The 60,948-nt window shown below is 27.1% G+C and overlaps 11 protein-coding genes across 14 annotated transcripts in view; all 11 read left to right on the top strand.

Annotated features, from left to right (window-relative positions):
* The first annotated feature begins 219 nt into the window (after positions 1 to 219).
* Positions 220 to 4,279, top strand: LOC114934732 (odorant receptor 13a-like). Its single transcript, XM_085488822.1, has 9 exons — positions 220 to 842; positions 920 to 1,039; positions 1,218 to 1,335; positions 1,896 to 2,157; positions 2,285 to 2,404; positions 2,886 to 2,976; positions 3,050 to 3,186; positions 3,277 to 3,409; positions 3,504 to 4,279. The coding sequence occupies exons 1-9, from the start codon at positions 696 to 698 to the stop codon at positions 3,552 to 3,554; spliced, it is 1,179 nt and encodes a 392-aa protein (XP_085344948.1). The 5' UTR covers positions 220 to 695; the 3' UTR covers positions 3,555 to 4,279.
* A 2,183-nt stretch (positions 4,280 to 6,462) lies between these two features.
* Positions 6,463 to 10,802, top strand: LOC114931764 (odorant receptor 4-like). The gene is made up of 9 exons (XM_085488821.1): positions 6,463 to 6,672; positions 6,749 to 6,868; positions 7,044 to 7,161; positions 7,796 to 8,057; positions 9,725 to 9,844; positions 9,939 to 10,029; positions 10,110 to 10,246; positions 10,339 to 10,471; positions 10,552 to 10,802. Exons 1-9 carry the CDS (start codon positions 6,526 to 6,528, stop codon positions 10,600 to 10,602), a joined length of 1,179 nt encoding a protein of 392 aa, XP_085344947.1. The 5' UTR covers positions 6,463 to 6,525; the 3' UTR covers positions 10,603 to 10,802.
* A 2,285-nt stretch (positions 10,803 to 13,087) lies between these two features.
* Positions 13,088 to 15,744, top strand: LOC114934728 (uncharacterized). Its single transcript, XM_085488815.1, has 8 exons — positions 13,088 to 13,266; positions 13,390 to 13,509; positions 13,737 to 13,854; positions 13,932 to 14,196; positions 14,278 to 14,394; positions 14,502 to 14,592; positions 14,677 to 14,813; positions 15,591 to 15,744. Exons 1-8 carry the CDS (start codon positions 13,123 to 13,125, stop codon positions 15,742 to 15,744), a joined length of 1,146 nt encoding a protein of 381 aa, XP_085344941.1. The 5' UTR covers positions 13,088 to 13,122.
* Positions 15,745 to 18,152: 2,408 nt separating this feature from the next.
* LOC114931767 (uncharacterized) lies at positions 18,153 to 22,324 on the top strand. Of its 2 annotated transcripts, XM_029303913.2 has the most exons (9): positions 18,153 to 18,320; positions 19,282 to 19,401; positions 19,534 to 19,651; positions 19,727 to 19,991; positions 20,710 to 20,820; positions 21,613 to 21,703; positions 21,823 to 21,959; positions 22,051 to 22,183; positions 22,274 to 22,324. In XM_029303913.2, exons 1-9 carry the CDS (start codon positions 18,177 to 18,179, stop codon positions 22,322 to 22,324), a joined length of 1,170 nt encoding a protein of 389 aa, XP_029159746.2. In that variant the 5' UTR covers positions 18,153 to 18,176. The 2 variants fall into 2 exon arrangements, with proteins under 2 accessions (XP_029159746.2, XP_085344927.1); XM_085488801.1 differs by lacking the exon at positions 19,282 to 19,401.
* Positions 22,325 to 22,876: 552 nt separating this feature from the next.
* LOC114931762 (uncharacterized) lies at positions 22,877 to 27,036 on the top strand. Its single transcript, XM_085488814.1, has 9 exons — positions 22,877 to 22,882; positions 23,321 to 23,440; positions 23,579 to 23,696; positions 23,771 to 24,035; positions 24,845 to 24,955; positions 26,320 to 26,410; positions 26,538 to 26,674; positions 26,766 to 26,898; positions 26,986 to 27,036. The coding sequence occupies exons 1-9, from the start codon at positions 22,877 to 22,879 to the stop codon at positions 27,034 to 27,036; spliced, it is 1,032 nt and encodes a 343-aa protein (XP_085344940.1).
* A 1,025-nt stretch (positions 27,037 to 28,061) lies between these two features.
* Positions 28,062 to 32,013, top strand: LOC114931766 (putative odorant receptor 71a). The gene is made up of 8 exons (XM_029303912.2): positions 28,062 to 28,160; positions 28,297 to 28,414; positions 28,490 to 28,754; positions 29,143 to 29,253; positions 30,426 to 30,516; positions 30,655 to 30,791; positions 30,886 to 31,018; positions 31,963 to 32,013. The coding sequence occupies exons 1-8, from the start codon at positions 28,071 to 28,073 to the stop codon at positions 32,011 to 32,013; spliced, it is 996 nt and encodes a 331-aa protein (XP_029159745.2). The 5' UTR covers positions 28,062 to 28,070.
* A 3,586-nt stretch (positions 32,014 to 35,599) lies between these two features.
* On the top strand, positions 35,600 to 39,868 carry LOC114934729 (uncharacterized). 2 transcript variants are annotated; one of them, XM_029307436.2, is made up of 9 exons: positions 35,600 to 35,743; positions 36,703 to 36,822; positions 36,955 to 37,072; positions 37,148 to 37,412; positions 38,176 to 38,286; positions 39,157 to 39,247; positions 39,367 to 39,503; positions 39,595 to 39,727; positions 39,818 to 39,868. In XM_029307436.2, the coding sequence occupies exons 1-9, from the start codon at positions 35,600 to 35,602 to the stop codon at positions 39,866 to 39,868; spliced, it is 1,170 nt and encodes a 389-aa protein (XP_029163269.2). The 2 variants fall into 2 exon arrangements, with proteins under 2 accessions (XP_029163269.2, XP_085344931.1); XM_085488805.1 differs by lacking the exon at positions 36,703 to 36,822.
* A 552-nt stretch (positions 39,869 to 40,420) lies between these two features.
* Positions 40,421 to 44,374, top strand: LOC114934745 (odorant receptor 22c-like). Its single transcript, XM_085488813.1, has 9 exons — positions 40,421 to 40,426; positions 40,865 to 40,984; positions 41,123 to 41,240; positions 41,315 to 41,579; positions 42,269 to 42,379; positions 43,653 to 43,743; positions 43,873 to 44,009; positions 44,101 to 44,233; positions 44,324 to 44,374. The coding sequence occupies exons 1-9, from the start codon at positions 40,421 to 40,423 to the stop codon at positions 44,372 to 44,374; spliced, it is 1,032 nt and encodes a 343-aa protein (XP_085344939.1).
* A 2,949-nt stretch (positions 44,375 to 47,323) lies between these two features.
* On the top strand, positions 47,324 to 51,010 carry LOC114934726 (odorant receptor 9a-like). Of its 2 annotated transcripts, XM_029307434.2 has the most exons (9): positions 47,324 to 47,467; positions 47,731 to 47,850; positions 47,987 to 48,104; positions 49,043 to 49,307; positions 49,406 to 49,501; positions 49,956 to 50,046; positions 50,253 to 50,389; positions 50,750 to 50,882; positions 50,960 to 51,010. In XM_029307434.2, the coding sequence occupies exons 1-9, from the start codon at positions 47,324 to 47,326 to the stop codon at positions 51,008 to 51,010; spliced, it is 1,155 nt and encodes a 384-aa protein (XP_029163267.1). The 2 variants fall into 2 exon arrangements, with proteins under 2 accessions (XP_029163267.1, XP_085344934.1); XM_085488808.1 differs by lacking the exon at positions 47,731 to 47,850.
* Positions 51,011 to 53,512: 2,502 nt separating this feature from the next.
* Positions 53,513 to 55,792, top strand: LOC114934747 (uncharacterized). The gene is made up of 8 exons (XM_085488812.1): positions 53,513 to 53,614; positions 53,705 to 53,824; positions 53,965 to 54,082; positions 54,162 to 54,420; positions 54,911 to 55,021; positions 55,134 to 55,224; positions 55,375 to 55,511; positions 55,606 to 55,792. Exons 1-8 carry the CDS (start codon positions 53,513 to 53,515, stop codon positions 55,790 to 55,792), a joined length of 1,125 nt encoding a protein of 374 aa, XP_085344938.1.
* A 3,008-nt stretch (positions 55,793 to 58,800) lies between these two features.
* The window catches only part of LOC146720290 (uncharacterized), a 2,384-nt gene continuing 236 nt past the window's right edge, over positions 58,801 to 60,948 (top strand). The window contains exons 1-7 of the mRNA XM_085488811.1: positions 58,801 to 59,000; positions 59,091 to 59,174; positions 59,357 to 59,474; positions 59,553 to 59,811; positions 60,303 to 60,413; positions 60,526 to 60,616; positions 60,767 to 60,903. Coding sequence (XP_085344937.1) covers positions 58,857 to 59,000; positions 59,091 to 59,174; positions 59,357 to 59,474; positions 59,553 to 59,811; positions 60,303 to 60,413; positions 60,526 to 60,616; positions 60,767 to 60,903 — 944 coding nt within the window. The 5' untranslated portion in view covers positions 58,801 to 58,856. The remainder of the gene's footprint in view (positions 59,001 to 59,090; positions 59,175 to 59,356; positions 59,475 to 59,552; positions 59,812 to 60,302; positions 60,414 to 60,525; positions 60,617 to 60,766; positions 60,904 to 60,948) is intronic.

Here is a 60,948-nt window from a genome sequence, read left to right as displayed (position 1 = left end):
GTGTGGAAAAATATTTATTTTTGATATTGTAAGAAATCCTTTTTTGCTAAAAAATTTGTCTCTACAATTTAAAATATTTAAAAATGTAATAATTGATTTTGTTTGGAAAAGACTCTAGGTATTGTATTTTATCTGATTGTTATATAATAAACAAATATTATTCAACATATATATTATATAATATTCAATATAGAACACACACGTGCAAAAAGTAGGTACTAAAAATGTTATTTTGTTATCGATATTACTTGTTACGTTCTCTTCCTACCTCTGATTGTACACATTAATATTTTATAAATGCAGATCGCATTCGTGTTGCACTTTTTCCCGAAAGTGTAGAAGAAAATTCTTCATACACGCAGGAGCTATATTCACCACTAAGGGCTAATATTATTTTCGCAGTACTGTTTCGCTCCAATCGATATTCTCCTTCACCCCTCATGGAGAGCTTCCTTACATTATATTTAGTGCCAAAGAACAAATACTATATCTGTCTATCAGATATAAGAGTCAGGTGTTCATTTACCAGCACGGAACCGTTTTGCGAAAATGTACGTAAGACAGTTTGATTGTTATGATAGGATATGTATACGTTCTTCAATTTTGCGTCTCGTTTCAAAGAATAAGCTACAGGTCATACGAAAGATCGAGATTAGTCGATTTCGCGTTGCCGAAGATGCAGTGTCTCTTGAAAAATGATGGACATTACTTGGAATCATTATTACAATGTTGTGTACAAAATATCGTCGGTCACCGGTGCGTGGCCCTATATGAAACCAGGGGCAAGAATATTTCGCCTTACCATACTGACAATAACTCTGTTAACTATTTTTGTCCCTCAGGTAAATCGATATACATCTAGTGTGTAATCGACGGAATCAAGGAATTTTTTTGCAAAAGTTGAGAATAATATTTTCAGATAGCGTATCAATCTACATGCAAGAAAGACATATACTGTACTTTTGAGGCGAGTACGTCGTACCTGCTGACAGTTGTGGCTTTGTTAAAAATGTGCACTATCCAATTGAACATTAGCACAGTAGGTTTTATGATATTTTACGTCGCGAATAAGTATTATAGCAGGGTCAACTTTGAAAATCATAGTTTGAATAGATAATGGAAAAGTTAAATTCTGTTAATATTTTCTTACGCTATTTTCACTAATTGTTTTCATTCAATTCAAAACAAACATTTGCTATTAATCAATATTTTGTCAGATAAGGAATCTCACCCGACATTTATCCGTCGATTGGGACGAGGTCGAAAATCCCGAAGAGTACAAAATAATGAAGTCGTATGCCGAAAACAGTCGACGATTCTCTCTGATATATACCGGTTGGAAAGACATAGATATATAGAAAATTAAATATATGAAAAGGGTTAATAAGAAGAACCGAGTGCAACACACTTGTTTTTAAATTCTTTTCTAATTATTCTGAATATTTTTTTCAATCATCAACGGATCATCGATTCCAGCTTGAAATTATTATTCTGTCAAATTTATTAATCCGTTTCATACTTCATTTTACATGTATTTAAACATCAAAACCTTTTGGATTTATTATTACATACTGGTCAACAAAAATAAACTTTTTACCAAGAATGTTTGAACGAATTTAGAATATTTTGAGGATATTGAATCCAAAAAATGACAATAGTTTTGTCTAATTGGCTCGAGTTTTTAAGTGAATGCATACTTAAATCACGATTTTATCCCAATAAGATCTGTAGCTCTTGATATGTATCAATGTCATACATTCGGAACAACTACACAAAGTTACCCTAAAATCGAACTAATATATTTTTTATAATAAAATCAACGTTACAGATGATATAGATATTCCATTCTCCTTCTACGTTTCTATCTTCCGTAAATCTTACTTTGTACGTTGCAGTGTATTGCGTAATGGCGACAAGTACGTTTATGTGTACGTCCCTTATACCGTTCGCACTCGATTTCATGTTGCCTCTCAATCAATCCCGTCCCGTGATACCGCCATATCCGGGATACTACTTTGTGGACATTCGCGAATACTTCTTGCCAATTTTTTGGCACTCTCTCGTGGCCTGGGATATCGTCATAGTCATCGTAATAGCCCACGATTGCATGTACGTGACTTATGTCGAGCACGTTTGCAGCCTGTTCGCCGTGACTGGGTAAGAACATTTAGGAGTTGATCTAAGACATGTGCCAGTATAACAGTCGCATTTAAAGTTTGTGTTTTGTTATATACCTAATTCTATCGTCAAAATGGATCAAGTAATTCGTACAAATTGCTTGCAGACATCGTTTCGAGCGTTTATTTTACAATGATTGTGATCAGTTGACAAATATTGTTGATCTGCACGATGTGTATCACAAAAGAATTAGTTTTATCGTACATATTCACCGAAAATCTATACAGTAAGTGTGTATAAAAGGTGACGTTGATGTTTACAATTAAAATATACAGAAGTGACAACATATTTTGTATTACACGTGTAGGCAAAGTAGCACTTTCGGTGCGTGTTTTCTGTGCGGGAAGCAGCCGATTTCCACCGCCGCCATCTAGCGGCGACGCGGTGAGTGAATAAGCCGCATTCAAAGCCATTATCTACGGCTCAGCCGCGTTAAAAGTCATTGTATACGGCTGAAGCCGTAGGCAATGTATTAAACACGGCTATTCCCCCACCGTGCCGCGGCAAGATGGCGGCGTGCGATCGGCCGCCTCGCGCACAGAAAAAGCCACTTTGCCTGCACTTGTAATACAAAATAGTATGTGTATCACGTGCGGATTGACAATTGTTTACTCGTGTGGGGTGGTCGCACTCGTGACCAATTGTCAACTTTCCGCACTTGATACACAATATACTATTATGCTTATCTCATCTTTTTATATACTTAGATTTGCGGAACTTCTAGAAAATACCTACTGCATACCTTTTGCCATACAAATATTCATAATAACAACAGATATGAGCGTTACCTTGTTACAAGTACTTATCAATTTCTTATAGAATTATACTTCTAAAATTTCTGCAAAAGATTCAAACATTGAACTTTTTTAAGCTTTCACAGCAGGGCGGCCTTATACTGGAGAAAATAAGATACGTGCTCTATATCATTGGTCAACTGATTCACTTATTCCTCTTCAGTTTAGAGGGACAAAAATTAATAGATCATAGTCTTCAAACACGCGACAAGATGTAAGACGTTTGTCTTCCAATTACATAAAAAAATATCGAATTTTTATGTTATGTTTTGCATTTAGCTCGCGCATTTTTGGAACATTCCAGATACAATAGCGCCTGGTACAAAGCATCAGTCAGATCACAAAAGCTGATCATGATGGTGATGGTTAAGTGCCTTCGACCGAGCTTTTTAAGCGCCGGCAAGATTTACATTTTTTCTTTGGAGAGTTTTACCTGGGTAAAGTATACATATAATTATTACACATATCATTGTGGAGTTTCTTAACAAAATGCCTGTATGTGTGTGTATGGTATGTTCTTTTGTTTTAAAGGTTCTACAAGCTTCGATGTCGTATTTTACGGTGCTCGCGTCCTTTCAATAATTTACGATATCTCTACATCTACTAATCTCTATATTTAGTAATTTCAACATCTAGTAATTAAAATTTTCAACTCATCAAATATCGACAATGTCACACATGCTTCAATCTTATATTATTGCTAGTTTTTCCTCCCGCAAGTTGCGCGGGTTTCAAGTCCTATGTTCAATCTTTTATTTAATATATATATTTTTTTTGCACGAGTTTAAATACATATGTATAGATTACATAATTTTAAGAATTAGAAATTAGTTGACCAGAACTAGTTAAATATTGATTTATTGAACTCCACAACGTTTCGAGCATATGATTGTGATTCTTCTCAAGTGAATACACTGGAATTATATATATAATTAGATTGAAATAATATTACAAGCAACAAAGCATTAGAAGAAGAGGATACTATATTTATAAATTAAAAAGTTAAAACATGAACATAATGCATAAAACAAAGTTAAAATTATATATGCCGAACATTTTAATATGAGTACAAAAACTTAACAGAGAGAAACAAAACGACAAGCCACCAAGGATCTGGTCAACTAATTTCGAATCCTTATTTTATTTACTAGCGACGTTTAATATACATTAAGAAAAATATTACATAACTTTGTAATTACATATAATGTCTCAGATTTATATATCTAACTGGTAAAATCCTATCGAGCGTAAACAAAATATTGTAAGTTATAGTTTTAAAATATTGTGAAAATATTTGCTTAAGCAAATTGCAACAATCTTTGCATTTTTTATTTTACCATTCCGAGTGACAATCGAAGAGATACTGAAGCGACTCGCGATGGATAATCATCCTTATCAACATTCAATAATGACATAAATGATATATCTAAATCAAGACCCAGTAAAATGCCACTATATTCTGAAAAAATACAGTAAAACGATTTGTCGTTTGTGCCTCATATTTCGTTATAAAAGGAAAACTATATATAGTTATTAAATCGTACTGTTTAAGATATAAATGTTAAAATTACAATAAAATTATCAAAAAAATGATACAATTCTTTTATTTATTTGAAATTATGGTTCTTCGACAATAATATACGTTATAAACTAAAAATAAAAAAAAGTATTTGGTACGATTTACCAAATACTAGTTTGCCAAATTGTACCTATAAGCTTTTAAATCGTACGTCTCAAAAATAAAATAAAAAAATTACAACAAAAATAAAGTTTTATTTTCTACAAAAATTCTCAGTCTACAGCAAAACATATATTTATAATCATGACGTCTCTAAAAATATAACAAAAATATTTTTTGTATTACATAAAAATATCAATAATATTTTAATATAATTATAAAATTTATATAATATTTTATTCAATTGTCTAAAAATGTGGAAAGAAATAACAATGTCTAATAGTAAGTAAAAAAATTAATTAAGAAGGATCTTGTGGATCGCTTGTTTATAACTGGTATATACTTGAGAAGAAAGAAGAACGCAAGATTATAAAAAAATATGGTGAAACTGGAAAATGGCACGCGATGATGTATACTTGTAAGTAATCTCTTTCTTTATTTGAATTAAAATATATTTATTATAACTACAAATTGCAGAATCTGGATTAGTGCTGTAATGTATGAGAATTTCTCGTGTATAAACACGATACATCTGTTGTATTTTTAATTATTCATGTCTCGGACTTAAATTCAGTTTAGTAATTTTGAAACTTATTTCACTCTAATGTTTGAGAGAGATATATATCTTATTTAAATATGATTTTTTAAATTAATTAAATATATTTTTATCTCATTAATTTATGTTTAATGAATCTATTTTTCAAATTATATTTTTTCGTATATTTCTCATTGAAATATATTTTTGTAACAATATTTGTAGATTTTTAGTATAATATTTGCACTACGTATAGTATCACTATTAGCACAATAAGTATGTTTTAAATGTATTTTAATTGGTATTCATATAATATAAGTAGTTTTATTCGTATCCAAAAAATCGTTTTTTTTTACAATTAATTTAAATTTGATATTGTATGGAAAAATATTCATTAAAATTTATATTATAAGGAATACTTTTTTGCTAAGGAATTTGTCTGCAATTTAAAATGTTTAAGAATGAAAAAATTGATTTTGTATGGAAAAGCTCTATAGCTATTGTCTTTTATCTGGTTGTTATATAATAAACAGATATACACATTTGTCAAGAGAGAAATATTTGACTATAACAGTATTTTGAAAAATAATATTATAAAAGAGAATATAAGAAATATTTTTCAATTCGTTTTTGACAAAATTTGTCTTTGTCGTTGTAATTTATTACAACTTAACTTATATTTAAATAGGTATAGTAACAACTTAACTTATATTTAAATAGATATTGCACATATATATTTATAAAATATATTATATTTTATATATTATTCAATATATATATTTTATATAATATTCAATATAGAACACACACGTGTAAAAAGTAGGTAATGAAAATGTTATTTTGTAATCGATATTACTTATTGTTACGTTCTCTTCCTACCGCTGTATGTACATTAATAATTCATTAATACGGATCGCATTTGCGTTGCTCTTTTTCCCGAAAGTCTTGAAGAAAATTCTCAATACACGCAGGAGCTATATTCAATACTAAGGGCTTGTATTATTTTTTCAATACTGTTTCCCTTTAATCGATATTCTCCTTCAACCCTCAAGGGGAAAATATGACGACCCCTCTGTCATAATGGAGAGCTTCTTTACATTATATTTAGTGCCAAAAGAACAAATACTATAACTGTCCATCAGATATAAGTGACAGCTGTTTATTTGCCAGCACGAGACCGTTTTGCAAAAATGTACGTATGAGAGTTTGATCATTATGATAGGGTATACATATATACGTTCCTCAATCCCGTGTCGGGTTCCAGAAAATAAGCTACAGGTTATACGAAGGATAGAAGTTAGTTGATCTCGCGTTGTCGAAGACGTAGTGTCTCTTGAAAAATGATGGACATTACTTGGAATCATTATTACAATGTTGTGTACAAAATATCGTCGGTCACCGGTGCGTGGCCCTATATGAAACCAGGAGCAAGAATATTTCGCCTTACCATACTGACAATAACTATGTTAACTATTTTCATCCCTCAGGTAAATCGATATACATCTAGTGTGTGATCGACGGAATGAAGGAATTTTTTGCAAATCTTGAGAATAATATTTTCAGATAGCGTATCAATCTACATGCAAGAAAGACATATACTGTACTTTTGAGGCGAGTACGTCATATCTGCTGACATTTGCGGCTTCGTTAAAGGTGTACACTTTCCAATTTAACATTAGCACAGTAGGTTTTATGATACTTCGTGTCGCGATTCATTACTACAGCAGAGTCAACTTTAAAAATCATAGTTTGAATAGATAAAAAGAAAGTTAATATTTCTTAATATTTTTTACGCCAGTTTCATGAATTTTTCTTATTGAACTGTAAAAATATTTACTATTAATCAATATTTCGTCAGATGAGGTCTCTTACACGACATTTATCCGTCGATTGGAACGAAGTCGAAAATCCCGAGGAGTACAAAATAATGAAGTCATATGCTGAGAACAGTCGACGATTCTCTATGATGTATTCCGGTAGGAAAGGCATAGATATAATAGAATTCAAACATAAGAGAAAGGTTAATTAGAAGTGCCAGATGCAACAAATTTGTTTTTAAATTCTTTTCTGATAATTCTAAACATTTCTTTCAATCACCTTCAGCGGATCACCTGTTCCAGCCTGAAATTATACTACTGTCAAGTTTATTAATTTGTTTCGTATCTTAGCGATAAAATCAGTGTTACAGATGATACAGCCCAGCAAACACAGTATATAAATGTTATATACTCAAGCATGTTACATGTAACGTAAATGTTAGTTGTAATTTCCCACTCGTAGATGTAACATTTTTAATATTACATATATTACATTGTAGTTATATTGTCATTATATCCCAAGATAGCACTGACTTATCAATACATCAATGTGCTATTTGGTATATAATTACAATATAACTACAATGTAATATATGTTATATTAAAATGTTACATCTATGAGTGGGAAATTACAACTAACATGGATGTTACATGTAATGTACACGTTATATTACCTGTTATATTCCGTTTTATTATAGCAATGTAACAATTATGTATCGGTGTTTGCCGGGAGATATTCTATTCTCCTTCTCTACGTTTCTATCTTCCATAAATTTTACTTTGTACGTTGCAGCGTATTGTTTAATGGCGACATTTACGTTTATGTGTACGTCTCTTGTACCGTTCGCACTCGATTTCATGTTGCCCCTCAATCAATCCCGTCCCGTGATACCGCCATATCCGGGATACTACTTCGTGGATGTTCGCGAATATTTCTTGCCAATTTTCTGCCACTCTCTCGTCGCCTGGGATATCCTCATGATCGGCATAATGGCTCACGATTGCATGTACGTGACTTACGTCGAGCACGTTTGCAGCCTGTTCGCCGTGACTGGGTAAGAACATATAGGACCTAGCTAGAGATGACTTATCGAATTGATGTCGAATCAATGTCGAAAACATACTATATCGAAAACAAAATGATATATCATCGATTTCGATTGATTTATGTCACAACTTTCGATGAGTTATCGACTGACAAATTGATTTCGACTCTATATTGATTATTTTTTTCTCACTATATTGATAATTATATATTTAATTAAGAAATAAAGAAAATATAAATCTTTTTGTTGTATTATATATATATATATATAAATTAATTAATTTATTTACATTTTACTATAAATATGACAATTACGGATCGCATACGAATGACAGAAGATATATAAATTATAATCATACTCATATATAAAATTCACTTTTTATTTTTAATATTTATTTTTTGATAGTCAAATCTTTATTTATATTAATAAATATAAATACTAATATTAATTAATATTAAAATATTTATTTCGTTGTTTATTTTAATTTGTTAAATATACTCATTAATTATAATTCTTTAAAGAAGTGATAAATATTAAGAATAGACATTTTTTTCTGAGTCAGTCGAAATGAAGATCTATAAAAAGTTTATGTTGCAACGCATAATAATTATTAAATTATAAAATTATATTTACATTATCTAAGTCTGGAGATATAGAATATAATTTTTTTATTTATATTTGCATTTTATAATAATAGTTTTAAAAAAATGATTAAAAACATGAATCAAAATAGCATCGATATCGATATCTAAATGATACAATATCGGATGTCTCTAAAAAATACATAAATTTGCAACATTTAAAATTCTGGCGATGAATTCACGTTACAAACAATCTTTTCCTTTAAAAATGTTATAGACTTCAAAATAAGCATCAAATTTCGAGCATTATTTCGATACGACGTAATGTCGATGATTTCGACGTCAATTAGACATCGATTTGATGGGTTATTTCTCGCTGGGGAATTGATTTAAAACATGTGCCAGAATAAAAACCGCATTTAAAATTTGTGTTATTTTATATACCTAACCCGTACAGTACGTGGATGTTCTCTAGAAATCCAAAAGGCATCCAAAAAGATATAACAGATATCCTCAGGATATCCTGTTTTAATCCTAAGACCTCCTTCAGATGTCCTGAGCAATTGCAATATGATCGCTTATTTTTTATCCCTGAATCATTCTTAGAATATTGTGTGGGATATTATGGAACTTTTATAGGATATGAAAAAAATGTTTATTTATAGGATAATTTTTATATCGGAAAAAATCTGCCTGTACAAAAAAGTATAAGAATTTTAGAAAATTACTAATATAGCAATAATTCTTCAATAATGTATAATTAAAGAACTATTATTATACCAGTAGTTTTTCATATTATTGTAGTTTTTTTTTCAAAAAATACATATGCTCGCGAGATAGTTATAAACATTAATAAATTTGAAAATAAAACAATTTAAAGATTGCGTAGCATTTAATTAATTTGTGTTGGATAACAAAAATAATCATACATGGAGATTAAATTTTTTGAAAATATATTAATGATAATATCTTAAAACATCCTACAAATGTCTTGGATCATCCTGGACATTTTGATGATAATCCTGAGGATGTCTTGTGCTGTCTAGGAATTCAATCGTCGAAATGAATAAAGTGAATCGTACAAATTACTTGCAGACATCGTTTCGAGCGTTTATTCTACAATGATCGTAATCAGTTGACAGAGGTCGTTGATCGAAACGATATGTATTACAAAAGAATTTCGTTCATCGTGCATACGCACCGAAAATCTTTAAAGTAAGTGTATATAAGGTGACATGTTGAGATGTTTACAATTAAAATATCCAGAAGTGACAAAATATATTTCCTGCTTATCTCATTTTTTACATAGATTCGCGGAACTTTTAGAAGATACCTTCACCATACCCTTTGCGATTCAAATATTGATAGTAACAATGGGGATGAGCATTACCTTGTTACAAGTATTTATTAATTTTTTGTAAAATTGTACTTGTAAAATCTCCGCAAAAGTTTCAAACATTAAACTTTTTTCATATTGAAGATTTCACAGGAGAACGGTCCTATACTGGAGAAGATAAGATACGCGTTATATGTCATTGGTCAACTGATTCACTTATTCCTCTTCAGTTTAGAAGGACAAAAATTGATAGATCATAGTCTTCAAACACGCGAGAAGATGTAAGACGGTCGTCTTTGAATTTCATTAAAAAAATTATCAGATTTCTATGTTATGTTTTGCATTTACCTCGCGCATTTTTGGAATATTGCAGATACAATAGTTCTTGGTATAAAGCATCCGTCAGATCGCAAAAGCTGATCATGATGGTGATGATTAAATGCCTTCGACCGAGCTTTTTAAGCGCCGGCAAGATTTACATTTTTTCTCTGGAGAGTTTTACCACGGTAAAGTATATATACTTATTATACGTTTTATTTTGAAGATTCTCTTTTACATGCCTGTGTGTATGTGCTTTTTTTTAAAGATTCTACAAACTTCGATGTCGTATTTTACAGTGCTCGCGTCCTTTCAATAATTTGCGATATTTTTCATCTGTAATTAGCGTTTTCAAGCCAGAAAGGGGATTCTAAGCGCTGTCTTGTTTTATTGATAAAACATTATTTTTGTGCACTCTTTTTTTTTATTGACTTGAATAATAAATGCTTTTTACACGATTAAGGGTATTCTAAACGTCCTTGAAATGGCTGTTGTTTCTTTCTTATTTTATCGACAAAATGCATGAGGTTAGATAAAAACTATAAATTTATTTATTCTTTTTATTGGCAGTTTGTACTTACAAAATAAAATTTAGGCGGATTTGGCATTGAATAAATAAGAAATATAAGTAAATGTTTAAATATCAATTTGGAAGCCTAGTACATTTTTATGCATATTTTTGCACATGTAAGATGATCTATTCCCGTTTACTAGGCTTCCAAATTAATATCTAAAAATTTACTTATATTCTTTTATCCAAAGTCAAATTCGCGCTAGTCTTATTTTGTATGTATACAATAAATTACCAATGAAAAGAATAAATAGATTTAATATAATTTATCTAATCTCACATTTTGTCGATAAAACAGGAAAGAAACAACAGACTTCTCAAGGACGTTTAGGATCCCAACTTACCGATTTTATATTATAAAAAAAATTTAATTTCTTAATTTAAAAAAAACTTTTTAATTAAGAAATAAAAATTTTTTTTATCGATAAAACATTTTTGTGCACCCTTTTCTTTTTATTGATTAACTAGAATAATAAATGCTTTTCTACTATATTAAAGTATATATAGAAATAAAGCGCGAATCTATCGATTTTGTTAAAAGAAATTTTTTTAATTTAAAAATTAAGAAATTATTTTTGTTTTTAATATAAAATCGATAGGTTTCATCGTTTCGAAACGACGGCGTTTAGGACTTCTTAATAAGTATCGAGAACATCACACATGCTCAGTTCTTATATTATAATTATATAATTTTGTTAATCACGTAATGTTTCAAATTTATTTATCTGATTTATAAAATCTCATCGAGCATCAAGATATTATTGTATGTCATGTTTTCAAATTTTTGAAAGTATTTATCTGAAAAAATTTCCACAAACTTTGTATATTTTTCGAATAATAATCGAGTGATGATAATGCAATTCATGTGATAAAGATGTTATTAGGATCCAATAATGATTCTTACAAAGTTCCACTGTACTCGAGGAAAATAAAAATGTAATAATCTGTCCTTTGTGTTTAATTATTAGTTATTTTTTAGGAGGTTAAAATAGGGGAAAGTATCTAGCTAAATCTTACCTTCTAAAAAAATATTAAAATTATAACAAAACTATCCGAGAAATGATAAAATTTTTTTTATTCTTTTGAAACTGTATATCTTTGTCAACAATATGCGCTAAACGTTAATGTAAATTTATCAGCGTTACAGATTACAGATCGCAAATTAAAAATGAATAAAAAATAGTATTTTGTACGATTTATTATACTGGTTTGCTAAATTGTGCCCATATGTTTTTATATCTCATTTTTAATAATAAAAATAAAATATTGTAAAATGACAAAAATAAAGTTTTATTTTCTGTAAAAGTTTTCAGTTTGCAACAAAATATATGTATAAAAATGTCATATTTTTATAATCATAAATTCTCCTGAAAAATTTAACAAAAATACTTTTTACACAAAAAAAAATAAACAAATATAAATTATCGCTATATAATTATAAAACTTAATAATATTTTTTTAGATGTCAATCTAAATATAAAAAAATTAATATTTAAGTAAAAAATAAATTTAATTAATCGTACAATATAGAAAAAAATTAGTAGTACGTTTTATCAAATTTCCATTGCCTTTTGTCAAATTTGTGAATAAAAAAAATAAACTTAAAACATTGTGCCGATTTTTCAACGCTTCCATATGCAGAATTAAATAAGATGAAAAAATGCTTTAATAAAATAAATTTAATTGCTTATATCTTTCTCAATATGATAGCTTAAGCGCGGGATGCCGAATATTATGAAAATCACACACAATAAATTTATCATTGCTTACGAGAAAAACACAAACATTATTCGAATGAGTTTAGCTATAATATAACAGCGATATCTTAAAATATATTAACTCTGTTTAAAAAATACAATATATAGAGATACGATTTAGCACACTTTTCCCTATATGTGTCAATATCACATGTCGGGGCTTTGTTACATAGCAATTTCGATGTGTCACATCTCGCTATATCCCACATAGACGCCGCAGCGCTTATAACCGGCCATTAAATTGCGATATACGCAAGGAAAAAAAAGAAAATTCATTTACTCGGAAATTCTGATCGATAAACTCGTCTCGTCCATTGACAGGCCTTCATTGCACGCGTTACGAGATGTAACAAGCGAAATGAAGGGTTTCCCCGACGCGTGACACTCTGTTCCCCAGTTGAAACAATGATTGGTCCCTCTCTCTGGAGAACGAAAGGAGAGGTGCAGTCGATCGTGCGTGGTCGAGGGCGAAATACTTACCTGAAAAAATAGCTGTCGGTCTTGTTGGACTATGAAGTCCGTTTGGAATCATTATTACAGTACGACGAAGAGAATGCTGTTGTGGGCCGGCTTGTGGCCTTATCAGAGAAGAAGGGAGAGATTGCTCCGAGTGACTCTGTTGACTATGACTGGGCTTTCTATGATAGTTCCACAGGTTGCTCTTTCACATCTAATAACGAAAAAAAAAAATTAAAATAAATCAAAAATAAAGTGTTGCATTTTTAAACAAAAAATACGTAAAGAATTTTACAATTTCTATCAATAATTCGGATTTTAGATCGGCAAATTCATTAAGTGTGGCAAAGATGTGCCGTGTATTCTAGCAACTATACCAACACATATGTTTCAACTTGTAGTTATAGTGAAGCTATATACATGCCAATTTTACAATAGCAAAGTAAAATAAAAATTATATTATACTTAATAATATTAAAGTAATATTAAAATATTATTAAATATATGAAGTATATTAAAGTATGTTAAATATTATTAAATATATATATTAAAATATTATATTTTGATACAAAGAAGAAAAACATATTTTTTGACATTTTCACGATTACTCGTCACACTTAGTCGTTCACAAAATTCATTATCTGATATAAAATTGATATATTTCTCTAGATTAAATATCTCACTGATCAGATGTATAACGACTGGAAAAGCGTAGAAATCCCGGAAGAATACGAAATTATGAAAGTTTATGCTATAAAAGCGAGACTGTTTTCCTTCATTTATGTGTGTAAGGAAATCATCGCGTTCGATTCCTCATCATTTTGCCTATAACGAGAGACGACGATTTACTCATTTATGTTGCAGTGTATTATTTAGTAGGTGCTCCCCTATTTGTATTAGTTAGCCTCACCCCGAAAATATTAGATTTCCTGTTGCCGCTCAACGAATCCCGCCCTCCAATATTGCCTTACGAAGCGCACTACTTTGTTCGCGACGACATGGAATACTTCTATTACATTTTCTTTCACGCTCTTGTGGGTATAGTAATAGTTTGTGTGGCAATACTCGCTCATGACTGCATGATCTTTACTTCCATCGAGCATGTCTGCAGCATCTTCGCCGTAGCTGGGTAATAATACATACAATGTTTGCTCTTACCTAAATAAAATTATATAGATGATCATCTAGATCGATGTCTAAATATTTGCAGATTTCGTTTCGAAAATTTGGCAAATCACGAAAATATCGATACATTGAATAATAATCCAGATGACATTTACAAACAAAAAATAGCGTTGTCCGTTCACGTACATTGGCGAGCTTTACAGTGAGTATGTAATAAATATATATTATGAAAAATAAATAAATACTTACGAAAGGAATATATTTTCAAGACAAGATATAATAAATAACGTGAATTATTGCTTGCCAAAGATTCGCGGAACTTCTCGAAAATACCTTCTCTATAACTTTCGTCATACAAATATTGATAGTTACCGTAGCGATGAGCGTTACCTTGTTACAAGTACGTGCTTTAATTAAAAGAAGCAAATAAAAATAAATAATTAAATTAAAATATACGTATATGTATTTTTATTGTGTTCTCGAGGTCGCGTCGCAATTAAATGACGCTATGGAAACATCGAGATATCTGGCGTACATTGGTGGCCAACTGATACATTTATTCTGCTTCAGTCTGCAAGGACAAAAACTGATAGACCACAGCTTAGAAATGCGTGAAAAGGTGTAAGATATCGATTTTAATTGCAAAATATACGGGGCGTCTCGAAATTCGCGAATCATCTGTTAATTAATGGCAGATTCCTTGAATCATTTGCAGACGAGTTTATTCTATCTAATATTTAGTTTTCGACGATCTTACTTCAATACTTTCATGCGCAAAATAATAAGAAAAATTGATTGGTGCAAAGGAAAACACATAATTGTTTATTAGAATAAATTGTTTATTAGAAAAAATATGTAACTTCCAACTAGAAGCTACATATTTTTTCTTAAAAACAACTATCTGTTTTCTTTATATCAATCGATTTCTCTTATTATTTTGTGCATAAAAATATTAAGCTAAAATAATCAAATAAGGAATATTTTACGAGATATTTTATGAGATCATAGTTTACGTAAGATTATATAATATGTTATACTTAAATATAAAATATCTCGTAAACTATTCTCTTTTTGACCATCCTACCCTTGTAAATTTCTATGCAAAATATCGCAAAAAATCGATTTAAAAGAAAAATTTGGTGATTCCATTTAAAAAACAAATAACCTTCAAATGACCTTGAAAACCGCCCTTTAAGAAAAAAGTCAGTAGTACCAACTCCTTTTTCCCCCGTGAAATGGTATAATCTTTTATCTGAAATAATTTTCTCTGGAAACAATATTTTTGAACATAAAAATTCGTAACTTATTTTGTCCATCCTGTATAAGTCTGCTATGGATTCATAAAAGAATAAATGGGAAAGCTTGATGATCGTTAAAACGCTATTGCGTGTATTGCAGATATAATTGTCACTGGTATAAAATACCCATAAAATCTCAAAAGATGCTTCTACACGTGATGAGAAAGTGTTTGCAGCCTAATTTTTTGAGCGCCGGCAAGATATATATTTTCTCCCTGAAGAGCTTCACTACGGTAAAGAAAATAGTTATTTAAACAATTATTCCGATTATACTATAAAATATATTTTTTAAAGTTCTTTTTAAAATCCTCAATACTCCTATTTTTTTAAGGTATTACAGTCTTCTATGTCGTATTTTACCGTACTCGCATCCTTCGAGTAAACAATGATCGATAATTGATCCTAGATAGTATATTTGTTCAAACACATTAATATGTCATAGACACAATGATTTTCTAATTACATTGAATTTATAATGCGTATTACTAATCTTATTTCATTCTTATTTTATAAAAAGTCATTCTGTTATAGTTGCAATTGCGACATATAATTAACATATTGTTTACATAATTTTATATTTTTATTGTTCCACGAACAAAGCCAGATAGACGCTTGCTTGATAAAAAAAAGTGCGAAAAGAATTGAATAATGAATAGTAAAGAAAGATAATATCAGACAATTTCATTGACAGTCTCGTATTTTACTGTATTTCTCTCCTGAGATAAATTGATGTTATTGTAAGTTGACAAATTTTAATAATGAATTATGTCTTATTTACAAGTGCATCAAATATCTACGCTATTATTGGACTCGGGTGAAACTCTATACCTCACATATCCGTCACGTTGCGCGGCTCGCGCGAGACTGATTCTCATGCGAGGTATCGCGAGCGCGAAGCCGAGGTCATGTGATCAGTGGCCACGTGACCTCGGCTTCGCGCTCGCGATACCTCGCATAAGAATCAGTCTCGCGCGAGCCGCGCACTGTAATGGACGTGTGGGATGTATCATCTGATCACGTGATCACACGAGCCGTACAGCATAGCGGACACATAGATGCACGAATCTAATGGAAGCGTAGATATTAATCGAAATATTCTTGTAGAAAACTCTATTTTTTGTTTTCTGTTAAAAATTTAAATATTAAATTTTTATGAAACACGTAATTAATAAATATATTTCTATGCATGCATTGCAATAATAATTTTATACATGCGTTGCAATTTTTAAGGTTTTATTATAAAAAAATAATATAATTCGTTTCGCGCATACATCATTATATTCGATTAAACTAAACAAAATGAGAAACATATATCAAGAGATACATCTATACAAAATAGTTTTCAAACAATACAATAGAAATTTGGCAAATTAAAGTTATGTTCATAATAAAAATTCAAAAAATTAAAATGATATACATAATGGAAATTCGGGAATTAAAATCATGTACATAATAGAAATTCGGCGAATTAAAATTATGATCATATAGCATCAAGCAACTGTCATTGCGAAGATTAACAATTAGATCATAGAAAGTAGTTACATATTTCGATAAAGAAATCGATTTCTTTTAAAGAGATAACAAGATTTATATTAGTTTTTCGATTTCAGATCTTTATATACATATAATAAAGCAAATAAAAAATTATTTATCTTAACTTTTCTTAAATTTCTTTAATACATATGATATGTATGCTCTTGTTATACCTAGATAAACCTACCTTATATGTATATACTTTCTAAATTTCTTGGAGTGAAAATCGAACAATTTCATTCCAAAAGAGTGAAATTTTACTTCGATTTTCACTCCAAGAAATTTAGAGAATAATTTATTTATTATATCTTAATTTTGCAGTGCTTGTTAGAACAATGTCTATGTGTACAACATTGCGTTTACTCGTGTGTGTGTGTGTGTGTGTGTGTGTGTGTGTGTGTAATATAATAGGTCTTAAATTTTCTCAAAAAATATCTAAATATATCATATGTTATTAAAATACTTACTTAAAAATTGAAGAAATATATTTTTTTGTTCTTCAAAAGAGATGTTTATGTAACAATTTTATTTATCTATACCATAAATAATGAATAATTTTTCATAATTTTTTAATATATTTTTTTAATCTATACTTAAAATATATTTTAATATATTCTTAAAATAAAAAGAACAGATCGTATCGTCAGGAATACGAAATAATAATGCATATTCTAAAGAACAGACGAAGAACACCTTTATATACCTATGCAAGCCTTACTTTTATATATCCATATAGCTATACTTTTATATAGCTATATGTGTAAAAACAACATGTTACGAGTCTTTTCCATAAAATGGAAATAAATTTTTTTTGTAATACCCTATACATTGATCCATCATAAGATTTATATTCGGAACCTTAAATATATGGATGGAACGCTAGAGTCTGAACTGGTATGTTCTAGAGGATATTATTATTAAATCGATATGTTGAACTCGCGATAAAAAAATATCTCCCCTATCCACATGCTGTCATCCACAATTACATTGTATGCAGAGTGACACGCAAGATTAAAGGTCTCGACATGTACTACTTTGACATATGGCATTATTATTTTCGACTGAAATATTTATTCGTTCCGTATATCGAAAAATAAGACAAAAAATTTAGTCGACGTCGTACCACCAAGAGCGAAGGATCTCTCTTAAAACTATGGAATCTGTCTGGAGTCATTATTACAGTGTTACCAAGAAAATGCTCTTTTTCGTTGGACAGTGGCCTTACCAAAAGAAAAAAGATAAGGTGCTCCGACTGACTCTACTGATTACATTTGAAATTTCTTTGGTGGTTCCGCAGGTTAATATAATCATTTAATTAAATTTGTTAGCTATAATTCTTATTAATAAGGTAAACTCGGGTAAGATAGTGTTTTAAAATGTAAAAAGCATACTTTTATTTTAGTATTTTTTAAAATAATATTTGACACGTCATTTCATTGAAAATTTAAAGTGGAACTATCAAAATTAAATATTTAATAAATATTTAATAGCAATTTTACATAATCAAAATATTAAAACATGAACATTGTACATAATTAGCTTTTTATTTTTAAACATTGAACATGTATAAACATTAATATATTTTTTGAGATAAAAACTTTTATAAAATAAATTAAATTTAAATATAATTTTTAGACTGATTTTTTAATTAAAAATAATGTTTAAAACAATCTTTAAAACACAATAGAAGTAAAATTTTATACATAAATTAACAAAATACTTAATATTTTAATAATGAATACTTTAATAAAAAGTCGGTCATCTTAACTAAATTATGAAGAAAACATAACCATAATATTTATAAAAAAAAGTATAGTAAAAACGAAAATAAAAATTATGGGTTATATTATAATTTATATACCTTTGTTATATGTATACATATATATATGTGTCTAACATCGATTATGACAGCTCAACTATAACTTATTCGACATTATAGCATTTTTAGTGGACATGTAAAAAACTTTGAAAATAACCAAAAATAAAAACATGCTATAATATCTACAATGTGTTATTTCAAATAGTATATACCTCACATTAATTATTGTTACTATCGATTATCTTTGAGAATAATAAAAAACGCACTATGTAGCGATTATTGTAAAAATTGCAGTTTTTGGCCATTTTTTCAAAATGGTCATCTGAGTTTACATTAATTAAACAAGATTTTAAAAAATGTTTAATTAAAATATGATGATAAAAAAGTATATACAGAATGTTTTGAAATATATACTCAACTAATAATATAAGATTTCTAGATAGCAAAATTATTTCAATGTGGTAAAAACATGCAATGTATTTTATTGTGTATACCGTCGGCTTTAGTGTTCATTGTGATTCTGATAAAATTTCTCACTTGTCAATTTTTGAATTACAAGGTACGATAATATACAATTTATATTATTCATTAATCGAGAAATAATTTTATAAGTTTCAATAACCATTTTTTGCTATTGCATTTTAAGTAAGGATTATGAAATTATCTACAAAACTATATTTTTGCACATTAGATTAAACATCTTATCGATCAATTGTATAACGATTGGAAAATTTTGAAAAGCCCGAAAGAATGCGAAATTATGAAAGCATATGCAGCAAAAGCGAGATTGTTTACTTTGATTTGTTCTAGTAAGAATAATTCGGTCTATTTCAATTTTATATATAACAAAAATAATAAATAAATTTGTTTCATTTTCATTGCAGTATTGTATCTCATATGTTCTCCATTGTACTTATGTACTACCCTTATACCAAAGATATTAGATATTGTCTTACCCCTGAATGAAACCCGACCTATAATCATGCCTTTTGAAGCTTACTATTTCGTTCATGACGACACAGAATATTTCTACTACATTTTATTCCACGCTGCCATTACTGTAACATTACTTATAACAGCTCTACTCGCACACGACTGCGTAATTTTGACTTGCATCGAACATGTCTGCGGTATCTTTGCCGTGGCTGGGTAAGAATTATTCGCATTTTTCTTTATATTATTTATATTCATTTAAATTACTCAGTTTACAAAGTACCGCAATATATATTGTCTTATTAATTGCAATAAAAATGGCATCAAATGGTGCAAATTATGTACACTTTGTATTAGCTATTTATGTAATTTTTTGTGATTTAAGATTTTATTTTTTTTTATTCACGGAAAAACCATATATTACAAAATAAATATATAAGTGTGAAATTGTCGTATAACGTGGATATAAAATGACGGAATTTTGTTGATTGCGATACTTTTAAAATTACCCATACAGCACACAAGTTTGTAGCAATATTGCAACAACATTGCAATATTGCAAAATTATTATATAGACATGAATTTGCAATATAGTTTAAACAACGTTGCAGCAACATTTCAGAAATATTATGAAAATAAAATTTCACACAAAAAATATGAAGTACAGAACGTTCAGTCCGATCATGTATTTGACACATTTCCAATAATCCAATAGTACCTAATATTACATATATATTTTATTGCATTATTGCTGCAATGTTATAGAACAATATTTCTGAAAACGGACATGTTACCGTTGCTGCAATGTTGTAATATTGCAATAAAATGTTGCCACAATGCTGCTGCAATCTTGGGTAGCAACTTTTGTATTGTATGATAAGAATAATATAAGAAAACAAAGTTAACTATTGATACACTGTACAAATCTATCTAGATTTCGTTTCGAAAACTTGGTATATAATCATAATAGAAAGAAAAATTATACAGATAAGATATATAACCAAAAAATGGCTTCATCTGTTTGTGTACACTGGCGAGCTTTAGAGTAAATATGTAATCTTAATATTTCATTCTTATATTATTATTTATTGTAATTAGGAACGTGCAAAATGGAAGTCAAATTCTATATAAAATAAAAAATACCAAACAATTGGAAACTTTTAATTTGAAATGCAAAAGATGCAAACTGCTTTTTAAATACCTATTTAAAATAAAAAATGAAAAACAGGCTTTTTTAAAATAATTTCTTAAAATAAAACATTTATTTCAAAAAAAATATTAAAAAAAAAAAATATATATATATGTATATATATATGTATATATTTAAAAGAAAATATTTTGAAAAATTATTTTAAGAATGTCTATTTTTCATATCCAATTTCAAAAGAAAACCTCAAAAGCAGTTTGCATTTTGCAAATTAAAAATTTATTATTATTATTATTATATATATATGTGTATGTGTGTGTGTGTGTGTGTGTGTATAAATATATGTATATTAACATCTTTTTTTATTATATACTCTTCTTACAATTATTACTTATCTTTAAAATCTCATTTCTTTAATCATTTTTTAGCATTTAAAATAAAAAATAGGTGATATTAATTATTTTAATGTAAATATAAAATAATTAAATGCAAAATGCAAAATAGGCATTTTACATTTTACATTTCTATTTTAAATACATATTTATTTCAAATAATTTGCATCACTGATTGTAATATTATTATTATTATTAATATATTTTTCATATATGTGCGTAAGAATAATTTAATAAATGCTAATTGAAAAATGGTCAACATATGTTATCATAGTATTAATATTTATTCGCTATACAGATTCGCTGAGTTTCTTGACAAAACTTTCTCCGTAACTTTAATTATACAAATATTTGCAACTGTCATCGGAATGAGTGTTACCTTGCTGCAAGTACGGGCTTCATTGTTAAAAAACTTGTAACGTTTACACGATTTGAACATTAAATTATTATCTAAGTTTATATAATTACCAGATGAATACGAATTTAAAATATATTTATTCGATTCAAGATAGCAATGCAATTAGAAAATGTTGTTGAAACATCAAGAAACGCAGCATTGATTTTGGGCCAATTGATTCATATATTCTGCTTCTGTCTGCAAGGACAAAAATTGATAGACCACAGTTTAAAAATACACGACAAAATGTGAGATAATAGTTCTAATTGTAAAATATTTAAGTCTGCGATAAGTTTACAATAAAAATAAATAAAGTGATTACTGAAATGTATATTGTAGATATAACTGTTCCTGGTATAAAATGCCAGTGAAATCGCAAAGGCTACTACTGAATGTGATGAGAAGAAGTTTACAACCAAACATGTTGAACGCAGGAGGGATATATATCTTTTCATTAAAAAGCTTCATGACGGTACAGAACACATTTTCATAAATATTGTGATGTTACATATATTTTTATCAAAATGGTGATTTTTTTAACAAATTACTTCTTCTTTTGAAGGTTTTACAATCTTTGATGTCATATTTTATGGTTCTCGCATCCTTTCAATAACCAATGGTTGATAAAATCAGATAGTATTCTTGCACAAGCATGATAATATAAATTACAAATAAATATAGCAATATCGCAATTATAAATAATGTGTAGATGAATCATTAAATTTCATTTGAAAAAATTATCTTGTCAATTACGCTATTAAAATATTATACATATTTTTAAATATATATCCCGTTTTACAACCAAAGTCAAACAGATAATCGTTAATAAAGTATAATGATAATGTTAAAAACATAAATAAATAAAAAGAAACATAATATATTAATTAATATTTTAAGTGCTAATACATTTATATTTTCATCAGTCTTGACGTAATCGCAAATTGTCAAATTTAAAAAGTTACACTAAATTATATTTGCATCTAGTGTATCTATAAATATGTAAATATGATAACGCGAACATAAAATATAAATATAGAAAGTAGATTTAAATCAATATAAGTATTGTATTTAAACCACAAACACTAGCTTGAAATAATATAATATTTTTAATTGACTTTCTTTTTGTCTGTTTGGCTTTATTGTAAGTAAACAATTTTTTTTAAACATGGTAGTGATACTGTATGTGTTTTTTGAATATTTTTTTAAAATTATGAGTTCCATTTTAATTTATATACCTTTCTTATTTGTTCAACGTCGACTATGACAGCTCAAGAATAATTTATTCGACATTATAACATTTTTTAGTGAAAATGGAAAAACTTTTTTGAGATAACCAAAAATTAAAACATGGTGTAATATATTTAAATATTGTTATTTCAAACAATATATCTCACATAACTTATTGTAAATATCGATTACTTTGAGAATAATAAAAAAACGTACTATTTAACGATTATTGTAAAAATTGCAGCTTATGGCCGTTTTTTCGATATAATCATCATATTCGAGTTTACCTTAATTATAAACAAGAATTTAAAAAGTTATGTATTTAAAATGTGATGATATAAGCTGTAAACGGAATGTTTAGAAATGTATATAACATTTGTAGGTAGCAAGCTTGTTACAATGTGGTAAAAACTGGCAATGTATTTTATTGTGTGTACCGACGACTTTAGTGTTCATTGTGATTCTGATAAAATTGCTCACTTGTCAATTTTTGAACTACAAAGTACGATAACATACAATTTATATTATTCATTAATCGAGAAACAGCTTTATCAGTTTTAATGATCATTATACGCAATTGCATTCTTTTATAATAACTTCTATTAAATTATCTAAAAAAGTATAATATTATTTACTTTAGATTAAACATCTCATCGATCAATTGTATAACGATTGGAAATTTTTGAAAAACCCGCAAGAATGCGAAATTATGAAAACGTATGCAGCAAAAGCAAAATCGTTTTCTTTGATTTATTCTAGTAAGAATAATTCGGTCCAATTCAATTTTACATATAATAGAAATAATAAATAAATTCTTTCATTTTCGTTACAGTATTCTTTCTCACATGTTGTCCGTTGTATCCATTTACGACCCTCATACCAAAGATATTAGACATCGTCATACCCTTAAACAAATCCCGACCTATAATCATGCCTTATCCAGCTCACTATTTCGTTTATGACGACACAGAATATTTCTACTACATTTTATTCCACGCTGCCATTTTTGTTACACTGATTTTAACGGCTCAAATCGCGCACGACTGCGTAATTTTGACTTTCATTGAACATGTCTGCGGCGTCTTTGCCGTTGCTGGGTAAGAATAATTCGTACTTTCCTCTTTATTATTTGTATACACATTAAAATCACTCGATTTACAAAGTACCACAATCCATTGTCTCACTAATTGAAATCAAAATCGCATCGAATATAGTGTAAATAATGCACGCATTATGTTAGTTACTTCTTCTACAGCACGAAATATTGACGGAATATTGCAAAAATATTGTTTTGCAAGATTAAAATATTGCATGCAATATTCCTGAAAGCTTGCTAATATATAGATATGTCCGCCCTCAAACTATATTGTGCAACATTTCTGCAATGATAGTGATTTATTTCTACAAAGGTGAATATAATATTTATAAAATATTGCAGAATATTTATTTTTTTATTTTTTTTATTTATTCAGACATTTATTTGTCTGAATTCTGAGCAATCAATTTAATATTTGAGTTCCCTGTACTAGAATCATATAAAAAAAAAATTAAATTGATTAAAAATGTTGATTGTAATTACTACTTTTTGCATGCTTTATATAATTCTTGTTTCTAAAACTTAATGCGAATTAGCTCAACTTGCGGCACATAGTGATAAATGAAAAAGTTATGTGATTGCATTATAATATAGCAGTAATATTTTGCAATGTCTCCAATAAAATAATAACATATTATATTTGCACAATATTACTGCAATATTGTAATATGGCGCAATATTGAAATATTTATGCAATATTTTAACAATATTTCGTGCTGTAGGGGTTTTAAATCTAGCGACTTTTGTATTATGCGATAAGAATATAGTGAAACAAAGTTAACTGCTGATATGCTGTTCAAATCTTTCTAGATTTCGTTTTGAAAACTTGGTATACAACCATAATGGAAAAAAAAATGAGACGGATATAATATACAATCAAAAAATGGCTTCATCCGTTTGTGCACACTGGCGTGCTTTAGAGTAAATATGTAATCTTAATATTTTATTTTAATATTATTATTTATTGTAATCAGGAATGTGCAAAATGGTCAAAACCTATTTATAACATAAAATGCAAAATAATTAAAAGCTTTCAATTTGCAAGATGCAAACTGCGTTTTAGGTACCCATTTAAAATAGGCATTTTTTAAACAATTTTTTAAAATAAAAATGTTTTATTGATACATAAATGTGTGTGTATTATATTTCAATTAAAATTCTTTCTTATTAATTGTATTTTTATTTAATTTTTTAGTATTACTTATATAATTATTATTTAAATTTAAATTTTTATTTTTTTATTAAATGTTTATAAACTTAAATTTTCTTCAAAAACTTTTTTATTATAAACTTCCTTGTATAAACTTCAAATTTTTATAAATTTTATATAAAATTTATATATTTCTTATATAACGAATTTTTTAATATAAAAATTAAAAAATACTCATAAATATATTTACATGTGAAATTGCAAAACATATTTATTACTGTTACCAGAAAAATATTTATTATTGGTTATATTTACTAAATAATTTCTTTAATAATATTTTGATTACATATACATATTATTGATATCTTGATTCATTTTTAATTTGCAAAAAATGCATTTAAAATAAAAAATGGATACCCATACAGCACACAAGTTTGCAGCAATATTGCAACAACATTGCAATATTGTACATTGCAAAGCAATATTGCAGAAATATTATATAGGCATGAATTTGCAATATAGTTTAAACAACGTTGCAGCAACATTTCAGAAATATTATGAAAATAAAATTCACGTAAAAAATATTAAGTACAGAACATTCAGTCCGATCATGTACATTGGTACATTTCCAATAATCCAATAGTAATATTACATATATATTTTATTGCATTATTGTTGCAATGTTATAGAACAATATTTCTAAAAGCGGATATTTTACCGTTGCTGCAACCTTGCAACAAGATTGCTGCAACATTTCACAATTTTATGCAATAATCTAATATTGCAATAAAATGTTGCCACAATATTGCTGCAACATTTCACAATTTTATGCAATAATCTAATATTGCAATAAAATGTTGCCACAATATTGCTGCAATCTTGTTGTGCTGTATGGATAATAATATAAACTATTTTAATGTAAATATAAAATAATTAAATGCGAAATACAAAATAGGCATTTTACATTTTACATTCCCATTTTGAATACATTTATGTCAAATAATGCACATCTCTGTTTGTAATAATATTATTATTAATTATATAATTATCATATGTGTCAAAATAATTTAATAAATGCTAATTGAGGAATAACCCACATATGTTATTATAGTATTAATACTTATTCGCAATATAGATTCGCTGAGTTTCTCGAAAGTACCTTCTCTGTAACTTTAATTATACAGTTATTAACAATTGTCATCGGAATGAGTGTTACCTTGCTGCAAGTACGTGCGTTTAAAATATTGCAAGACTTGCAACATTTGCATATTTTGAACATTAAATTATTATCTATGTTTATATAATTACTCGACAAAATAAAAAATTAAAATAAATGTATTTATTCCATTCGAGATGGCAATGCAATTAGAAAATATTGTTGAAGCATCAAGAAACGCAGCATTTATTTTGGCCCAATTGATTCATATATTCTGCTTCAGTTTGCAAGGACAAAAATTGATAGATCACAGTTTAAAAATACACGACAAAATGTGAGATAATAGTTCTAATTGTAAAATATTTAAGTCTGCGATAAGTTTACAATGAAAATAAATAAAGTGGTTACTGAAATGTATATTGTAGATATAACTGTTTCTGGTATAAAATGCCAGTGAAATCGCAAAGGCTACTTCTGAATGTGATGAGAAGAGGCCTGCAGCCGAATATGTTGAGTGCCGGAGGGATGTATATCTTTTCATTAAAAAGCTTCATGACGGTAAAGAACACATTTTCATAAATATTATGATGTTACATATATTTTTAAAATGGTGATTTTTTTAACAAATTACTTCTTCTTTTAAAGGTTTTACAATCTTCGATGTCATATTTTATGGTTCTCGCATCCTTTCAGTAACCAATGGTTGATAAATTTATATAGTATTTCTGCACATGCATGATAATAAAATATAGTAATTTAATTCGCATTTATAAATAATATGTAGCTGCATCATTACATTTTATTTAAAAAAAAAATTGTCTTAATATTGAGAGCCGATAAAAATATTTCTTTCTGAAAATATTTTTAATTGACTTTCCTTTCGTCTGTTTGGCTATATTGTAAGTAAACAATTTTTCTTAAACATGGTAGTGATACTGTATGTGTTTTTTAAATATTTTTTTTAAATTATGGGTTCCATTTTAATATATGTACTTTTCTTATGTGTCTTACGCCGACTATGACAGCTCGAGCGTAATTTATTCGATATTATAACATTTTTAATGATTGGAAAATTTTGAAAAGCCCGAAAGAATGCAAAATTATGAAAACGTATGCAGCAAAAACTAGATTGTTTTCTTTGATTTATTCTTGTAAAAATAATTCGGTCTATTTCAATTTTACACATAAGAAAAATAATAAATAAATTTTTTCCATTTTTGTTGCAGTATTCTATCTCATAGCTTGTCCGTTATACCCATTTATTGCCCTTATACCAAAGGTACTAGATGTCTTGCTCTAAACGAATCCCGACCTATAGTCATGCTTTATCAAGCTGAAAAAGTGCTTAAATACTTCAATTTTTAACTTTTTTTGAATGATGCTTACGTAAAGCAACTTTACTTATACATATATAAAAAATAAATAATAAAATAATGCAGTTTTAATATATTCTTAAAATAAAAAGAACAGAGCACTATATTTAACGATTATTGTAAAAATTGCAGCTTCTGACCATCTTTTCGATATTGTCATCATATTCGAGTTTACCTTACTTAAACAACATTTATAAATTTAAATTAAATTAAAATTATAGTAATTAATTAAATTAACATTTATAAAATTGTGTAATTAAAATGTAATAGTAGGGTGTATACAGAATGTTTTCAAACCTATAATCTGCTTAATAATAACATTTCTAGGGAGGAAAATTATTTCAATGTGGTAGAAACATGCAATGTATCTTATTATGTATGCCGTCGAATACACTGTTCATTCTGATTACGATAAAATTGCTCACGTGTCAATTTTCAAATTACAAGGTACGATAACATGTAATTTATATTATTCATTAATCAAGAAATAATTTTATCAGTTCCAATCATCGTTCCTTGCGATTGCATTCTTCTAAAATGACTATTAAATTATCTGAAAAAATAAAATATTTTTGCACTTTAGATTAAACATCTCACCGATCAATTGTATAACGATTGGAGAATTTTGAAAAGCCCGCAAGAATGCGAAATTATGAAAACGTATGCAGCAAAAGCAAGATTGCTTTCTTTGATTTATTCTAGTAAGAATGATTCAGTCTATTTCAATTTTATATATAAGAAAAATAATAAATCAATTTCTTTTATATTTGTTGCAGTGTTCTATCTCACAGCTTGTCCGATCTACCCATTTACTACCCTTACACCAAAGATATTAGACATCGTCATGCCCCTGAATAAATCCCGACCTATAATCATGCCTTATCCAGCTCACTATTTCGTTTATGACGACACAGAATATTTCTACTACATTTTATTCCACGCTACCATTATTGGTACACTAGTTTTAACGGTTCTAGTCGCGCACGACTGCGTAATTTTGACTTACATCGAACATGTCTGCGGCGTCTTTGCCGTTGCTGGGTAAGAATAATTCGTATTTTTCTTATTATTATTTGTATACTTTAAAATCACTCGATTTACAAAGTATCGTAATCCATTTTCTCATTAATTTTCTTAATAACAAAATAACGTTGGATGGTATAAATAATGCACACTTTGTATAATATTAACTATTTATGCAATTCTTTGTGATTTACTATTTTATTCTTTCTTATTCACGAAAAAATCATAATAAAAAATACATTAAAATAAATATATGTAAATGCAAAATTGTCGTATAATGTAGTCTCAAAATGGTGGAATGTTGTTACTAATGGCGGGTACTTGAAAATCTAGCGACTTTTGTATTATATAATAAGAATATAGGAAAACAAAGTTAACTACTGATATACTGTTCAAATATATCTAGATTTCGTTTTGAAAACTTGGTATATAAGCATAATGGAAAGAAAAATGATATGGATAAGATATACAATCAAAAAATAGTTTCATCCATTCATGTACATTGGCGAGCTTTAAAGTAAGTATGTAATATTATTATTTTATTTTAATATTAATTTCAATTATTGTAATTAGAAATAGGCAATATGGTGTGTCAAAACTCATTTAAAATAGAAAATGCAAAATAGTTTAAAGCTTTCTATTTGAAAATGCAGAATGCAAATTGCTTTTTAAATATCCATATTTTATATACATATATATATATTGTATATATATATATATATATATATATATATATATTATATATATATATATTTTAATGTATATATATAATATAAATGTATATATAAATTCTTATTTTTTATTATTTACTTTTCTCAATTATTACTTTTAATTAAATACTTATTTTCATATTATTTTTATAAATATTATAAATTTTCTTCATAAGTTTTCTTTATAAACTTTTTTGTATAAACTCTTTAAACATTTATACATTTTATATATACTTTATATATATTTAATATAAACAAATTTATTAATACAAAAAACTTAAAATTCATAAATATATTTGCACTAGCTTTTCGGTCCTTTATGAAACCTGATTTAACACAGAAATTAAGTTATTCTGTCTGTATAACCGCGAACTATTTTCACATTTGTAAACCGATTTTCACGAAATTTATACTAAAATGTTGGAAATTATTCAAGAATGACTATTATGTTATTTCTTTTTTTCACTCCCGGATATTTTATTTCGCGCTGCGTTTTGAAGAAACTTAAATATTTATATTTAAAATCTTCTTTGCTTATTAATACTTTTTTGTTATTTTAATTTCCACGCAATTTCATATGTTTTAGCTCTAAAACATTAGTTTGGTTAATATATATACATAAAAATTTTAATTTTTTTTTAGTATTTAATTATTATACCTTCTTTAAATTTTACTGGTTTAAATATTTTTTTGTTTACGTCTAATGTACCCACCGATAATCCGTCATTATTAGCTCTCATACAATTTCATAATTCCTCAATTTACAAAATTTCTCTGTATAATTACATTGTTTGTTAAACATTTTTCACTTTCTTCAATTAGATGTCCTTGATTGCTGAATTCATCAATCTTAATTTTTACACATTCCCTTTTTATATGTATGTAGGTGGAGGTGTAAAACTTAACAGAATAATTTAATAAATCCTAATTAAGATATTATCAATATATGTTATAGTAATAATATTTATTCGCCATTTAGATTCGCGGAGTCTCTCGAAAATACCTTCTCTGTAAGTTTATTTATGCAATTATTAATGATTATCGTCGGAACAAGTGTTACCTTGCTGCAAGTACGTGCTTTATTGTTTAAATATTGCAAAACTTGCAACATTTGCACATTTTGAACATTAAATTATTATGTAAGTTGCATGTAAGTTTACATAATTACCCGACGAATAAAAAGTTAAAATATGTTTATTCCATTTGAGATGGCAGTGCAAGTAGAAAATATTTTTGAAGTATACAGAAACGCAACATTTGTCCTTGCCCATTTGATTCATATATTCTGCTTCAGTCTGCAAGGCCAAAAATTGATAGATCACAGTCTAAAAATGCACGATAAAATGTGAGATAATAGTTCTAATTATAAAATATTTAGTCTGCGACAAATTTTAGAACAATGAAAATAAAGAAAGTCATTACTGAAATGTATATTGTAGATATAACTGTTCCTGGTATAAAATGCCAATGAAATCGCAAAGGCTACTTTTGAGTGTGATGAGAAGAAGCATGCAGCCGAATATGTTAAGCGCAGGAAGAATATATATCTTTTCATTAAAAAGCTTTATGACGGTAAAGAACACATTTTCACCAATATTGTGATGTCACATAAATTTTTGTCAATTTTTTTATTATTGTAACAAATTTCTTCTTATTTTGAAGGTTGTACAATCTTCGATGTCATATTTTATGGTCCTCGCATCCTTTCAGTAACCAATGGTTGATTTTGTATAGTATTTATGCACATGCATAATAATATAAATAAATATTGCAATTCAAAATCGCACTTATAAATAACACTATGTTATTTTAATTTAGTTCATTGTATGATCGATACATGCATACGAATATTTGATTATATGTTTATAGATTTACAATTATCTATATATTTATAGACAAATTACTATATGATTATATAATTTTTTTATTTAATTTTATTTATTTTATTTTTATTTTATTTAATTTTTATTTAATATGTGTGATCAAAAACTTTATTATTTAGAAACACTGCAATATTTTCACTTTTCCACTCATGATATTTTGACAATAAAAGTCGATAATCATGTATTACATTGAAAACACTATACGATAGCTTTCTTTTTTAAAATTTAACACCTATGTTATATATTTAATCAAATAATATTTCACATATTTTATTTATACATTTTACTTTTACATACATACATATTTAACTTTATGGAAAAACGCAAGAATTTGCATAGAATAAAATTAGAATGCACATAAGATCAAACTTTTTCTAAATATTTATATATCATTTTTAATGATGTGACTCAAGTTTCCATAAACATATTAAATTTATTATTCCAAAAAAATGTTACCTAAAGCTGATCATGATTGTGATGATTAAATGCCTTCGACCGAGCTTTTTAAGCGCCGGCAAGATTTACATTTTTTCTCTGGAGAGTTTTACCACGGTAAAGTATATATAATTATTATACATTTTATTTTTTGAAGATTCTCTTTTACATGCCTGTGTGTATGTGCTTTTTTTAAAGATTCTACAAACTTCGATGTCGTACTTTACAGTGCTCGCGTCCTTTCAATAATTTGCGATATTTTTCATCTAATAATTAGCGTTTTCAAGCCAGAAAGGGTAAAGTATATTAAACTATTATACATTTTATTTTGAAGATTCTCTTTTACATGCCTGTGTGTAAGTGCTTTTTTTTAAAGATTCTACAAACTTCGATGTCGTACTTTACAGTGCTCGCGTCCTTTCAATAATTTGCGATATTTTTCATCTGGTAATTAGCGTTTTCAAGCCAGAAAGAGGATTCTAAGCGCTGTCCTGTTTTATTTATAAAACATTATTTTTGTGCACTCTTTTTTTTTTATTGACTTGAATAATAAATGCTTTTTACACGATTAAGGGTATTCTAAACGTCCTTGAAATGGCTGTTGTTTCTTTCCTATTTTATCGACAAAATGCATGAGGTTAGATAAAAACTATAAATTTATTTATTCTTTCTATTGGCAGGTACTGACAAAATAAAATTTGGGCGGATTTGGCATTGAATAAATAAAGAATATAAGTAAATGTTTAAATGTCAATTTGGAAGCCTAGTACATTTTTATGCATATTTTTGCACATGTAAGATGATCTATTCTCGTTTACTAGGCTTCCAAATTAATATCTAAAAATTCACTTATATTCCTTTATCCAAAGTCTAATTCGCGCTGGTCTTATTTTGTATGTATACAATAAATTACCAATGAAAAGAATAAATAGATCTATAATTTATCTAATCTCACGATTTGTCGATAAAACAGTAATAATGTATTAAGTATAATTAATGTATTAAAGTATACATTCGAGTAAACAATGATCGATAATTGATCCTGAATAGTATATTTGTTCAAACACATTAATATGTCATAGACACAACAATTTTCTAATTACATTGAATTTATAATGCGTATTACTAATCTTATTTCATTCTTATTTTATAAAAAGTCATTCTGTTATAGTTGCAATTGCGACATATAATTAACATATTGTTTACATAATTTTATATTTTTATTGTTCCACGAACAAAGCCAGATAGACGCTTGCTTGATAAAAAAAAGTGCGAAAGAATTGAATAATGAATAGTAAAGAAAGATAATATCAGACAATTTCATTGACAGTCTCGTATTTTACTGTATCTCTCTCCTGAGATAAATTGATGTTATTGTAAGTTGACAAATTTTAATAATGAATTATGTCTTATTTACAAGTGCATCAAATATCTACGCTATTATTGGACTCGCGCGAAACTCTATACCTCACATATCCGTCACGTTGCGCGGCTCGTGCGAGACTGATTCTCATGCGAGGTATCGCGAGCGCGAAGCCGAGGTCATGTTATCAGTGGCCACGTGACCTCGGCTTCGCGCTCGCGATACCTCGCAGTGTTGTTAGACGGGCTAGGTTTTTTCGCGCATGCGCATTGAATGTAGTATTAATGAAGTAGTCACTCGCATGAAATGGGGTCCTGATTTCCCCCTCTGTTTAATTTTTCTTAAATTATTGAAAATTTTTTAAAATAATTAATGAATCGTATAATTTTTATTATAAATGTAATAAATTTAATTAAAAATGTTAAATATAAACATACAATAAACAAATAATGAAATTATAAAATATATACATAAACGTGTACCTATGTTATACCGTACGTAAATTACGAGTTTAGTTTTTATTTATACAATTTATAATTTGAATTATTGATTAATTTTAATATACATAAATTATAATAATACACTTTTATATTACATATATTGTAATAATTTATTTATTTTTACGTACGTTCAATTTATCTGTTTCCTGCGATTCCGCCAAAACTCCGTGGTCCAGGGTCTTGGTCCGTAGTTGCGCGCGCAAACATCATACGTTACTGTAGTCGTCATGGTTACGTCACGGTAATACGCGCATGCGCGAAAAAACCTAGCCCGTCTAACAACACTGATACCTCGCATAAGAATCAGTCTCGCGCGAGCCGCGCACTGTAATGGACGTGTGGGATGTATCATCTGATCACGTGATCACACGAGCCGTACAGCATAGCGGACACATAGATGCGCGAATCTAATGGAAGCGTAGATATTAATCGAAATATTCTTGTAGAAAACTCTATTTTTTTGTTTTTTGTTAAAAATTTAAATATTAAAATTTTATGAAACACGTAATTAATAAATATATTTCTATGCATGCATTGCAATAATAATTTTATACATGCGTTGCAATTTTTAAGGTTTTATTATAAAAAAATAATATAATTCGTTTCGCGCATACATCATTATATTCGATTAAACTAAACAAAATGAGAAACATATATCAAGAGATACATCTATACAAAATAGTTTTCAAACAATACAATAGAAATTTAGCAAATTAAAGTTATGTTCATAATAAAAATTCAAAAAATTAAAATGATATACATAATGGAAATTCGGGAATTAAAATCATGTACATAATAGAAATTCGGCGAATTAAAATTATGATCATATAGCATCAAGCAACTGTCATTGCGAAGATTAACAATTAGATCATAGAAAGTAGTTACATATTTCGATAAAGAAATCGATTTCTTTTAAAGAGATAACAAGATTTATATTAGTTTTTCGATTTCAGATCTTTATATACATATAATAAAGCAAATAAAAAATTATTTATCTTAACTTTTCTTAAATTTCTTTAATACATATGATATGTATGCTCTTGTTACACCTAGATAATGAAATTCCAAAAGAATGAAATTTTACTTCGATTTTCACTCCAAGAAATTTAGAGAATAATTTATTTGTTATATCTCAATTTTGCAGTGCTTGTTAGAACAATGTCTATGTGTACAACATTGCGTTTACTCGTGTGTGTGTGTGTGTGTGTGTAATATAATAGGTCTTAAATTTTCTCAAAAAATATCTAAATATATCATATGTTATTAAAATACTTACTTAAAAATTGAAGAAATATATTTTTTTGTTCTTCAAAAGAGATGTTTATGTAACAATTTTATTTATCTATACCATAAATAATGAATAATTTTTCATAATTTTTTAATATATTTTTTTAATCTATACTTAAAATATATTTTAATATATTCTTAAAATAAAAAGAACAGATCGTATCGTCAGGAATACGAAATAATAATGCATATTCTAAAGAACAGACGAAGAACACCTTTATATACCTATGCAAGCCTTACTTTTATATATTCATATAGCTATACTTTTATATAGCTATATGTGTAAAAACAACATGTTACGAGTCTTTTCCATAAAATGGAAATAAATTTTTTTTGTAATATCCTATACATTGATCCATCATAAGATTTATATTCGGAACCTTAAATATATGGATGGAACGCTACAGTCTGAACTGGTATGTTCTAGAGTAATCTAGAGGATATTATTATTAAATCGATATGTTGAACTCGCGATAAAAAAATATCTACCCTATCCACATGCTGTCATCCACAATTACATTGTATGCAGAGTGACACGAAAGATTAAAGGTCTCGACATGTACTACTTTGACATATGGCATTATTATTTTCGACTGAAATATTTATTCGTTCCGTATATCGAAAAATAAGACAAAAAATTTAGTCGACGTCGTACCACCAAGAGCGAAGGATCTCTCTTAAAACTATGGAATCTGTCTGGAGTCATTATTACAGTGTTACCAAGAAAATGCTCTTTTTCGTTGGACAGTGGCCTTACCAAAAGAAAAAAGATAAGGTGCTCCGACTGACTCTACTGATTACATTTGAAATTTCTTTGGTGGTTCCGCAGGTTAATATAATCATTTAATTAAATTTGTTAGCTATAATTCTTATTAATAAGGTAAACTCGGGTAAGATAGTGTTTTAAAATGTAAAAAGCATACTTTTATTTTAGTAGTTTTTAAAATAATATTTGACACGTCATTTCATTGAAAATTTAAAGTGGAACTATCAAAATTAAATATTTAATAAATATTTAATAGCAATTTTACATAATCAAAATATTAAAACATGAACATTGTACATAATTAGCTTTTTATTTTTAAACATTAAACATGTATAAACATTAATATATTTTTTGAGATAAAAACTTTTATAAAATAAATTAAATTTAAATATAATTTTTAGACTGATTTTTTAACTAAAAATAATGTTTAAAACAATCTTTAAAACACAATAAAAGTAAAATTTTATACATAAATTAACAAAATACTTAATATTTTAATAATGAATACTTTAATAAAAAGTCGGTCATCTTAACTAAATTATGAAGAAAACATAACCATAATATTTATAAAAAAAAGTATAGTAAAACGAAAATAAAAATTATGGGTTATATTATAATTATATACCTTTGTTATATGTATACATATATATATGTGTCTAACATCGATTATGACAGCTCAACTATAACTTATTCGACATTATAGCATTTTTAGTGGACATGTAAAAAACTTTGAAAATAACCAAAAATAAAAACATGCTATAATATCTACAATGTGTTATTTCAAATAGTATATACCTCACATTAATTATTGTTACTATCGATTATCTTTGAGAATAATAAAAAACGCACTATGTAGCGATTATTGTAAAAATTGCAGTTTTTGGCCATTTTTTCAAAATGGTCATCTGAGTTTACATTAATTAAACAAGATTTTAAAAAATGTTTAATTAAAATATGATGATAAAAAAGTATATACAGAATGTTTTGAAATATATACTCAACTAATAATATAAGATTTCTAGATAGCAAAATTATTTCAATGTGGTAAAAACATGCAATGTATTTTATTGTGTATACCGTCGGCTTTAGTGTTCATTGTGATTCTGATAAAATTTCTCACTTGTCAATTTTTGAATTACAAGGTACGATAATATACAATTTATATTATTCATTAATCGAGAAATAATTTTATAAGTTTCAATAATCATTTTTTGCTATTGCATTTTAAATAAGGATTATGAAATTATCTACAAAACTATATTTTTGCACATTAGATTAAACATCTCATCGATCAATTGTATAACGATTGGAAAATTTTGAAAAGCCCGAAAGAATGCGAAATTATGAAAGCATATGCAGCAAAAGCGAGATTGTTTACTTTGATTTGTTCTAGTAAGAATAATTCGGTCTATTTCAATTTTATATATAACAAAAATAATAAATAAATTTGTTTCATTTTCATTGCAGTATTGTATCTCATATGTTCTCCATTGTACTTATGTACTACCCTTATACCAAAGATATTAGATATTGTCTTACCCCTGAATGAATCCCGACCTATAATCATGCCTTTTGAAGCTTACTATTTCGTTCATGACGACACAGAATATTTCTACTACATTTTATTCCACGCTGCCATTACTGTAACATTACTTATAACAGCTCTACTCGCACACGACTGCGTAATTTTGACTTGCATCGAACATGTCTGCGGTATCTTTGCCGTGGCTGGGTAAGAATTATTCGCATTTTTCTTTATATTATTTATATACATTTAAATTACTCAGTTTACAAAATACCGCAATATATATTGTCTTATTAATTGCAATAAAAATGGCATCAAATGGTGCAAATTATGTACACTTTGTATTAGCTATTTATGTAATTTTTTGTGATTTAAGATTTTATTTTTTTTTATTCACGGAAAAACCATATATTACAAAATAAATATATAAGTGTGAAATTGTCGTATAACGTAAATATAAAATGACGGAAGTTTGTTACTGATTGCGATACTTTTAAAATTACCCATACAGCACACAAGTTTGTAGCAATATTGCAACAACATTGCAATATTGCAAAAATATTATATAGACATGAATTTGCAATATAGTTTAAACAACGTTGCAGCAACATTTCAGAAATATTATGAAAATAAAATTTCACACAAAAAATATGAAGTACAGAACGTTCAGTCCGATCATGTATTTGACACATTTCCAATAATCCAATAGTACCTAATATTACATATATATTTTATTGCATTATTGCTGCAATGTTATAGAACAATATTTCTGAAAACGGACACGTTACCGTTGCTGCAACGTTGCAGCAAGATTGCTGCAACATTTCACAATTTTATGCAATGTTGTAATATTGCAATAAAATGTTGCCACAATGCTGCTGCAATCTTGGGTAGCAACTTTTGTATTGTATGATAAGAATAATATAAGAAAACAAAGTTAACTACTGATACACTGTCCAAATCTATCTAGATTTCGTTTCGAAAACTTGGTATATAATCATAATAGAAAGAAAAATTATACAGATAAGATGTACAACCAAAAAATGGCTTTATCTGTTTGTGTACACTGGCGAGCTTTAGAGTAAATATGTAATCTTAATATTTCATTTTTATATTATTATTTATTGTAATCAAGAACGTGCAAAATCGAAGTCAAATTTTATATAAAATAAAAAATACAAAATAGTTGGAAGTTTTTAATTTGAAATGCAAGAGATGCAAACTGTTTTTTAAATATCTATTTAAAATAAAAAATGAAAAACAGGCCTTTTTAAAATGATTTCTTAAAATAAATGTTTTATTTTAAATATATATATATTTAAAATAAAACATTTATTTCGAAAAAAATATTATATTTAAAAATATATATATATATATATATATATATTTAAAGAAAAATATTTCAAATAACTATTTTAAGAATGTCTATTTTTCATATCCAATTTCAAAAGGAAACCTCAAAAAAAGTTTGCATCTTGCAAATTAAAAATTTATTATTATTATTATTATATATATATATATATATGTGTGTGTGTGTGTGTGTGTGTGTGTGTGTGTGTGTGTGTGTGTGTGTGTGTGTGTGTGTGTGTGTGTGTGTAAATATGTATATTGTATTTTAAAATCTTTTTTTATTATATACTTCTTACAATTATTACTTATCTTTAAATTCTCATTTCTTTAACAATTTTTTAACATTTAAAATAAAAAATAAGTAAAATAATTATTTTAATGTAAATATAAAATAATTAAATGCAAAATGCAAAATAGGCATTTTACATTTTACATTTCTATTTTAAATACATATTTATTTCAAATAATTCACATCACTGATTGTAATATTATTATTATTATTAATATATTTTTCATATATGCGTAAGAATAATTTAATAAATGCTAATTGAAAAATGGTCAACATATGTTATCATAGTATTAATATTTATTTGCTATACAGATTTGCTGAGTTTCTTGACAGAACTTTCTCCGTAACTTTAATTATACAAATATTTGCAACTGTCATCGGAATGAGTGTTACTTTGCTGCAAGTACGTGCTTCATTGTTAAAAAACTTGTAACATTTACACATTTTGAACATTAAATTATTATCTAAGTTTATATAATTACCAGATGAATACGAATTTAAAATATATTTATTCGATTCAAGATAGCAATGCAATTAGAAAATGTTGTTGAAACATCAAGAAACGCAGCATTGATTTTGGGCCAATTGATTCATATATTCTGTTTCTGTCTGCAAGGACAAAAATTGATAGACCACAGTTTAAAAATACACGACAAAATGTGAGATAATAATTCTAATTGTAAAATATTTAAGTCTGCGATAAGTTTACAATGAAATTAAATAAAGTGATTACCGAAATGTATATTGTAGATATAACTGTTCCTGGTATAAAATGCCAGTGAAATCGCAAAGGCTACTTCTGAATGTGATGAGAAGAAGCCTACAACCAAACATGTTGAGCGCAGGAGGGATATATATCTTTTCATTAAAAAGCTTCATGACGGTACAGAACACATTTTCATAAATATTGTAATGTTACATAAATTTTTGTCAAATTTTTGATTGTTTCAACAATTTGCTTCTTCTTTTGAAGGTTGTACAATCTTTGATATCATATTTTATGGTTCTCGCACCCTTTCAGTAACCAATGGTTGATAAAATCAGATAATATTCTTGCACAAGCATGATAATATAAATTACAAATAAATATAGCAATATCGCATTTATAAATAACGTGTAGATGAATCATTAAATTTCATTTGAAAAAATTATCTTGTTAATTACGCTATTAAAATATTATACATATTTCTAAATATATATCCCGTTTTACAACTAAAGTTAAACAGATAATCGCTAATAAAGTATAATGATAATGTTAAAAACATAAATAAATAATAAGAAACATAATATATTAATTAATATTTTAAGTGCTAATACATTTATATTTTCATCAGTCTTGACGTAATCGCAAATTGTCAAATTTAAAAAGTTACACTAAGTTATATTTGCATCTAGTGTATCTATAAATATGTAAATATGATAACGCGAACATAAAATATAAATATAGAAAGTAGATTTAAATCAATATAAGTATTGTATTTAAACCACAAACACTAGCTTGAAATAATATAATATTTTTAATTGACTTTCTTTTTGTCTGTTTGGCTTTATTGTAAGTAAACAATTTTTTTTAAACATGGTAGTGATACTGTATGTGTTTTTTGAATATTTTTTTAAAATTATGAGTTCCATTTTAATTTATATACCTTTCTTATTTGTTCAACGTCGACTATGACAGCTCAAGAATAATTTATTCGACATTATAACATTTTTTAGTGAAAATGGAAAAACTTTTTTGAAATAACCAAAAATTAAAACATGGTGTAATATATTTAAATATTGTTATTTCAAACAATATATCTCACATAACTTATTGTAAATATCGATTACTTTGAGAATAATAAAAAAACGCACTATTAAACGATTATTGTAAAAATTGCAGTTTATGGCTATTTTTTCGATATAATTATTATATCCGAGTTTACCTTAATTATAAACAAAATTTTAAAAAGTTATGTATTTAAAATGTGATGATATAAGCTGTAAACGAAATGTTTTGAAATGTATATAACATTTGTAGGTAGCAAACTTTTTACAATGTGGTAAAAACTGGCAATGTATTTTATTGTGTGTACCGTCGGCTTTATTATTCATTCTGATTCTGATAAAATTGTTCACTTGTCAATTTTTGAACTACAAAGTACGATAACATACAATTTATATTATTCATTAATCATAAAATAGCATTATCAGTTTCAATGATCATTATACGCAATTGCATTCTTTTATAATAACTTCTATTAAATTATCTACAAAAGTATAATATTATTAACTTTAGATTAAACATCTCATCGATCAATTGTATAACGATTGGAAATTTTTGAAAAACCCGCAAGAATGCGAAATTATGAAAACGTATGCAGCAAAAGCAAGATTGTTTTCTTTGATTTATTCTAGTAAGAATAATTCGGTCTAATTCAACTTTACATATAATAGAAATAATAAATAAATTCTTTCATTTTCGTTACAGTATTCTTTCTCACATGTTGTCCGTTGTATCCATTAACGACCCTCATACCAAAGATATTAGACATCGTCATACCCTTGAACAAATCCCGACCTATAATCATGCCTTATCCAGCTCACTATTTCGTTAATGACGACACAGAATATTTCTACTACATTTTATTCCACGTTGCCATTTTTGTTACACTGATTTTAACGGCTCAAATTGCGCACGACTGCGTAATTTTGACTTTCATTGAACATGTCTGCGGCGTCTTTGCCGTTGCTGGGTAAGAATAATTCGTACTTTCCTCTTTATTATTTGTATACACATTAAAATCACTCGATTTACAAAGTACCACAATTTATTGTCTCACTAATTGAAATCAAAATCGCATCGAATATAGTGTAAATAATGCACGCATTATGTTAGTTACTTCAAACTTTATTGTGCAACATTTCTGCAATGATACTGATTTATTTCTACAAAGGTGAATATAATATTTATAAAATATTGCAGAACATTTATTTTTTTCATTTATTCAGACATTTATTTGTCTGATTTCTGAGCAATCAATTTAATATTTGAGTTCCCTGTACTAGGATCGTATCAGAAAAAATTAAATTGATTAAAAATGTTGATTGTAATTGCTACTTTTTGCATGCTTTATATAATTCTCGTTTTTAAAACTTAATGCGAATTAGCTCAGCTTGCGGCACATAGTGATAAATGAAAAAGCTATGTGATTGCATTATAATATAGCAGTAATATTTTGCAATGTCTCCAATAAAATAATAACTTATTATATTTGTACAATATTGCTGCAATATTGTAATATGGCTCAATATTGAAATATTTATGCAATATTTTAACAATATTTCGTGCTGTAGGGGTTTTAAATCTAGCGACTTTTGTATTATGTGATAAGAATATAGTGAAACAAAGTTAACTGCTGATATGCTGTTCAAATCTATCTAGATTTCGCTTTGAAAACTTGGTATACAACCATAATGGAAAGAAAAATGAGACGGATATGATATACAATCAAAAAATTGCTTCATCCGTTTGTGTACACTGGCGTGCTTTAGAGTAAATATGTAATCTTAACATTTTATTTTAATATTATTATTTATTGTAATCAGGAATGTGCAAAATGATCAAAACCTATATAAAACAGAAAATGCAAAATACTTAAAAGCTTTTAATTTGCAAGATGCAAACTGCGTTTTAGGTACCCATTTAAAATAGGCATTTTTTAAATAATTTTTTGAAATAAAAATGTTTTATTGACACATAAATGTGTGTGTATTATATTTCAATAAAAATTCTTTTTTATTAATTGTATTTTTATTTAATTTTGTATTACTTATATAATTATTATTTAAATTTAAATTTTTATTTTTAATTAAATGTTTATAAACTTAAATTTTTTTCAAAAATTTTTTTATTATAAACTTCCCAGCAAACACAGTATATAAATGTTATATACTTAAGCATGTTACATGTAACGTATATGTTAGTTGTAATTTCCCACTTATAGATGTAACATTTTTAATATTACATATATTACATTGTAGTTATATTGCCATTATATCCCAAGCTATATATATAGCACTGACTTATCCATACATCAATGTGCTATTTGGTATATAATTACAATATAACTACAATGTAATATATGTTATATTTAAATTTTACATCTATGAGTGGGAAATTACAACTAACATGGATGTTACATGTAACGTACACGTTATATTACCTGTTATATTCCGTTTTATTATAGCAATGTAACAATTATATATCGGTGTTTGCTGGGTTTCTTGTATAAACTTCAAATTTTTATAAACTTTATATAAAATTTATATATTTCTTATATAACAAATTTCTTAATATAAAAAATTAAAAAATACTCATAAATATATTTACATGTAAAATTGCAAAACATTTATTACTGTTTCCATAAAAATATTTATTACATTACATCTTACATACACTTACATTTACTTAATAATTTCTTTAATAATATTTTGATTATCTATACATATTATTGATATCTTGATTCATTTTTAATTTGCAAAAAATGCATTTAAAATAAAAAATGGATATAATAATAAAAATATTTTAATGTAAATATAAAATATAATTAAATAAAATTATATATTAAATGGGAAATACAAAATGGGCATTTTACATTTTACATTCCCATTTGGAATACATTAATGTCAAATAATGCACATCTCTGTTTGTAATAATATTATTATTATTAATATAATTATCATATGTGTCAAAATAATTTAATAAATGCTAATTGAGGAATAATTCACATATGTTATTATAGTATTAATACTTATTCGTAATATAGATTTGCTGAATTTCTCGAAAGTACCTTCTCTGTAACTTTAATTATGCAGTTATTAACAATTGTCATCGGAATGAGTGTTACCTTGCTGCAAGTACGTGCGTTTAAAATATTGCAAAACTTGCAACATTTGCATATATTTTGAACATTAAATTATTATTTAAGTTTATATAATTACTCGACAAAATAAAAAATTAAAATAAATGTATTTATTCCATTCGAGATGGCAATGCAATTAGAAAATATTGTTGAAACATCAAGAAACGCAGCATATATTTTGGCCCAATTGATTCATATATTCTGCTTCAGTTTGCAAGGACAAAAATTGATAGACCACAGTTTAAAAATACACGACAAAATGTGAGATAATAGTTCTATTTGTTAAATATTTAAGTCTGCGATAAGTTTACAATGAAAATAAATAAAGTGATTATTGAAATGTATATTGTAGATATAACTGTTTCTGGTATAAAATGCCAGTAAAATCGCAAAGGCTACTTCTGAATGTGATGAGAAGAAGCCTGCAGCCGAATATGTTGAGTGCCGGAGGGATGTATATCTTTTCATTAAAAAGCTTCATGACGGTAAAGAACACATTTTCACAAATATTATGATGTTATATATATTTTTATCAAAATGGTGATTTTTTTAACAAATTACTTCTTCTTTTGAAGGTTTTACAATCTTCGATGTCATATTTTATGGTTCTCGCATCCTTTCAGTAACCAATGGTTGATAAATGTATATAGTATTTCTGCACATGCATGACAATAAAATATAGTAATTTAATTCGCATTTATAATTAATATGTAGATGCATCATTACATTTCATTTGAAAAAAATTGTCTTAATATTGAGAGCCGATAAAAATATTTATTTCTGAAAATATTTTTAATTGGCTTTTCTTTTGTCTGTTTGTATATTGTAAGCAAACAATTTTTTTTAAACATGGTAGTGATACTGTATGTGTTTTTTAAATATTTTTTTTAAATAATGAGTTCCATTCTAAAATATGTACTTTTCTTATGTGTCTTACGCCGACTATGACAGCTCGAGCGTAATTTATTCGATATTATAACATTTTTAATGATTGGAAAATTTTGAAAAACCCGAAAGAATGCAAAATTATGAAAACGTATGCAGCAAAAGCTAGATTGTTTTCTTTGATTTATTCTTGTAAAAATAATTCAGTCTATTTCAATTTTACACATAAAAAAAATAATAAATAAATTTTTTTCATTTTTGTTGCAGTATTCTATCTCATAGCTTGTCCGTTGTATCTATTTATTGCTTTTATACCAAAGGTACTAGATGTCTTGCTCTAAACGAATCCCGACCTATAGTTATGCCTTATCAAACTGCAAAATGTGCTTAAATACTTAATTATAAAAATATTACAATTTTTAACTTTTTTGAGTATTGCTTACGTAAAGCAACTTTACTTTTACATATATTAAAAATAAATAATAAATAAATGCAGTTTTAATATATTCTTAAAATAAAAAGAACAGAGCACTATATTTAACGATTATTGTAAAAATTGCAGCTTCTGACCATCTTTTCGATATTGTCATCATATTCGAGTTTACCTTACTTAAACAACATTTATAAATTTAAATTAAATTAAAATTATAGTAATTAATTAAATTAACATTTATAAAATTGTGTAATTAAAATGTAATAGTAAGGTGTATACAGAATGTTTTCAAACCTATAATCTGCTTAATAATAACATTTCTAGGGAGGAAAATTATTTCAATGTGGTAGAAACATGCAATGTATCTTATTATGTATGCCGTCGAATACACTGTTCATTCTGATTACGATAAAATTGCTCACGTGTCAATTTTCGAATTACAAGGTACGATAACATGTAATTTATATTATTCATTAATCGAGAAATAGTTTTATCAGTTCCAATCATCGTTCCTCGCGATTGCATTCTTTTAAAATGACTATTAAATTATCTGAAAAAATATAATATTTTTGCACTTTAGATTAAACATCTCACCGATCAATTGTATAACGATTGCAGAATTTTGAAAAGCCCGCAAGAATGCGAAATTATGAGAACGTATGCAGCAAAAGCAAGATTGCTTTCTTTGATTTATTCTAGTAAGAATGATTCAGTCTATTTCAATTTTACATATAAGAAAAATAATAAATCAATTTCTTTTATATTCGTTGCAGTGTTCTTTCTCATAGCTTGTCCGATCTACCCATTTACTACCCTTACACCAAAGATATTAGACATCGTCATGCCCCTGAACAAATCCCGACCTATAATCATGCCGTATTCAGGTCACTATTTTGTTTATGACGACACAGAATATTTCTTCTACATTTTATTTTACTCTGCCATTATTGCTACACTAGTTTTAACGGTTCTAGTCGCGCACGACTGCGTAATTTTGACTTACATCGAACATGTTTGCGGCGTCTTTGCCGTTGCTGGGTAAGAATAATTCGTATTTTTCTTATTATTATTTGTATACTTTAAAATCACTCGATTTACAAAGTATCGCAATTCATTGTATGATCGATACATGCATACGAATATTTGATTATATGTTTATAGATTTACAATAATCTATACATTTATAGATAAATTACTATATGGTTATATAATTTTTTTATTTAATTTTATTTGTTTTATTTTTATTTTATTTAATTTTTATTTAATATGTGTGATCAAAAACTTTATTATTTAGAAACTTTGCAATACTTTCATTTTTCCACTCATGATATTTTGACAATGAAAGTCGATAATCATGTATTACATTGAAAACACTATACGATAGCTTTCTTTTTTAAAATTTAACACCTATATTATATATTTAATCAAATAATATTTTACATATTTTATTTATGCATTTTACTTTCACATACATACATATTTCACTTCATGGACAAACGCAAGAATTTGCATAGAATAAAATTAGAATGCACATTAGGTCAAACTTTTTCTAAATATTTATATATCATTTTTAATGATGTGACTCAAGTTTCCATAAACATATTAAATTTATTATTCCAAAAAATGTTACCTAAATATATTAGCTTTGATTTTTCTTGTTTTTCGAATAATGTTTACTGTAAACAACATTGCTTATCCGTCCCATAAAAAATAAAAAATAATGAAATTATTGTAATGTCAATATACTTCTAAAATAAAAAGAGCGAGCTTGTTTTGTCACGAATGCGAAATAATAATGCGAAATCTAAAGAAAAAAAGAACAATAAATTCTAAAGAACAAAGAAGAATATATGCGTGAGTAAATAACCAACATTACACATTGACACATCATAGTATTTACATCTGGTATCTTATTATTAAATATATGGACAGAACTCTAGAGTCCAAATTACATTTTACGATAAATTCTAGGAATCTAGAGTTCTATCCATATACTTAATGTATGTTATTATTGAATCGATATGTTTCGCGTGATAAGAGAGCATCTTTTCTTTACACCTGCTGTTTCCAAATGCATTGTATATGTATTGCGAAGAGTGACACAATATATTAAAGGTTTGTGACTTGTACTATTTTCACATATGGCACCCCATATTTTTTTCTACTAAAATATTTATTTGTTTCGCGCATCAAAAAACGAGATAAAAAAATTTAGTCGGCATCGTACTAACGAGCTCGAAGGATCTTTCTGAAAATTATGGAGCGTGTTTGGAATTATTATTACAGTGTTACCAAGAAAATGCTTTCATTAAGTGGACAGTGGCCTTATCAAGAGAAAAAAGAAAAGTTGCTCCGAATGGCTATAGTGACTATATTTGAAATTTCTGTGTTGATTCCGCAGGTCACTAATCGCTTAATTAAATTTGTTATAATTTTCTCAATAATTCAACAAGATTAATAAAAATTGTTTAATTAAAATGTGATAAGATAATTTTTAGTGATACGTAATTTAATTGTTATTATTCGATTTGTAAGTATTAAAAGGATTCTGTACTCGTTAAAAAAATAAATAAATAAATAAATAAATAAATAAATAAATAAATAAATAATATCTATACAAAAATGTTAAACTGTATAATTTACTAATAATAACGTTTTTAATAGGTAGGACAATTCATTCATTGCGGTAGAAAAGTGCAATGTCATTTAATCAGTGCACCATCATATTTAGTGTACACTGTGATTATGGTTAAGCTACTCACGTGTCAAATTCTGAATTACAAAGTACGATAACACGCAATTTATATTATTTATTAATCAAGAAATAGTTTTATCAGTTTTTGTAATCATTCTTCACGATAGTGTTTATCAACAATAATTGTTAAATTATCTAACAAAGTTTAATATTCTCGCGTTCTAGATTAAACATCTCACCGATCAATTGAATAACGATTGGAAAATTTTGAAATGCCCGGAGGAATACGAAATTATGAAAATTTATGCCGCAAAAGCGAGATTGTTTTCTTTGATTTATTCGAGTAAGAATAATATCGTACTTATAGCTTACAAAAAATTTGTTTCATTATCTTAAACTAGGCAAAGTGTTTTTTATAGATTGTTGAATAATGAAAACGATGCCTCCATAAGTCGATTTTTACCAACAAATCAGAAATAATTAAAGCTTAATATGCATAAAAATGGTTTTTTGCAATATTTGAATTTTTTTTGTAAAGAAAGTTAAAATTTTATCAAAAAATTTTGATTAGATATTATGAATGTATTGTTTATTTTCAATAAGACGTATTTTATTTCGATATCTTATTTTTTAGACATGTTAAGAAGGATTCAAATATAGAGTTTTGTTGAAATATTTCATTCAAATATTCAATCTATAAAAAATAGTGAAGTCATATAATTATACTTATAATTTGTAGTTTAGAAGTGTCTCACTTTTAAATTGTTAAACAAATGCATGTTCGGAAAAATGTTACAAAACAAAAGTTGTTTTATCTAAGGGAGGACAAATAACAATACAATCAATTTTAGAAAAATAATTTAAAAAAAAAAAAATTTTTTTCAGAAGCATTTCCAAACAAGTATTTTTTAACTTTAATCTTTTATAATTTAGCTAAAAAAATTATATGTTAATATGATTGATGATTGAAATAAAAAAAATGTATTTTAGAAAATGAATAATACATTCATGATATTTGATCAAACTTTTCAGTTAACCTTTTTTACAAAAAACTTTCCAAAATAGCAAAAAATACTACATTTTTATTTACACATAAAATCTCAATTATTTTAGAAACCTGACGTGCTAATGTTTCCAGAATCGTTTTCAGCATCCAAAAATTTATAAGAAACACACTTTGTTTGGTTGAAAATAACTTTTGGCTGTAAACTAATGTAATATTTGGTTTTATTTCAATTTTTATATAACTGATGATAAACGATTGTTTAATTTTTGTTGCAGCATACTATTTTATAGGTTGTCCCATGTTTGCAATTATGAGTCTCATACCAAAAATATTAGATGTTGTGTGGCCCTTAAATGAATCTCGTCCCGTATTAATGCCCCACGGTGGTCATTATTTCGTTAGCGATGACACCGAATACTTTTATTACATTTTGTTTCACGTTTTAATAGCTATAGTAATAATTTTAACAGCTTTTCTCGCGCACGATTGCGTGATCTTGACTTATATCGAACATGTCTGTGGCGTCTTTGCTGTGGCTGGGTAAGCAAACGCATAATTTGTTTTTCATCTAATCTTCTTTTAATTATAATAAATTCAAGGAGGTTATAATTTTAATTTACTTGTTTAAATGTACATAGATATCGTTTCGAAAATTTGTCATATAATGATGTAAAGAATAATATCATCAATCAAAAAATAGTATCAGCCGTTCATGCACACTGGCGAGCTTTGCAGTAAGTATATATGTATACATATATATATAATAATGTATTGCCATACCCATACAGCACAACAAGATTGTAGCAACATTGTGGCAAAATTTTATTGCGAAATTACAACATTGCATAAACATTGTGAAATGTTGCAGCAGTCTTGCTGCAAGGTTACAGCAACGGTAAAATGTCCGCTTTCAGAAATATTGTTCTATAACATTGCAGCAATAATACAATAAAATATATATGTAATATTACTATTGGATTATTAGAAATGTGCCAAATACATGATATATATACATAGCAATATTGCTATGCAATGTAAAATATTGCAATGTTGTTGCAATATTGCTGCAATATTGCTTGTGTGCTGTATGGGTATATGTGTATCAGTATAATTTAATAAATGTTATTTAGAAAAAAATTATCAATATATACATCTTAATTATTATAATAACATTTATTTATCATATAGATTTGCAGAGTATCTTGAAAATACCTTCTCTGTAACTTTAGTTATACAAATATTTATAGTTATTATATCAATGAGTGTTACTTTACTGCAAGTACGTCCATAGTCGTTAAAATATATTGCAAACTTTGCAACATGTGCACATTTTAAATATCAAATTATTGCTAATGTTTATATAATTATCTGTGATTATATACTTACCTTATTCATAAGAAGTAAATATATATATATATATATATATATATATGTATATATATTTATTTATTTATTTTATTCATATTTATTCCATTTCCATTCGAGATGACAGTGAAATTAGATAGCACTATCGAAGCGATAAGGAACGCGGCATTTGTTGGTGGTCAATTGATTCATATATTCTGCTTCAGTCTGCAAGGCCAAAAATTGATAGACCACAGTATACAAATGCAGGATAAGATGTGAGATAACAATTGTAATATATATCTAGATAACAGATATTTTTATTTTTATTTATAAGTTTTTATTGTTTACTATTTAAGTTCTACTGCTTAAGTATTTTTATGTGACATTAAATTAAATTAGCTAAACATTATTTTGGATAATTTACTAAACACTTTTTCATCTAAGATGCAGATATAGATAAGTTATATGTTTATTATCTATATAAAGATAAGATAATGCCATAACTTTATCTAGATGATCATTTATATTTATATAACTGTATTTAGATAACAGCAAACACTGTATATAATCAATTCACAGTCAAAATATAGAAAATAATCAGTGTAATGTGATGCCATATTATTGCAATGTTGCAGATATGCCTGTTCTTGGTACAAAATACCAGTGAAATTGCAAAAACTACTTCTGCCTGTAATGAGAAGAAGCTTGCAGCCGAATTTTTTGAGCGCCAGCGGGATATACATTTTTTCACTGAAAAGTTTCATGACGGTAAATAATAAGTTTTTAATAATATTATAATATTACATTTTTATATAATTATTTTTAAAAAATTTTTCTTTTTGAAGGTTGTACAATCTTCGGTGTCATATTTCACTGTACTCGCGTCATTTCAATAATTAATCAATAATCGATAAATTCAGAGAGTTTTTCTGCACAAGCAAAATAATGTAAATAAATATGGCAATAATTCATTATCACACTAAACAATACGTAGATAAATAATAATAAATTTTATTTATATAATTAAATTATCATGTTAATCACAATGTTAAACTATTATATTTTTTATTATTAGATGTATCCTGTTTTACAAATAAAACGAAAACAGATATTTGCGTATAGAGCAATAATGGTTCAACAAATAAAAATAAATAATGGGAAAGATATTTTACTTATTATTTTATTTAAGTGTACTAATATATTTAAATTTTTACATATCTTGATATCACAAAATCTATAGTTGCATATTTCTAAAAAGTGTTTTTCATCGATTTTATCCGGTTTATTACAAGGTTTATATGTCGTTTTTTCTCAATTTTTTCCTCTATTTGTAGATCCCTTTCCTTTAGATTTTTAAATTTCTTTCTTTTTTAGGCATCGCGCCGCTACCAAGTATATATGCTTAATCTTCGATAGATATTGATGTCTATTATTTTCACTGCTGAGTAGCTGTTTTTTTTGTGTGTGTGCTCGCCTCGATTGTCCGTCCTCATTGTTTTCGGCAAGACGTGCCCTTACAGGATTGGCTTCAATCAATAATTGACCCATCGTAAGAATTATATTCCGAACCTTGAATATATGGATGGAACGCTAGAGTCTGTATTGATATGTTCTAGAGGATTGTAGATCGATTTTTTTTGAAATGACAAGATTTATATGTATATTTTTCGTTATTTTTAGATCTTTTTATTATATACAATTAAGTATATAAAATTATTATTTAAAAAAAAATTTTTAGTGACCGATTTTTTAAATAATTTTAATGATTTATTAAATAATGTATTTCTTCTTGTTTTTAAAATTGTTTAAACTAATTATGTCATATGAATATGTGTTGATTAATTTTGCAGTTGAGTGGTTTTGACTCAATTTCTTAGTTAGAAAGAAAGAAAAGAACTTGCAATAGCTAGTAAAAAAAAAAGAAAAAATTGTTTAATATCGCAATGCAATTATTATAAAATAGTTCTCGCATATGCTATGCTCTTTCCAAAGAGTTCTAATAATGGAAATAATTTGAAAAATTTTTGAACAATTATTTCATCCGAAAAATCACATTTTTGAATATAAAATTTAGCTTCTGGTTGTACTTCGACAATGCAGCTTTTTATTAAATAGTTCTCGTGTAGTGCCGGACATGTATAATGCTTTTTCAAAGACTCCTGATAATAAAAATAATTAAAAAATTTTGCTTCCTCATAAAAGAAGTTTTGCTTTCCTAAAAAAATTTTTTTCTGATTTATATACCAATGTGTTCAGAATGTTCTAAAACATCGAAAAATTATATTTTTAAAAAATATCCTTACGTGTATGTGTATGTATATATGTGCCCATCCACTTTTATTTAAATTTAAATATATCAAGAATTATTTGTCTTACAGCGTTCTAATATGGCATACAAGTAAAGTAGTATACAATACTTTTATTAACTGTCATTTTCATACAAATTTATACTGCGTTTTAAATGTTAATGCAATTTTACATGGTTCAGGAAATGGTAGTAATTACTCTAACTTCCATAAATTTTAAGATATTAGGATAAACATTAAAACAAGATGGTTGGAATTTGACAAGTATCGGTGAAAGGATTTTTTAAATAAAATTTTGAATTTTTTGAAAAATGTCTGTGATAGTTCCAATTTTAGTAAATTTTGAAATATCGGGATAAATATATTTACATGAACCAAGCATCGAGAAATATTAGCGCTAATAAATCCAAATAATAAAATTAGCACAATTCACATATGTCAACACGGTATATTGAATTATTACAATTTTCACATATAATAATACACAATTTTATATGTTTGTTAGTCGTGTAAAATTTTCAGATTTATATGTACAATCAGTGTTGTGCTTAGATAATTTAAAAATTGCTTAGATAAAGGTGAGATGAAAATATTCATTTTACGTTAGAAGAGAAAGAAACTGCCAATATGAAAAACTTCTCAAGACAGTAGAATATATCTATACCTATGCATCTAAATATTATACATAGAAATTTGCTTTGCTTATTTGCGTGTAACACATTTAGTAATAATTTATAAAGACACCATAGAATTTATATCCCCCTATTCAAATACAGTTGTCTATAGGCGAAACTTATTTTCTGAGAAATCGATACATTTCGCACTGCGACAGGTATCTATTAACATACACTTAGATAGAAATACATATATTACAGAGGGATAGAAATACATATTATATGTTTTCGACAACCTGTATTTTTATTTGTATGTTATCTTTTTCTTTTTTCGTCATGATAAGGCATATAGTTATTCATTCTTTGCTACGGAAAAAAAGATCAAAATTTTAGTCGATTGCATGTAATTAAAGAGAGAAGAATCCTTTGAAAAATTATGGAGTGTGTCTGGAATTACTATTACAGCGTTACTAAGAAAATGTTATTATTGTGTGGCCAGTGGCCTTATCTGACAAAAAGAAGAAGGTTGTTTCAACTGATTTTAAGTACTATAATGCACATTTCAATTATAGTTGGACAGGTTGTTGCATCCACTTACGAATTTTCTATCAAAATTTGCAAATATAAATTTAAAAGTACCTATAATCTATTAACAAATATATGCTTCAAGGTAGGAAAAATAATTAAATGTGACAAAAATCTGCAATGTATTTTCGTATGTATACCGACCTACTTAGTTGGATGTATATTTACGCTAAAATTATACACGTGTCAACTCAATAACAATAAAGTATGATAAAAAAGAATTTACATTATACACGTTAATGAAAAAAAAAACAATGTTTCTATAATTATTTTTTGCGAATATATTGTATAATAATTTTCTATAGCGACTATTAAATTATCTAATATTTAATATTTATACTTTAGATTAAACATTTGACCAATCAACTATATAGCGATTGGAAAGATTTGGAAAGCCCGGAAGAATATGAAATTATGAAAACGTATGCAACAAGAGTGAGAGTGTTTACTTTGATTTATTCGGGTAAGGATAATTCACGTCATTTTAATTTTACATATAACGAATATGATAAACGATTTGTTTTATTTTTTTTTTGTTACAGCATATTATCTCATAGGTTGTCCTATGTTTGTAATGTGTACTCTTATACCGAAAGTATTAGATATCGTGTTGCCTCTGAACGAATCTCGACCTATAATCCTGCCTGCGGAAATTCACTATTTCGTTAGTGACGAAGAATACTTTTATTACATTTTCATTCTCAGTCTTATATGTTCATTCTTTATAGTAAATGTGCTCGCGCATGATTGCCTTATTATGACTTGCATTGAGCATATTTGCGGCAATCTCGCTGTGGTTGGGTAAGAATATTATGTAATTTGTATTGTTTAATTTGGCCCAGAATGATTAATTAATTTGTATTTTTTTCTTCTAATTCTTTTAAGGGAATTCCATCGCTATCTTATGTTACTTATAAAATGATTATTTTTCTGCGTCTTTCTTTTTTTTATTGGTTGGAATAGACTAAATTCTTTTTCGCGATTAAATAACATATAAAAACAAAACCGGAACCTATTATCTCATGTTAAAAACAAAAAAATAAACAATTAAATTTGTTTTATATTTTTTGTTTTTATTCGTACGTTAATCGCGTGGAAAAATATTTATTATTCAATTAATAAAAAGAAAAAGATGAAGAAAAATCTTTTTATCGATAAAATAGAAAGATGTTACAATCTCTTTAGGTTTACACAATTTTATAATATAAATTTAAGAAACAAAGTTATAATTTGTGTTACTCTGTTGATTTACTGTTTAAACATTCAATATTTACTCATTAAATGCATATAGATTTCGTATGGAAAACTTGGCACATAATCCCAATAGGCAAAATAATAGTGTAGATAATATATACAAACAAAAAATAGCATCATCCGTTCGTTTACACTTACGAACTTTAGAGTAAGTATGTAATAATTTATTTCCAAATGCGTGTCCGAATAAATCAATAAATGTTATTTGAATATAATTATCACAATATACGTCATTATTATAACATTTATTTGCCAAACAGATTCGCGAAGTTTCTTGAAAGTACTTTCTCTGTAGCTTTAGTTGTACAAATGTTCATAATTATGGTCGCAATGAGCATTACCTTGCTGCAAGTACGTCCATTAATTATTAAAAGTAACACGACATTGCAACTTTCATTATTTGCAACAATTTAGAGAATCAAATTATTATTTACGTTCATTACAAATTATTACTTAATTACCTGATGAATAAAATATTAAAATAGATTTATTTCACTCCAGCTTGCAGTGCAAGTTGAACAACTTATTGAAATAATGAGGAATCTAGTACTTGTTGTTGCTCAATTGATTCACTTATTCTGCTTCAGTATGCAAGGACAAAAATTGATAGACCATAGTCTAGAAATACAGGATAAGATGTGAGATGATATTTTGAATCGCAAAATATGTTAATCTGCGACAAGTTAAATTGAAAAAGAGTGATTATTAAAATGTAAATGTTTGCAATTGCAGATATAACTGCTTCTGGTATAAAATACCAGTGAAATCGCAAAGACTGCTTATAGATATTATGAGAAGAAGTTTGCAGCCAAGTGTTTTGAGCGCCGGAGGGTTTTATATTTTTTCACTGAAAAGCTATATGACGGTAAAAAAGTTTTCACGAATACTACTATATTATTATTATAACATGTTTTTATAAAATTATATAGAAACATTTTTTTAAGGTTTTACAATCTTCGGTGTCATATTACACTGTACTCTCGTCTTTTCAATAATTCATCGATAAAATCGATAAATTTGGGAAGTACTTCTGCACAAACATAATAATGTAGATAAATGTGGCAATTTATTATCACACTAGATAATATATATATAGATGGATAATAATAAATTTCATTTATACAATTAAATCATCGTGTTTATCACATTTGTTAAACTATTAAATTTTTTTATTATTAGATATATCCCGTTTTACAAATAAAACGAAAACAGATATTTGCGTATAGAGCAATAATGGTTCAACAAATAAAAATAAATAATGAGAAAGATATTTTACTTATTATTTTATTTAAGTGTACTAATATATTTATATTTTTACATATCTTGATATCACAAAATCTATAGTTGCATATTTCTAAAAAGTGTTTTTCATCGATATTATCCGGTTTATTACAAGGGTTATATGTCGTTTTTCTTCAATTTTTTCCTCTATTTTTAGATCCCTTTCCTTTAGATTTTTAAATCTCTTTCTTTTTTAGGCATCGCGCCGCTACCAAGTATACCTATATGCTTAATCTTCGATAGATATTGATCTCTATTTTTTTCGTTGCTGAGTTGCTGTTCTTTTTGTGTGTGTGCTCGCCTCGATTGTCTGTCCTCATTGTTTTCGGCAAGACGTGCCCTTACAGGATTGGCTCGATTCGAGGAAGCAAATACAACTAGGCGATATATAAATACATGTGACGAGCGGCACAGGGACACTCTCTCTTAACGTGCCTAAGAATTATAATCTGATTGTGAGAATATAGAACTTTCATCCCCGAAAAATTTGCGAAATTTTTGTACCAATTTCGTGAAAATCTGCCAATAAATGTGTAAATGCGTGGGTGGGTGGAAACTTGAAAAAACCACACAGCAGCCACTCGCGAAAAATTTGCGACATTTTGGTACCAATTTGGTGAAAATCGGTCCATAAATGTAAAAGTAGTTCGCGATCATACAGACAGACAAACAGACGGTACTTACGGTCAATAAATGTATGAGCGCGTGTGTGATGATGTAAAACTTAAAAAAAAAAAACCACATATTAGCCATCTCTGAAAAATTTTCAAAATTTAGGTTCTATAATAATTTCTAGGGAATCGATCCATTAATGTGAAAGTGCGTGGGTGGCGCGTGAGTGGGTAAGTAAAGGAATAAAAAAAAATCATTAAACTTAAAAAAATCTTTTTTTGCAATATTTTTGAACATTCTAAACACATTGGCGTAGACAATTAAAAAAAATATTTTTCGCAAAAACATATATACCTTTTTCTGAGAAAAAAAAATAAAAATTTAAAATTTAAAAGAAACTCCACAGCAGCCACCCCCAAAAAATTTGCAATATTTTGGTAGCAGTTTCACGAAAATTGGTCCACAAATGCGGAAATAGTTCGCGTACATACAGACAGACGGACGGTACTTATATATATAGATGTACTTCTTGTTTTTAAAATTTTTTAAACTAATTATGTCATATGAATATGTGTTGTAAATTTTGCAGTTGAGTGGTTTTGACTCAATTTCTCTGTTAGAAAGAAAAAAAGAACTTGCAATGACTATTAAAAAGAAAAGAAAAAATTGTTTAATATCGCAATGCAATTATTATAAAACAGTTCTCGCATATGCAATGCTCTTTTTAAAGAGTTCTGCAAATGGATATAATTTGAAAAATTTTTGAACAATTATTTCATCCGAAGAATCACATTTTTGAGTATAAAATTTAATTTCTGGTTGTACTTCGACAATGCTGCTTTTTATTAAATAGTTCTCGTGTAGTGCCGGACATGTATAATGCTTTTTTAAAGATTCCTGATAAAAGAAATGATTAAAAAATTTTGCTTCCTCATAAAAGAAACTTTGCTTTCCTATAAAATTTTTTTTCTGATTTATATACCAATGTGTTCAGAATGTTCTAAAACATCGAAAAATTATATTTTTGAAAACTATCCTTACGTGTATGTGTATGTATATATGTGCCCATCCACTTTTATTTAAATTTAAATATATCAAGAATTATTTGTCTTACAGCGTTCTAATATGGCATACAAGTAAAGTAGTATACAATACTTTTATTAACTGTCATTTTCATACAAATTTATACTGCGTTTTAAATGTTAATGCAATTTTACATGGTTCAGGAAATGGTTGTAATTACTCTAACTTCCATAAATTTTAAGATATTAGGATAAACATTAAAACAAGATGGTTGGAATTTGACAAGTATCGGTGAAAGGATTTTTTAAATAAAATTTTGAATTTTTTGAAAAATGTCTGTGATAGTTCTAATTTTAGTAAATTTTGAAATATCGGGATAAATATATTTACATGAACCAAGCATCGAGAAATATTAGCGCTAATAAATCCAAATAATAAATTTAGCACATTTCACATATGTCAACACGGTATATTGAATTATTACAATTTTCACATATAATAATACACAATTTTATATGTTTGTTAGTCGTGTAAAATTTCAGATTTATATGTACAATCAGTGTTGTGCTTAGATAATTTTAAAATTGCTTAGATAAAGGTGAGATGAAAATATTCATTTTACGTTAGAAGAGAAAGAAATTGCCAATATGAAAAACTTCTCAAGACAGTAGAATATATCTATACCTATGCATCTAAATATTATACATAGAAATTTGCTTTGCTTATTTGCGTGTAACACATTTAGTAATAATTTATAAAGACACCATAGAATTTATATCCCCCTATTCAAATACACTTGTCTATAGGCGAAACTTATTTTCTGAGAGATCGATACATTTCGCACTGCGACAGGTATCTATTAACATACACTTAGATAGAAATACATATATTACAGAGGGATAGGAATACATATTACATGTTTCCGACAACCTGTATTTTTACTTGTATGTTACCTTTTTTTCCGTCATGAGAAGGCATATTGTTATTCATTCTTTGCTACGGAAAAAAAAGATCAAAATTTTAGTCGATCGCATGTAATTAAAGAGAGAAGAATCCTTTGAAAAATTATGGAGTGTGTCTGGGATTATTATTACAGCGTTACTAAGAAAATGTTATTATTGTGTGGCCAGTGGCCTTACCTGAAGAAAAGAAGAAGATTGTTTCAACTGATTTTAAGTACTATGATGCAACTTTCAGTTATAGTTGGACAGGTTGTTGCATCCACTTACGAATGTTCTATCAAAATTTGCAAATATAAATTTAAAAGTACCTATAATCTATTAACAAATATATGCTTCAAGGTAGGAAAAATAATTAAATGTGACAAAAATCTGCAATGTATTCTCGTATGTATACCGGCCTACTTAGTTGGATGTATGTTTACGGTAAAATTATACACGTGTCAACTCAATAACAATAAAGTATGATAAAAAAAATTTACATTATACACGTTATTGAAAAAAAAAAAAAAACAATGTGTTTCTATAATTATTTTTTGCGAATGTATTGTATAATCATTTTCTATAGCGACTATTAAATTATCTAATATTTAATATTTATACTTTAGATTAAACATTTGACCAATCAACTATCTAGCGATTGGAAAGATTTGGAAAGCCCGGAAGAATATGAAATTATGAAAACGTATGCAACAAGAGTGAGAGTGTTTACTTTGATTTATTCGGGTAAGGATAATTCACGTCATTTTAATTTTACATATAACGAATATGATAAACGATTTGTTTTATTTTTTTTTGTTACAGCATATTATCTCATAGGTTGTCCTATGTTTATAATGTGTAGTCTTATACCGAAGGTATTAGATATCGTGTTGCCTCTGAACGAATCTCGACCTATAATCCTGCCTGTGGAAATTCACTTTTTCGTTAGTGACGAAGAATACTTTTATTACATTTTCATTCACAGTCTTATATGTTCACTCTTTGTAATAAATGTGCTCGCGCATGATTGCCTTATTATGACTTGCATTGAGCATATTTGCGGCAATCTCGCTGTGGTTGGGTAAGAATATTATGTAATTTGTATTGTTTAATTTGGTTCAGAATGATTAATTAATTTGTATATATTTCTTCTAATTATTTGAAGGGAATTCTATCGCTATCTTATGTTACTTATAAAATAATTATTTTTTTGCGTCTTTCTTTTTTTTTATTGGTTGGAATAGACTAAATGCTTTTTCGCGATTAAATAACATATAAAAACAAAACCGGAACTTATTATCTCATGTTAAAAACAAAAAAATTAAACAATTAAATTTGTTTTATATTTTTTGTTTTTATTCGTACGTTAATCGTGGAAAAATATTTAGTATTCAATTAATAAAAAGAAAAAGGTAAAGAAAAGTCTTTTTATCGATAAAATAGAAAGATGTTACAATCTCTTTTAGTTTTACACAATTTTATAATATAAATTTAAGACACAAAGTTATAATTTGTGTAACTCTGTTGATTTACTGTTTAAACATTCAATATTTACTCATTAAATGCATATAGATTTCGTATGGAAAACTTGGCACATAATCCCAATAGGCAAAATAATAGTGTAGATAATATATACAAACAAAAAATAGCATCATCCGTTCGTTTACACTTACGAACTTTAGAGTAAGTATGTAATAATTTATTTTTAAATGCGTGTCCGAATAAATCAATAAATGTTATTTGAATAAAATTATCACAATATACGTCATTATTGTAACATTTATTTGCCAAACAGATTCGCGAAGTTTCTTGAAAGTACTTTCTCTGTAGCTTTAGTTGTACAAATGTTCATAATTATGGTCGCAATGAGCATTACCTTGCTGCAAGTACGTCCATTAATTATTAAACGTAACACGACATTGCAACTTTCATTATTTGCATCAATTTAGAGAATCAAATTATTATTTACGTTCATTACAAATTATTACTTAATTACCTGATGAATAAAATATTAAAATAGATTTATTTCACTCCAGCTTGCAGTGCAAGTTGAACAACTTATTGAAATAATGAGGAATCTAGTACTTGTTGTTGCTCAATTGATTCACTTATTCTGCTTCAGTATGCAAGGACAAAAATTGATAGACCATAGTCTAGAAATACAGGATAAGATGTGAGATGATATTTTGAATCGCAAAATATGTTAATCTGCGACAAG

This window comes from Nylanderia fulva, unplaced genomic scaffold (assembly GCF_048542155.1).
Source record: "Nylanderia fulva isolate GAGA-0341 unplaced genomic scaffold, ASM4854215v1 Scaffold72, whole genome shotgun sequence".
Taxonomy (NCBI): domain Eukaryota; kingdom Metazoa; phylum Arthropoda; class Insecta; order Hymenoptera; family Formicidae; genus Nylanderia; species Nylanderia fulva.
Note: the sequence above shows the minus strand (reverse complement) of the source record. Positions and strands in the feature narration are given on the sequence as shown.

Coding starts and splice junctions, on each gene's coding strand:
- LOC114934726 (XM_029307434.2), top strand. CDS start 47,324: ATGGAGCGTGTTTGGAATTATTATTACAGTGTTACCAAGAAAATGCTT. Junction 47,851..47,986: donor GTCAAATTCTGAATTACAAA/GTACGATAACAC, acceptor CTCGCGTTCTAG/ATTAAACATCTCACCGATCA. Junction 50,390..50,749: donor ATACAAATGCAGGATAAGAT/GTGAGATAACAA, acceptor GCAATGTTGCAG/ATATGCCTGTTCTTGGTACA.
- LOC114934728 (XM_085488815.1), top strand. CDS start 13,123: ATGAAGTCCGTTTGGAATCATTATTACAGTACGACGAAGAGAATGCTG. Junction 13,267..13,389: donor TTTCTATGATAGTTCCACAG/GTTGCTCTTTCA, acceptor TTCGGATTTTAG/ATCGGCAAATTCATTAAGTG. Junction 14,814..15,590: donor TTAGAAATGCGTGAAAAGGT/GTAAGATATCGA, acceptor CGTGTATTGCAG/ATATAATTGTCACTGGTATA.
- LOC114934732 (XM_085488822.1), top strand. CDS start 696: ATGATGGACATTACTTGGAATCATTATTACAATGTTGTGTACAAAATA. Junction 1,336..1,895: donor ATTCTCTCTGATATATACCG/GTTGGAAAGACA, acceptor TGTACGTTGCAG/TGTATTGCGTAATGGCGACA. Junction 3,410..3,503: donor CTTTGGAGAGTTTTACCTGG/GTAAAGTATACA, acceptor TTTGTTTTAAAG/GTTCTACAAGCTTCGATGTC.
- LOC114934747 (XM_085488812.1), top strand. CDS start 53,513: ATGTTATTATTGTGTGGCCAGTGGCCTTATCTGACAAAAAGAAGAAGG. Junction 54,421..54,910: donor GGCAATCTCGCTGTGGTTGG/GTAAGAATATTA, acceptor AAATGCATATAG/ATTTCGTATGGAAAACTTGG. Junction 55,225..55,374: donor TGAGCATTACCTTGCTGCAA/GTACGTCCATTA, acceptor ATTTCACTCCAG/CTTGCAGTGCAAGTTGAACA.
- LOC114934729 (XM_029307436.2), top strand. CDS start 35,600: ATGGAATCTGTCTGGAGTCATTATTACAGTGTTACCAAGAAAATGCTC. Junction 39,248..39,366: donor TGAGTGTTACTTTGCTGCAA/GTACGTGCTTCA, acceptor ATTCGATTCAAG/ATAGCAATGCAATTAGAAAA. Junction 39,728..39,817: donor CATTAAAAAGCTTCATGACG/GTACAGAACACA, acceptor CTTCTTTTGAAG/GTTGTACAATCTTTGATATC.
- LOC114931764 (XM_085488821.1), top strand. CDS start 6,526: ATGATGGACATTACTTGGAATCATTATTACAATGTTGTGTACAAAATA. Junction 8,058..9,724: donor AGCCTGTTCGCCGTGACTGG/GTAAGAACATAT, acceptor AATTACTTGCAG/ACATCGTTTCGAGCGTTTAT. Junction 10,247..10,338: donor CTTCAAACACGCGAGAAGAT/GTAAGACGGTCG, acceptor GGAATATTGCAG/ATACAATAGTTCTTGGTATA.
- LOC114931762 (XM_085488814.1), top strand. Junction 26,411..26,537: donor TGAGTGTTACCTTGCTGCAA/GTACGTGCGTTT, acceptor ATTCCATTCGAG/ATGGCAATGCAATTAGAAAA. Junction 26,675..26,765: donor TTAAAAATACACGACAAAAT/GTGAGATAATAG, acceptor TGTATATTGTAG/ATATAACTGTTTCTGGTATA.
- LOC114931767 (XM_029303913.2), top strand. CDS start 18,177: ATGGAATCTGTCTGGAGTCATTATTACAGTGTTACCAAGAAAATGCTC. Junction 19,402..19,533: donor GTCAATTTTTGAATTACAAG/GTACGATAATAT, acceptor TTTGCACATTAG/ATTAAACATCTTATCGATCA. Junction 20,821..21,612: donor GTACACTGGCGAGCTTTAGA/GTAAATATGTAA, acceptor TTCGCTATACAG/ATTCGCTGAGTTTCTTGACA.
- LOC114931766 (XM_029303912.2), top strand. CDS start 28,071: ATGCAATGTATCTTATTATGTATGCCGTCGAATACACTGTTCATTCTG. Junction 28,161..28,296: donor GTCAATTTTCAAATTACAAG/GTACGATAACAT, acceptor TTTGCACTTTAG/ATTAAACATCTCACCGATCA. Junction 30,517..30,654: donor CAAGTGTTACCTTGCTGCAA/GTACGTGCTTTA, acceptor ATTCCATTTGAG/ATGGCAGTGCAAGTAGAAAA.
- LOC114934745 (XM_085488813.1), top strand. Junction 41,241..41,314: donor GTTTTCTTTGATTTATTCTA/GTAAGAATAATT, acceptor TTTTCGTTACAG/TATTCTTTCTCACATGTTGT. Junction 41,580..42,268: donor GGCGTCTTTGCCGTTGCTGG/GTAAGAATAATT, acceptor AAATCTATCTAG/ATTTCGCTTTGAAAACTTGG.